General features: G+C 39.4%; 4 protein-coding genes across 6 annotated transcripts in view; 1 reads left to right on the forward strand and 3 right to left on the reverse strand.

Moving 5' to 3' along the window:
• The window catches only part of LOC131243574 (uncharacterized), an 11,383-nt gene extending 7,859 nt beyond the window's left edge, over positions 1–3,524 (reverse strand). For both annotated transcript variants that reach the window (XM_058243033.1, XM_058243032.1), the window contains exon 1: positions 3,206–3,524. In XM_058243033.1, coding sequence (XP_058099016.1) covers positions 3,206–3,248 — 43 coding nt within the window. In that variant the 5' untranslated portion in view covers positions 3,249–3,524. The remainder of the gene's footprint in view (positions 1–3,205) is intronic.
• Positions 3,525–6,515: 2,991 nt separating this feature from the next.
• Positions 6,516–28,161, forward strand: LOC131243575 (glutathione S-transferase DHAR2-like). Of its 2 annotated transcripts, XM_058243034.1 has the most exons (6): positions 6,516–6,774; positions 6,854–6,944; positions 9,579–9,722; positions 16,728–16,845; positions 17,391–17,531; positions 27,848–28,161. In XM_058243034.1, the coding sequence occupies exons 1-6, from the start codon at positions 6,525–6,527 to the stop codon at positions 27,929–27,931; spliced, it is 828 nt and encodes a 275-aa protein (XP_058099017.1). In that variant the 5' UTR covers positions 6,516–6,524; the 3' UTR covers positions 27,932–28,161. The 2 variants fall into 2 exon arrangements, with proteins under 2 accessions (XP_058099017.1, XP_058099018.1); XM_058243035.1 differs by lacking the exon at positions 9,579–9,722.
• Positions 28,162–33,565: 5,404 nt separating this feature from the next.
• On the reverse strand, positions 33,566–40,587 carry LOC131243577 (glutelin type-D 1-like). The gene is made up of 3 exons (XM_058243036.1): positions 40,356–40,587; positions 35,329–36,052; positions 33,566–33,832 (listed from the first exon to the last, which is right to left on the reverse strand). Exons 1-3 carry the CDS (start codon positions 40,549–40,551, stop codon positions 33,679–33,681), a joined length of 1,074 nt encoding a protein of 357 aa, XP_058099019.1. The 5' UTR covers positions 40,552–40,587; the 3' UTR covers positions 33,566–33,678.
• A 2,872-nt stretch (positions 40,588–43,459) lies between these two features.
• LOC131243578 (small nuclear ribonucleoprotein SmD3b-like) lies at positions 43,460–51,067 on the reverse strand. Its single transcript, XM_058243037.1, has 5 exons — positions 50,786–51,067; positions 45,147–45,199; positions 44,810–44,876; positions 44,667–44,723; positions 43,460–43,680 (listed from the first exon to the last, which is right to left on the reverse strand). Exons 1-5 carry the CDS (start codon positions 50,942–50,944, stop codon positions 43,615–43,617), a joined length of 402 nt encoding a protein of 133 aa, XP_058099020.1. The 5' UTR covers positions 50,945–51,067; the 3' UTR covers positions 43,460–43,614.
• Between the last annotated feature and the right edge of the window lie 21,022 nt (positions 51,068–72,089).

Consider the following 72,089-nt stretch of genomic DNA (forward strand, 5'->3'; position numbering starts at 1 on the left):
ATATGCAAAAGTCCATACCATACATTAGGAGCTCTTCATTTAACTCCTCACCCAGCTTGAGATTGTGACTCAATTTCTCTCCAATCATAGAACACCTGTTTTACGATCTACATAAAAGCCTAATCCCTGTGGGACCAACCATTTGTATATGCAAAAATCCATTCCATACATCAGGAGCTCTTCTCAATGTTAGGCCCTCGTGAAAAAACTCAGCCAGATCCACATCTCAAGTGAGCCAAACCATAGGAAACAATGGGGATAGGATGAAAACTATAGGTTTGCATGGGGCGCCACGATGGCGTGTTCTCTCATGATACCCATCAATCAGGTGTAACTCACCAAGATTAATAGAAGATACAATAAACCAGCCTGATCCAAACTTAGGGGGTCCACACCGCATGGACTTAGGTTTTAGTAGCAATCTTAGGGGTTGTTTGGATGCTTGTAAAATCATTAAGTAGTAATCTAATTACAGGTAATCCGATTATAGGTATAAAGTGTTTACAGCTTGTCCTGTTTAGCTATAAGTTGTAATCTGATTACAGGTAAACAATTGTCTATGTTTGGATAACTTGAAATCTGTTAAAAGCAGGTCCATACTCATGCCTCAATGGTAGACTCACAAGAGTTTCAACACGAGGTCATGGGTTCAAGTACCCATTGTGGTGTGAGTGCGTGGGTGTGTGGGGCGTGAGTGTGTGTAAAAGAAAAAATGAAATCTATTTACAGCCTATAATTAGGCATTCACGTACGATAGAGCTTGCAATGATAAATCCTTTAAAAATAATCAAATGACGTATAAAATCTTCATTTAAGATAGATCATTGGAAAAAACCCAGCTCAGAAGTGGGCCCACTAATTCAAAATCCCTTTTATGATTAAAAAAAAAAACTATTGAATACAAATAATTAGGTAATTTAAGGCTTGAAATTATCTTAGCCATTGGATTTAAGAAGCCCTTTGTTTGATGAATAATGCTCGATCTATATAGAGGGAAATAATGGACCATGCTAGATCTAAGTCATTCATGAAAAACTCTTTATTGAAGGACAACCCTGATTTCATTTCCTTTCTTAAGCAACGAAACGTTTGTTTTTGGGGAGTGGATTAGGTGAGACCCCAGATCCACCGAGGTGGGTGGGACCCCTAAATGTGGGGCCTACTGTAATCTATGTGACTACATCCAAGCTGTCCATCCATATTGAATGCTCATTTTAGGCCATGATCCAAAAAATGAAGCAGTTCCAAATCCCAAATGGACCATGGTACAGGAAACAGTGGTGATTGACGATTAAAAACTTCTTGTGGGCCACAAAAGCTTTGGATCAAAATGATATTTGTGTGGACTCTTCATCTAGGTGTTTGTGACCTTATCAATAGGTTAGTTGGCAAATAAACATTCTGGTGGAATCCCTAAAGTTTTTATGGTGGGGATTCAATCATGACTGTTTCCTGTGGTGTGGTCCACCTAATATTTGAGTCAGCTTCACTTTTGGTATCATGCCCTAAAATGAGCTTTCAAAATGGTTAGACGGTGTGGATTTAAGGCACATACATCACCGTAAGCCACACAGTCAGGTATCCCACCCACCTTATGGATCCAAGGTCTCACCTAATCCGCTCCCTCGTTTCTAGTACCTCAGACACAACACCATCGTTTAAGGGATTTGACAGCATCCCAACGTATGAAAGGTTTCAACCCTAACAGAGAGAGAGAGAGAGAGAGAGAGAGAGAGAGAGAGAGAGAGAGAGAGAGAGAGCCTAGATCCACGGTATGTCTTCTTCTTCTTCTTTTTTCGTTTTGGGTCTTTGTAGTCATTGGAAGATGGATCCACAACTCTCCCTGGTTTGAGATTTTTCAAAAACAATAGTTGTCGCCTGAAATCCCTTTATCTGTAATCTGAAACATGACTTTTTCTCATGTTTCAGATTACAGCTTGTAATCTGTTTACAGGCAAACATACGCATCCAAAAGCCCCTTGTAATCTGATTACCTGTAAACAGATTCCCACATAATGACTTTACAGGCATCCAAACGACCCCCTAAGTTGTTACCACTGGCATGGCCCATCCGAGCTTCTCATCAGGCTGATATTTTCTTTGTACAGTTAACAAAAGGGTTCTCACCAGATGGACAAAGTGGATTTTACATATACGACATCATGAGCGTGGAATTGGGTGTTTTACGTGCTACATAAAACAGGCGTTGTAAACAATTCCGGACCCCCACTAATGAGGGTATTACGCTTACAATCTGGATTTCTCTCTGCTAATTTCTCTAAAAATAAAAATCATGATTATGACCAACTTAACCCGACCAACCCAAGATGGGTTAGGCTCACCCACAGGTTGAACCAGTATCGTCTCCGGTTGGGCTGCACCCCTAGACGCAAGTGAATCTTGAGAGACATAGATCTGCTCAAAACGGTGGCCTTTCAGTTTGGTTAGCCAATGAGGCATAAACACAGGGCCCACCTTCCAGGAATCCAGGTATTTCATACAATGGAGGCCCTGCTTCAGATGGGAGATGCCGTAAAAGAGACCCATCAAACAACAGACATACATCCAATCACACACAGCATATTTTTTATTTTTTATTTTTTATTTTTTATTTAAAAGTCAGTCCGCCTTTCAGGTGGCTGAGATTGTTTGCTGGAGGGCATTCCCAGCCCACCCATACATGTTGAGGCCACCACATGAACAGTCCCATTTGCTGGAAGTGGTCCCATTCAGAGTCTGAGACAGCATGTGGACCACTTCTAGCTACCCAGGTACTTCCTGTGGTCAGCCCCACTCTGGACAGGTGATGCTGAAAAAGAAGACAACCGACATCCATCCAATCGTACCAAGTCCACTAATCAGGCGGCAGAGATTGTTCCATGAAAGGCATTCCCAGCCCACCACCCATCCACAGTCGGCCCCCACATATTAGCTCCAAGGACTCCAAAACAGTAAAACACAGTACATAAATCTCACCAGAAACCCTAGAACTTGTAGAAACACAAGACATTGACACAGACAGAATTTTTCCCAAATGAAATCAAATCAATCAGAGGTTAGTTTCCAAACACTACTAGTAGAATCGAACAATATTTAACAAGAAAACAAAATCAAACCCTACAACCCCTAGAATTCAACATACAGCCTCATCAAAACACCAAAATCCAAAGGTGAAAAAATCATCATAAGAGCGATTTCCACCGACCTTCTCCGACCGATGATTTCTTCTTCTGTTGAAACCGATCCATGTCCGAGAAAGAAGAAAACGAGATCTCGAAAATCCCGTCTCCGATGTTTGGAGTGTAGATGAAGTGAATTACAAGAGTTTATAGCAGATTGCATCCCTAATTTCAGATCCTACATCTACTACAACAAATACTGGGTAAGGCCGATTGAAGGATCGGAGAGAGATCGGCATCAGGAACCCTACATTTTTTTTTAAGGCGTTTGGATGCGCAGATTGTAAATGCGAGGGAAACTTTCGAAACTGGTGGGTATGAATGTCCGTAAAACACGAACATCGCTGATGGACCAGAAACTCTACAACACTTGTTTCCACCTTGTTGTAATATGTAAAATCCTCTCCGTCTATCAGGTTCTAGGATCTATTTTAATATTACATTAAAAAATTCATTGAGATTCACAACTCATGTGGGTCACACCACAGGTAACAATGGACAGGAGATACCAACCATAGGTTTGTGTGTGGCCAACATGGTGTATCTCTTTCATCGAACCCATTAATCAGATGAAAAACATCAGTATGAATTTAAAATGATAAAAATTCAGTTGATCTAGTTATCATGTAGTCCACACCGTATAAAGTTATATGTTTTGGGAGAAGTTTTAATTTTTTAGCAAAGTTATGGGCCATAAGATTTTTTTTTTCGTTTAGATGATTTTTATGTACGGTTAAAATAATGGTTCTCACCTGATGGACGGAGTGGATTCACATATAAAATATTGACGCCACGTAGCTTGGATGTTCTACGCAGCTGTGTAAAACAGGTGTTGTGGACGATTCCGATCCGTTGCCGAATGCACCGCACGAAAGCTCCCTCGCCTCACACGGGTGAGCGACCCACATTGGTGAGTTGACGTCATCAAGTTCTGTGGGTCCCACCGTGAGATATGTGTTATATCCAAACCGTACGTTTATTTGGCGAGCTCGTCATAAGGCTTGAGGCTAAAAATAAGACAGATCCTAAGATCAAGTGGACCACACTGCAAAAAGCAGTGGGGGATTGAATCGTACACCACTGAAACCCTTTTGGGTCACAAAAGTTTTGGATCAAATGATATTTGTTTTTCCTCTTCAGGTCACAGAATTATGGTGGGCTTATGAATGTTTTAAACGCGAGAATCTTTGTCCCATTGGTATTTTTGGTGTGCTCCACTTGAGCTTTGGATATAATTCAATTCGGATATAATTCATTTTTGAGCTCTTGCCCTAAAAAGATCTCGCCGAAATGGATAAAGGGTGTGGATATAATAAATACATTTTTGAGCGGCCATATTACTTTGATGTCGTTTGAACCGTTCGTACAACACGGACCTGGAGGAGCGTTAGCGCTCGTCTTCGCGGAAGCGGATTGGCAGGTGTACCTCGCATATAGCTTATGTTTTTACGTCATCAAGTTCCGTGCGTTTGATCATGAGATATATGTTGTATCTAGACCGTACATCCATTTGGTGAGCTCCTCTTAAGCTCGAGATGAAAAATAAGACAGATCTAACCATCAAGTGGACCACACTGAAAAAGTAGTGGGAGATTGAACGTATACCATTGAAACCCTTTTTGGGGTCACAGAAGTTTTGGATCAATGCCAAATTTGTTTTCCCTTTTCATTCAGGTCTTTGTGACCTTATGAACAGATTGGATGGAAAATAAACATTATAGTGGGCCCTACGAATGTTTTAATGGTGAAAATCGTTACCTCCACTGTTATTTGGTGTTGTACATATAATCTTTGGATATGATTCATTTTTAGATAATGTTTTAAAATGATGTCTAAAAATAGATAAATGGTGCAGATATAATAAATAAACCACCGTGGGGCCGTATAACGTTGATCTCTTTGAACCGTTCCTACAACTCGGAGCTGGAGGAGCGTCAGCGCTCGTCTTCGCACGACACGTACCCACATCAGCCAGGTGTCGGTGTTGTGTGGTTGACCTGCAAATCCGCTTCTCTTGGCAACGGTTAGTCCGTATCTACCGTTTATCTCCCCAACCGGAATCCACATGACACCTAAAAATACCCGATTATGGGGTTCACCATGTTACATATGCAAAATCTACTTCGTCCATCAGGTTCTATCCTTGAATATAGTACTTTGGGATGTCAAATCAGAGAGATCCACAACTCAGATGGGCCACACCATAAGGAACGGATAGCATTCCAACCACGGGATCGTGTAATGGGCAACGACTATGTATATCTTTCATCAAAGCCGTTAATGAGTTGTTACTCATCAGGATGAAGGAAAAATTTAGAAAATTTATCAAAACCGTTAATCAGGTGTAACTCATCAGGACGCGTGTGCAATAACCCTCGTGTGAATGCCACACATGTGACAGCATGGCACGTTAGGTCCCCGATCCAATCAATCCATTAGAAAGGAACCACTACATTGATATCCTAGCCCAATAATCAGTTTGATCCAATGGTCACGTGGACCACTCGAAATAAATGTACGGATCTGACAACTTGGGAGTGGATTAGGTGGACCCGGATCCACCGACGTGGATGGACCCCTGACTGTGGGCCCACTGTGACGTATAAGACTACATCCACACCGTTCATCCATATTGAAAGCTTATTTTATGGAATTATGCAAAAAATTAAGCAGATCCAAATCTCAAGTGGACTATAATACAGGTAACAGTGGTAATCGATCATTAAAAACTTCTCGTGGGTCACAAAAGTTTTGGATCAAGCTGATATTTATGGGGTCTCTTCATCAAGATCTTTGTGACCTTATAAACAGGTTGGATGGAAAATAAACATTCCAGTGGGCCCCATAAGGTTTTTAATGATGAGGAATTCAATCAATACTGTTTCCTATAGTATGGTCCACATAACATTTGAATCTGCTTCATTTATCAGGTTCATGCCCTAAAATGATCTTTCAAAACGGTTGGACGGTGTGGATTTAAGAAACATTCATCACTGTGAGCCCTACAGTCAGGGATCCCACCCACGGGTGGATCCGGGGACTCACTAATCCGCTCCCTGAAAACTTGCTGAAGTCTTTTGACGCATCCACCTGTTTCTAGGCCCTCATGATGAGTGGAGTAGATTTATTTTCAGGCAATCATGTAGAAGGTCGAATGAAACCAATGGATGGATTGGAATTCGCACTTATGTGTCATGCTGGCACGTGTGACGTGTGCATGAGATTCATTCACACGTGTCTTCGCTTAGCAAAGCTCGTTTAGTTTTATATCGTTCCTAATATTTTGAATCCGCCGTTTAAATAACAGTTCTCACCTGATGGACGGACTAGATTTGCATATAACTAATGGTGGGCCACACAGAACTTGGGCGCTGCGTAAAAGACGATTCGGGTCCATCTCTCTTCATGCAGGAATCGCGCAAAAACACAAACGAAGGCATCGGAGCAATAATAATCATTTCCGAAACCATCTATCTCTTAGAAAAGGAAAGAGAAAAGAAGAAGAAAAGTGACCTTGAAACGGCAATGGAGACAATGAAGCCGCTGGAAGTCTGCGTGAAGGCCGCTGTATGCGATCCTAATGCCCTTGGCAACTGTACGGTCACCCGCACACTCTCTCCCCTTCTCTCTATCTCTCTGTTTTGATTTTTTCTTTTCTTGTTTTGTTGGAAAAGGTCCGTGCAGCCAAACGGTTCTGATGATGCTCGAAGAAAAGTACGTTCCGTACAATAAGAAGCTGATCGACGTCAATCACATGCCCCAATGGTATTTTCCTCGCTTTTCTGCTGTTTATTGTATTTCTCTGTTTTTTTATTTTATTTAGGAATGATGTTTGCATCAGCGCATCTTCATGCGCGAAATGTCAATCTCGATACGCATCTTCCATTTTTTTTTTAATTTTAATTTTGAAAATGTAAAAAAATAATAATAATAATAATAAATAAATAAAGTTTTATTTAAAAAAAGACTGATAGCGTTTCATGAAAAATGTATTAATTTTTTCTATTTGTGGATGAATTTTGGTTAGTTATGTGTTGCAATTTTTAATAAAAAAATTATTTTTTGGATTTTTAGAAATTATGAAAAAATAAAAGAAATATCTACTTTAAAAAGTAATTATTTTATTTCATAATTATAGTTGTATGTATGATATATGTATATGTGGATGTGCGCATTGGTCAGTGGATGAATAAATGTGCTACGGATGGATGGATGGATGGATGTGTTGTGCATATGTGGATTGATTATGGATGCATGTTTGTATGCATGATGGATGGATGTATTAGTGCATGGATATGGGTGGATGGATAGACGTGTATGGATGGATGTATTAGTTTATGCATGCATGGATGGATAATGTATCTATGCATGCATGGATTTATGGATGGATGGATGGTTGGATGGATGGTTGGATGGATGGTTGATGTATGGATGGTTGGATGGATGGATGGATCGTGTATGTGTGTCTTAATGTATGTATGCATGGATGTATGTATGTATGGATGGAAGGATGTATTAATGTATGTATGTATGAACGGATGGATGGATGGACATGTATGGATGTATTTATGTATGCATCCATGCTTGGATGGATGTATTACTTTTCTTTGATTTATAAACAACTTTGAGTGATCATTGTGTTTCTGATGATAGTATTGGTATGAAATGAACTCATTTTGGTTATGCTATTGCACTGATTTTTATTTTTTTTACAAGAGCAAGTGCTTTAGCCCCTTATGAAATGGAAAATTAGTAATACATGGTTCTTTCTACAAATTTTTGATTCATAAATATACAAATTGTGTAAAGCATCTTCTAAAGTTTCACTGAAAAACCCCACTGTTTCTCCCATTTTTCCCCTAGTTAGCAATACATTTCCAGGTATCAATATTAATATTGGCAATATCGATTCATGTTTTCATATCCCCAACTAGCCATTCTAGTAATGACACCAATACTATGAACACTGCCTGTAAGTCACTTATGGGCTAATGGTTGAAAATTTCAAATATAACGTGGAAGGGGAGAAGCACATCTCTCTCTCTCTCTCTCTCTCTCTCTCTCTCTCTCTCTCTCTCTATTAAGAGGGAGAGATAGATAAGTGGGTTCAAAGGGCTTTTCCCCCTATAAAACAGTGCTTCGTATCAGTGGGTCAAGCTCGGTTTAGAAAATATCGGCTGTTTAAGTAAATGGCTTGGGATTGGGTCTAGTTGGTCGAGCCAACCTGCCCATACAATAACTTATAAATGGGGTTGAAAACCTAAAACAAAATATAGACTGGAAGAAAAGAAACATGCACATTAGCAATACATTTTTGTGTTACTTTACTAATTGAACTGGACCGTAGACTTTAGCCCCACATTCCATTCTTAGCCTGACCTAATTAAATTTAAATGGTTTCATTGGGGCGCGCTTGGGGTTGATTAATTTTGAGTGGTTTGGGTCAGGTTTGGGAATATTCAAGGGCATAGAGAGTTGAAGGTACAGTTGCAATTTTCATCATTAGTTGGATCAAGAAAGAGGTCGTTGATGGATATCTCTTCTTTAGCTTCCATTATTCAGTAATGGGTTGGTGTGGAAATAAGAATTTAAAGCTTGCTTCTGATAGTGTTGTATGAACTATGACTTGTTTTCATTACTGAATGAAATGGTGATGATGAAAGACGGTTGTGATATTGGGGCCCTCCATAAGGGTGGTAATGGGATGGGTTGCCTGGCTCATAAGAATTGTGTTAATTAAGACTTATATTTGGATGTATTATTAGTATTTGTAATTTCCTTGTTGCTTATTTTAAGTCACCGCTCTAGATTATAGGCATCTCGAATATGTGGGCCCACTTTTGTGAGCACCTGATATTGGTTTACCCTAAGAGTACTCAAAGATTCATCTAGATTGGCTCGACTCAATGGAGTATTTTGTGCCAAGGTTTCTTATGTGATTCTAAGATTTTGAACGTTCCATAGTCCAAACTCTGTTTGGCATGAATACACAACATCTTACCCGTAATTGACTTACAGGTTACCCGAAAATAAATAAATAAAATACTTAGCTCACCATGTAAGCGACTTTCACCTGAAAATGACTTTCTGATTACCGTGAAAGTTACGTCTTTAAGACTTACAGGTATCCAAATGACCTCCTAAAGAATAGGATTATCATATCAGTGCTTGATCCACAGTGGGCCCTAACAGATCAATGGTCTGGATCACTCGACAGTGGAACTTCCACTCAAGTATGCTGTCCATTTCCTCTGGTCGAGAATCCTGCAATTCCCTTTCATGAAGTGGGTATTTGTTTATATTTTCCCTTCCATTGATTTTGCATAGAAAGAGGTCTTTATGTTTTGAAATTTGTTGTTTCTTTACTGTTTTGATTTTGGATTTGGATATGGTTGCTAGGTTTCGAGAGATAAGCCCAGAAGGGAAGGTTCCTGCATTGAAAATCGACAATAAGTGGATCTTCGATTCAGATGTCATTACAGATATGCTTGATGACAGATACCCAATTCCTCCGTTGGCTTCTCCACCTGAGTTTTCGTCTCTGTAATCATTGCCATCTTATTCTTTATTTTTTCAATCATATGTATTCAAGCTTATATGATCACTTCAAATTGCAGATTTTGAAATGTTTGATACCTTCTTATCGTTTTCTGGTTTTCTCTTCAAGGTTTCTTGATGAATTGGAGGATTTCCTTTTCATTTTATATTGGTGTTTTTTGTTTCAAGCTTTCAATTGCATTGTGATGGAATGTAAAATAGAAGAGATAGGTACATAAGGGAATTATATGATCAGTTAGGCGAGGTAAGTTTTCTATGTTAAGTGATACTGTTATCGCCATTTTTAATACTCAGATAGTCAGTATTGGTTTCATGACTTGAGCAGATCTCTTGTTCTTTGCATGTGGCACAACGCAGAAAATGGAAACTCTGTAACCCAGATTCGATTTCCCTGCTTTTCCTTCTCTAGGTCACAATTTGGTTTCCCTGATTATCCTGCCCTAGGTCTTAATTGTGACTTGAGCGATAGCCAATAGCACCCCACTAAAAGTAGACTTCCAAACAAATCCAGGTCTCTCCTTTTCTTTTCTTTATCTTTTTTTTTTTTTCGTTACATTCTTGGGTTAGGTAGGCTAGAAAATTGTACACGAGCATATTTGGATGGAATGTATTATATCAATGAATTAGTCATCATTATCATCACCGTAGCCTTTCTCTTTGCAATTTGGGATTGGCTTTTGAATGTTAGATTGGCAGTTCTCCTATCGATTGGCCCACCAGACACCAGACTTCCTCTGTTACTTGGGCACTGCATAGGCTCACATTGACACTACCTAATACTCCCATGCCAACATGGCCCGAAAATTAAATGCTTCAAGAGAGCTAGAATGATGACCCTTTTTGTATCTGAGCAAAGCCACCAACATATAAGTGAACCCCACTTTCCATGCTGCTCTTCTTCATCCCCACCAGATTGTTACCAACCATCTCGCATGTGCAAGTTGAACTTGGACCTTTGGTAATTTTATTTAACCCATCAATTATTTTCATACAAGGGTGGCCTACCAGATGAACAGACCGGCCCAATCTTTTCATATGGTCTTCTTCATGGCAGGGGCTCCTCATGCACCACCTTGATGTCCCACAAACTTGCCAGGCTGGCATGTATACTGCGAGTAAGGTGCTTGCAGGGCTAGGAAATCTACCAAAATGAAATGGATTACTAAATCTACCAAAAGGGCATGTACTAAGGCATTTTGATTAAATTGGCTGGTTAGCTACTTGTAGAAGGCCAGGTGAGGGAATTTATGCAAGTGTAGTTGGGTATTTATTCGTGAAGAATTTCCTTCATTTGTAGATGCTTTCAAAACTTCAAAAAATCCTCTTCCAGTCATTGGCTGCTCTTCTTCATTGCATTTGCTTGGGAATCTCCTCCCCTGACGCATACAGGCATCACTCGCTATATGAATTTCTGGGCAACATGACAAACATTTCTGAGAGGAATTTTATGATCCTTGACCTAAGGAGATATCCATAGCATCCTTCGGTTTTCAGTTTATACAAGTGGGGCCTTTGGCTTAGTGATCTAAATTGTTGATCTATGGGCCTCACAGTGGATGCACCATGTCCCTAGAAACTTTTAGATTGGAAGATCCTAGCAATCTGATCTTTTGCCTTTCTTCAGTTGAATGTGGAACTTTTTTCGTTTCTTAACCATCTATTGCAGGCCAATCAATTGGAGTTTTGGGATTGTTTCCTCAATGAGCTCTTGAGGTATGGTCCAACCGTGGTGAGTCAGCAATAGTCTGAATCATTGAAACCTACTTGTACAAGCTGAAAACCCAAGTATACCATTTGTGTCATTGGAAGGATCGCAGGTTATCCCATGGTTCTCACACGATTCAACATCCAAATTTGATGACTGAAAATTTGAAATTTAAAGGTTCCCAAAAGATTTGCGAACATGCTAATGCTCGCTGAATTTACTGCTAGCACACTTGTTCTTTTAGGTTTGCCTATGATCATTATGCTATTTAGCACGACCTCCTGTTTTGATTGATAAATCAGCTAAATTAAACCAGAAAGTAGGATATATATATCATCCTTTATCGTAAGTGCAGGTAGGCCAGTGTCTTTGTGATGCAAACTGTTGATATTGGGCTCCACCATGGATGAACCATGTGTTGGGTTTTCAGTTCATGCACCACACAACCACACCTGTGAAGAATCGAGCAAGGAAAAAAGAATAAGGAGAGGGTCCATACTAGAGCATACATCTTTGATTGATGAAGATTCTCTACAACTTCGCTTGTCAAGCTATAACTATTCTCTAAGAGCTCTAATGATACAAGACATGAAAATTAAATCTGATATGCAAGATCTCAGGCTTTAGATTATACTAATTCAGAAACAATCACATAAAATTCCACATCCCACACAAAAGTTTAAACATTCAAGCAAGGGGAATCTGTGTGGGTCCAGGCCTACATAGGCTAGGGCTGGATCAGTAAAATTATGGACCAAACGATACTCAAAAAGAAGTAAAAATCATCCACACATACACAGCAATCAATCCCTAATCCAAGGGATTCACCAATTCCAATTCAGAGAACCCTAGGGTAAGAAAAGGGGCAAATAAATTGAAAGTAATGCAATCTAGGATTAGGGAGAATAGGTATGAGAGGAGTAAAATAGGCGAAAATATGAACCTGTAGATAGTCCCCGCACGCGGACAGTAGGATAGGCCTATAGCACGTGCGCAGGGGTCTGGCCGCACATGTGAGGGGGCGCCGAATGCGGAAAGCGCTTGCTTGGCTCTGGTCGGCCAGGGGAGTGCTTCAAAACCCCCAAGTTTCGTGTCGATCGGATGCGCAGTTTATTTGTGGTGCTCCACCAAAATTTCGGCCCTCCTGCAGGGCCAAAATCTGGAAGTCTACTGTAAAGAGAAAAACTGTTGTAATAAAGGATAGATTTGAAGCGCGGATGGTGGTAGGAGATGAGCAAGAGAGATGGTAGAGGATGGGGGCAAATCACGATCGATGTGGCTTCGCACCATGATAGTTAGCCCTTCGATGAAGGGAGGGCTTCACACCCAATTGGATTGCCACAACTCGAGAAATCAAAGGAGTAAAAAAATGCAAAATTTTTATTAAGCTTCAATGATAAAAAAAAAAAACTACAAGGGGTGCCTATTTATAGGAAAACCCCATACCCCAAAACTCGCGCCATGTGCGCTACCTATTACTTGGTGATGAAGTAAACAAAAATAAAAACTAATCAAAGAAATCTAAACTGTCCATGATACGCTAAATAACATTAATAAGCAAAAACTAAAATATGAGATTAATCAGACTAGTGGGCCACAATCATGAGATCCCATGATGGGCTTTACTTGACTATCGGGCCACAATCACGAGATCCCATGATGAGCTTTACTTGACTATCGGGCCCACTCCAACGAACCAAAACTCCGTCTTCTAGCTAGGAGGCCCTCCCTGGATGTCGTCATCAATCCAGATCGACGGTGGGGCCCTCCTTCTCCTTGCGCACGTGCGTAGGGTGGGCGGCGTGCGTGTGCGTGTGCGTGTGATGTCCCGATCATCTAAGCCTTCATCAATCATCTTTCATTGATGAAGATTATCTACCGGTGTTTTAAATGGCGGTATCATGTTGTGTAGCATTCAATCCTTTGTAGCATGTAATGTAAATAGCATAGCATATAGCATAAGCTATACAATACTTCTATTTTTTTAATTTTTAAAATTAAAAAAATATGATAAATAGTAAAAAATTGTAAAAATACCTAAAAGATTATTCATTTTTTCAAGTATAAGCATGTTCAAAAAACTTATTAATAATCATTTGTCAAAAGCCAATTCACATATATAAAGTTATAAATCAAATCAAATAATGATCACATCAATAACTTTCTAAGTAACTCAATTAAATTAATAATTTCTAATTGAAACCACAAGTCACAACTCACATGTGAAAAAGAAATAAAAATCCCATGGGTTAGGAGTATTAAGTACAATATAGATATCATCAATACAAAGAAGGGTTTTCGAAACCCTTTTATCTTTTTAGTTTATTTTAAATGTTTCTAAGTGTGTGAGTTTCTCACCAACTTTAGCAAAGGATTACCACCATTTTAAGTGTAAGTAAACAAAAAAACGGTTTTATTTTAACTTTACATTTTAAGTTTTTTTAAAAATAATGTGTGTTTTACACCATTTTTAAAAAACAAAACTTAAAAAAAAACCATACATTGCAGCATATAATACAAATGATGCATGCTACATAGTCGTAGCATATGCTATGACTCCTATAACATACGCTACAGGAGATTTACGCTATTTAGTTATGCTACATAGCACTACGTAGTGTGCGCTATGACCATTGTTTGAAACATCATTCTCTACACTTTGCTCGTCAAGCTATAACTATTCTCCAAGATCTCTAGCCTTCAAGGATTAACCACCCCAAGTTCTTAGAGCTCTGCTCCCTCTAGGAGATAACCTTACATGTCACCCTTTAGAAACTATAACCCTAGCTCTTATTAGGAGAGAGAGGGAGAGAGAAGGGGGGGGGCGGAGTGATTTTCGAGTTGTGCCCTATAAAACCAATGTGAACCTTGTTCATTGGCGAAGTGGATATGATATAGATGATCTTAGCCAAAGATCATGATGATCATGGGTCCTAGTTGGATACGTGATTATGCCATAGTTAATATATGCCAGTATCATAAACGTACATGAACATGGGTTGTTGTTGTCGAGAGCTTGAGATTGGACACAAAGTCACTGACAAAGGGAGAGTTGCGGTCCATGGATCTCAGTAACCTTTTATAACATGACCACTCAATAGATTTTAGGACAAACCAGTGGATATTATTTTGTATGTGGTCGCCTTGTGTGAGGGGATTGGGACGATTACTTACATAATCTTCAGCAAGTGTTTGCTGAGTTTTATGCTAATACCATTTCATGCCTTCATATCTCCTTTATGGATTAACTAGGGATATGACATGTGCAAGGGGGGTGTGGCGGGGGGCGTGGATTTGGAGGGGGGAGAAAATGATTTACTCCATCTAGTGTATTGTGTTACACATAGAATATAGATTTTTTTTTATCCACTCCATCTTTTCCATTTTTAACCTACAGTTTTTTGGCTTCTTAGACCTCCAGGTTCTGAATTAGATCAAAGTTCAGCTGGTCTTTTAATGATTCACACATGTTCTTAATGTCCCTTTTTCAGTGCATGAGATTAATTTTCTTCTTTAGGATGTGCATTTCTTTTGTGTATTTAGTTGATAAATACATAAAAGAAATGTCAACTGAGGTCTTGGTATCGATCCCTAGTGGGGGTGGCTAACAGTGAAGTGTCAACTGAGGGTAGGGTGTACTAACAAGCTGACGAAAAAAGAAAAAAGAAAAAATGTGCATTTCTTTTATGTATTTAGTTGATAAATGCTATTATATCCAGCTCCTGCATAGAACTTCTATGCACCTCCCTCCTTGCGATACAAGTGGAAAATATGTGTGATGATCAAAACTGTTGATTTGATGGGCTGCAAAATAGGCAGAACATATCCCGAGGGCAAGGGTATTGGAGTGTGTAGCCATCCAATCAGTGGCCTGAAAGAGAAACAGAAACAACTAAATGATGGGTCAGAGTTGTTCTATACTGAGATATTCAGCCTATAGCCATCCATGTTGTGGCCCACCTAAATGGGCTGCATCTACACAGATGCTGGCCATATGTACCATGAGGAAGGTACTGCATAGAGCTTCTCTAATCTAAGCTTCTTTAGAGCATTTCTCTGTTTAATTTGTACTGATTAAGTTGATTGGACATGCATGTATGTAGTTTGCTTTGGGGCTGTTTGGATTTGTGGAATCGTCTGGAAAACCATGGAAATGCAATCAATTTACGCAAATGTGACATTTTCCCCTGTTTGCGAAATTTGTCTGTGGAAATTGATTTCCATTTTTGTGGTTTCCCTTGAAAAAATGCTATTTTTCATTTCCTCAAAACAACCTATTAAATCTAGATTTCCATGGTTACAAGAGACAGGTGAAATGCTCACCTGCGCACCAGTTCTCACGAGAACTCGTGAGAACTTCTTGAGAACTCATCTCACGTGATATGAGCACAAAATCAGAACCATCCACGTGATGCGCACCTCGTGAAATCCCTAGGGCCCAACTTTCACCCTGATCCAATACTTTGGTGGGCCATGGCAAAAGGAAACAGTTTCCTCCCTTGATTTCTCCTCTCTCTTTGCTATGACCCACCAGAGTTTTGGATCAGGGTTAAAGTTGAGCGGCCCTAAGGGTTTCATGCCGCATCACGTGGATGGTTCAGATTTTGTGCCCAGGACACATGTGCAAAGGTGCACAAGTGAGCGTGACTCCAAGAGACAACTCTCACATTTTGACCGATGACCCTTTAACATTTCCATGGAAATCACATATGCTAAAACAAGCAGTTTAATGTGGATTCCTTTCCACATATTTCCCTTTCCTCTGTTTTGTAGCTCATGGGTGAGAGGATTTTGGGACCATCTCAACTGCATTTTCCTGAAATTGGGAAAATGGAAACTTTTTTCACTCTTGAGCAATGGTGCTGTGTCAGGGATTCTTGACTTGGTGATATGCAAGTTATAAGCAGGTTTTTAGCTTGCAGTTTGCACAAGGTGGGACCCATGGTACTCGTTACGATTGGTTTGTTGAACCTCACTGTGGATGGACCATTCCCCATGTATGTCCCATATTGGGAGATCCTAGCCACCCAATTTGGATCTTTTTCAGTTAAATGGGGACTGTTGCTATATTTCTCTTCTTAACTGTCTACTTTCCATAGAGATAGTTCAAGGTTAGAATTGTCTTGTTGAGGAGATCTTTGGATGGTGGTCCAAGCATGTTGGGCACAACAATCCAATGGTCTGGATCATTAACCATGGCCCCCACATGTGCAAACTGAAAGTCCGAGCAAACCGAATCCTACAATTGCTCATCCCTATTTCTAATTCCAATTTTTGCATTGCAGGGGATCAAAAATAATGCCATTGTTGGCCAGGTTCTTGAAAAGCACGGATCAGAGTGATGGTTCAGAAAAGGCATTGGTGGACGAATTGCAGGTGTTGGATGAACATCTCAAAGTTCATGTATGTGTTGATAGACATAGTAATATGATTATTTGCTTGTTTGGGGAAGTCCTGCACTATTAAATGCCTAATGGAATGAACCAGAAAATACAGTCAGACGTGTATGCAGTAAGTGTTAGTTGCTGATTTTTGCACATATATTGGAACCTGTACCCCTGCTAAATCTTTTCATGAGTGCCACCATGGCAAGGCTGCAAAATCCAGGTTAATTCATCAGGTGGGGCCTACTATGTATGTGCCACCCTGAAATCGCGATGCCCTGGACATTAGGTGGTCACATGTGTTTGGCGAATGCAAGCATTAGATGACTGACCAGCCTGACCATTGGTGCATGGCACATGCACAATGACGGCACTCAGATCTCACATACCGTGCCACATTGGCACAGCAGGTTTCAAGATCCTACTCATGTGAGTAGCCATCACATTCTTTTGCACACAAACACACTGCATGTCTTAATTTCAAATTCCTTTCATAATTTAAGATATGATATGCCATTTTCATCCATTCGAAGAGTCATCCAATTAGTCTTTTTATGTCAGCAGGGCCCATACGTTGATGGAGATGATGTTACTTCCATTGATCTGTTCCTGGCACCAAAACTGTACCATATGGAGACTGTCCTTTCACATTTCAAGAATTGGACTATCCCAAAGTCTCTAAAATATGTTGAAAATTATTGCGAGGTATGCATAAGGCTTCCTTACAGTTTCATGCTAGTTTGGTTTTAAAGGTTGTCTTGATGAAATCTCTTCTTGGTGGCAACAACAAAAAAATAAATATAAATAAATATAAATTCCAATTTTGATGAATTGTTTCTTGCCATTTCTTCACATGTGGTTCTTTTGCACAGCTTCTTTTTTCTAGGTTGATGGAAGTATAATAATTTACATTTCAGTCGATATAAAAAATGCATGCCTCGCATAAATGGAGCTCTACTAAGCAACACATGCTTCTTGACAACTAGCCATGTGTGCTGCCAACCTAGAACATGTGCGGCATCCATGCCATGCATCATGTAGATGACCTGGCCAAAAAATCAGGCCAGTCAACTCATCTGGCGGGGCCACACTTAGGAAAATAAATTGTCTAACTGTCTATACTCAATGCACACTCGTGGTCCTCGGATGAGTGGACTGACCTGAATTCGGGCCCTGATGATCTTATATGGTGGCAACCACCTGTCACATGACACAGATGCACCTGTCATATTAAAGTTCGTTGTGATCTCATTACACTACGGTTGGATTCGTTAGTAATTCGTTGGTGTTAGTTTCTTGACAAGACTCAGGTTTGAGCTGAATGTGAAAATGTTTAGATTCTAGTACATTGTTTTGAATCACATGAAGTTTTTCTTTATAAGTTGTTTATGTCTTGTTCTTGAGGCACTCTTTTCATACATTAGCAAATCAGGTTGTGGCATGTAAATGCAAGCCTTTCCTACATGGGGGATTTTGACCACATGTGTGGGCTCCTTTGGACCACACATGGGTGAGGGCATAGTTTTTCTCTACTTATTTTTCCTGTCCTTTTTAAGTGTTTTTTTTTTTATTTTTTTGTGGCCAGATGTTTGAAGCATAATGATATTTGTTATAAGCTTGTAAAAGGCTATCTTTGGGATGTTTGAAGCATTAATATATTTGTGTGGATAAAAGGCTGTTCGAGAACAAGGATTCCTCACAAAATAGAATTTTTTTTCCCATGGATATGGTGTTTTTGCTATTTGTATTGTAAAAAGTTGTTTCGGAAATTAACCGTCATGGTTACACTTTTCCTCGGAAACGTAGCTTTTTTATTCCTCTCAAAAAGCTAATCCATGGGTATTTCATGATAATATGGGATGCTTGTTGGTGTTGACCATTGACCTTAGGTTCATTTCTTTGGTGTTCCATCTAACAAAGAATGTCAATTGACACGTGTCTTTTTACATTTCCACTATTTTCCATGTTGGACGATTCCTGGGGGTTTTTCAATATCCACAGTTAAATGTTACCCTACTCAAACAGCCCCTATGAACAGGAATAACTTATATACCCTTACTTTAGGATGTGCATGTGTGTGTGTGTTTTTTTTTTTTTTTTTTTTTTTTGGTGGGGGGGGGTTATTAGATTATTAGAATTTCTTTGTTTTAAGCCTATAAAAGGATGTTTGGGATATCTGAAGCATTATAGCATTTTGATTATAAAGAAATTGCTTTCTTGAGTTGGTGGTCATAAAAAGAAGATAAGAGAGGGAACATGTGATCTCTAGTTATCTACTAGAAGGTTGTGGGTTCTCCCACGGTCTTCGTTTCTCATTCTTATTTCCTCTGGGCCCCCTTGAGCTGCTTTGCATGTAGAATCCTTTGAACTACTTGCTCAATGGCTTTTCATTTTTCTGGTACCATGTTGTAATTTGCAATAAGAAAGAAACTATTGGAATCATAATTTTAAATATCAACTCAGAATTGGTGAGGAATGAAACAAGCATCCTACTGAAACACTCACCAATTCCAGAAAACGTGCTAGCATGTCATGCGTTTCAATAGTGCTCATGGAATCCATCATTGGATAATTGTTATGCTTCTCTTTTCTTTTCTTTTCTCACTAATCAATCAGGCCCTCATGGGAAAGTTCGTGAAAGGATTTTCAGTTTAGTCAAATGATTCTTCCGAACCATTTTGCTTGCATTTGATGCCACTGCTCCACATGTTCTTTTGCTTTGTACTTTCCAGTGGATCAAATTCCTTGCATGAGAATGCATTTGATGCTCCACATTTTCCTTTTCTTTTTCCTTATTCCTATGATCTTCATGCACATCCAACACCGATTTTCTTGCCTTTGATAAATTTTTAGAGAAAAAGATTCCCTGCCCAGAGTTGGAGTTTTTGTACCTCAATGTGGTGGCAACAGCAAACAGATAAGATGTTGACGTGCAGTGTTTCTTACATATGGGCCCCACAGTTTGGTGATTCAAACTATTGAGCAATTGGCCCACATTGGCTGATGGGTAGATGCCAAGAAAATCTTTCAGATTGAAAGACTATAACCCTTTGATCCCTTACCTACTCTTTGTTAGATGCATGCATGCCAGCCACACTGGCTGACACGTGCCAGTGTGTGGCTGCTGGATCCATGCATTCCAGCCACCTGGCTACATGTGCCAGTGTGGGACAACCCCTGGTGGGGCCCACTTGACATATGGCAACAAGATGGGCTGCTAGCCCACAGCATCCCTCACCGCCGCCCATCCATTTTTCCTATTTAAGGGCAAGGTTGCATGGGGCATAAGAATGGAAGCAGCAAAGAGGCAGAGAGAGAGAGAGAGAGAGAGAGAGAGAGAATTTGTGCATGCGACACGTAGTGTAAGTGCTACAGTATAGGAAGGGGTCCTACTCTTATGCTTGCTCGAGGTCACATGCATCGGCATACCATCATCGCCATTGGATCAGGTAAGTGAATTGTCGTCTTCTCTGTGTAGTTGATTTGAGTAGGCCGTTGATTTCCATATTTCAGCTCCCCGATTTCAGTCGTGTAATCACATTGTTTGATCCACAATCATATAAATGGATCTAACCCGTCGTGTTGTCTGTATGCGCCCTAATAGTGGTATCAGAGCAACAATCGACGCAGTTCCACTTCCAACAAAAGAAACCGTAAATTTCTTTTATATTGTCCCCCATAGGTCACACTACACATGGATATGCAGCAAATAATGATTAAAAAAAATAATACAATATCTTTTTTGTCTGCCATTGCTCGATGGTGGCCCACAAGGACATATTATTTGAATAGATATATTTGGTATTGCATTATTTTTTTGTAATTTTTGATAATTTATTATGGGCGTCAGCTGGCTATTGTCGCAAAAGGATTCATTTATTGGCCTTTCGACTTTGATTGTTTTTGCTACACCCAATTGGATAAGTGGAACTTTTAGGCTGGATTGAAAATGATCACATTGCCCTCACTTCAATTTGTTTAGGTGATGTTGTTGTCTTTGAACCACTGATGATGATTGCGCATAAATAAAATTAAAATAATGTTTCGAATGTATTTTCCGATCGACTAATATGGGACCCTCTCTTGCTTGATGTAGTGATAAAATGGCGTCTAAATCAATTGTGGCCGACCTATTGAAAGGAGAAAATTTTGATGGCAATAATTTTGATGACTGGCGAAGGACTGTTAGAATCGTGTTAGACAAAGAAGACATGTTGTACACATTGATGGTTGTTAGGAAAAACCCATAGATAGAAAATGGGGATATGCCTATAAAGAAGCTAAAATTTGAGTAACAGGAGTATAAGAAGTGGGAGAAAAATAATAGAGCAGCTAAAAACATTCTTCTTGGTTCTATGCATAAAGATTTGATTCCCACATATGAGATCTATAAAATTGCCAAAGAAATATGGGATGCCCTAGTTGGTTCATATGCTAGAATATCAAATTGCAGGATAAGGACGATGCAAATGGAATTTGATGCATATAGAATGTCTATAGGATGCTCTATTAAAGTCCATATTAGAAATATTGAACAAATGATGATTGATTTGCGAAATATAGGTTGTGTCATAACCAAAAACTGTTTCAATCTCTACCCAATTATTGGGCTCATATAAAAGATTTCCTAAATCACAATGAAGCAATAAAAATGTTCAAGGATTTAGCTCATCATTAGAGCATTAAGTAAAAACTAGGGCCATTCAATCCAGTAGTAGTACTATTTTTACTGCAGAAAGTCGAAAGAGATTTGACTGATCAAAGAAAATGTTTAAGAAACCAGGTAAGCAGTATGATCCCACTAGCCAATTCAATCCATCTTATCACTCACTCATTCATCCTTGTTTCCATCCACGTCCACCTCATTACTCAAACAAACCACCCCAATCACATCCACCTCAGAGTCAACCATATCCACCTAGGCGCCATCCAATTAAACCTTCACATCCGTTACAACCTCGTGATGCATCCTTTGACCCCAGGTCACGGGGTAGAGAGAACAAGATAAGAGCCAAGGGACAAGGTGACAGCTCGTGTTTTTTGTGTGGAAAACAAGAGCATTGGGCTACGACTTGCCCTGATCGAAAAACGATAATTTCCCCTCCACTCATTGGTTGTTTTTGAACATAAATATTGATAGCCGATTTAAATGCTAATGAATAGATTGTGGATTCAAGGGAAACAAAGCATATAAAAAAGGACGGAGATGGCTTTGTCAACTTTCGAACTATCCTACTTGGAAGTCACAAGTTGTACATGGGAAATAATGCGTTGGAAGATGTCATTGGAGTTGGTAAGTACAGCCTTGAGTCAAACATGGGATACTCTCTTCTACTTAAAAATACTCTTTTTACCCCTGGAATGAGAAGAAATTTAGTGTACGTTACGAGTTTGGTGGAAAAAAATTTATATAAGATATTGTAAAGATATAGTCTTGTTGAGAAAGAACAATGTAATACTTATGTTAAGAAAATCATTAGGAGATCTTTTCAAACTAGATGTTTTAAATACATTTTCATCAATGTCAAGTAGTTATTCATATTTTATTGGTTTAAACAACCCTAACATTGTATTTGAATCTATTAAGTGGCATAATAGAGTAAGACACATAGTAAAATATCGTATGGTTAGGTTAGCACGAGATGGGTTACTAGGACCAATGACAAAGATAAATTTACCCTTTTGTGAGAATTGTGTGTCAAGGAAGACGACTAGGAAACCTTTTCCTAAAGAAGATAGATGTAAAAAAACTTTTGCAAATTATATATAGCGATATATGTGATCCTCTGAACATTCGAACTCGAAATGGGTGTCAGTATTTTTTAACTTTCATTAATGACTACTCTCGATACGGAATGTAATATTTAATTTCTCAAAAATCAAAAGAGCTCGATTGCTTTCAAAAATACAGATTGGAAATGGAGGATCAGTTGGATAAAAGAATTAAAATATTGAGGACAGATAGGGGTCGAAGAAACATGTCTTACATCTTCAAATTGTATTATGAGAGTGTCATTGTTGTTAGACAGTATATGATGCCCGATACTCCTCAGTAGAATGGTGTTGCCGAAAGAAGAAATAGAACCTTATTGGATAAAGTTAGATACATAATGGCCGATGCAAATTTACCTATTAATTTTTTGGGAGATGCATTGCTTACATCCACCTACGTATTAAACTTAGTTCCTTCAAAATCAATTTCCAAGACACCTTTTGAATTATGGACTGGTAGGAAACCATTGTTAAGTGGTTTACGTCCATGGGTTCATTAGTTCATGTTTTACTTCCCGCTCCAAATAGAAGTAAATTAGACAAATAAAAAACAATAAAGTACACTTTTATCCGGTATCCTCTCCACTCAAAAAGGTATGTGATGGTATATGAAGATCAAAATAGATGGATTGAAGTTGAGTCCCGAGATGTAACATTTGTAGAAGATAGATATCCCAATAGAAAAAAACTCAAGATATAAATAGAGCTTTATGAGATGCCGAATACAATTCAAGAAAGTGGGAGTGGTAATCTAAGCAATGGCAATCAGGGCATTTCCACAATTCGTGAAGTCAATGAGAGCACATTGGCTAGTGTTCCGGAGTTTCGACGTGGTTTGCAAGGAAGAATTCCTAAAAGATATTTTGAGATAGAAAGTGAATTGTACACTTGCATCGCGTTGGATGATGATGAACCTGATTCATATCAAGACGCACTAGCATCTCCAAATTTTGAAAATTGGATCTATGCAATGGACGAGGAAATTGATTCAATGATTAAAATATCATATTTGGAAACTAGTTAATCTTCCAGTTGCTTGTACAACAATTGCAAATAAGTGGGTATTCAAAATCAGAAGAAAAGTAGAGGTTTGATTGATAAATATAAAGCTTGTGTGGTATCAAAAGGCTTCACACAAATTGAAGATATCAATTATGAAGAAATTTTCTCCCCGGTGGCTAGGTTTACATTGATTCTTAGGACCCATTGGAATAGAGTCCATGTACTCCCATGAATGGGTGATGTAAATTATTAATGTTGTGTATTTAGAATGAATCTTCTATATTCCCCACATTAATTAATTATTCATTTGCAATCAACTTTTTCTAGGCCTTTGAGATCATCTGTGGTGGACCATGTGTTGGTCATTAATTTTTGTCGACAGGCCGGTCTTCCCTAATCGCACGGAAATTGACCACCCTAACATACGCTTGGGAGGCATGTTCAGGATGATGAAGCACACTAAGGTGCAACTGCCTTCTGTGATGATACAGAAGATGAGGAAGCACAAGTCAAGGCATGATCGCCTCCAGTCACAACTATATATACATTATTTGGATTCCTAATGGGTTGAGCATGTTCAGAAATATTTCACACGTGTTAGTACTCATTAGCCTGTGCCACCACATAGGGGATAGCTTTGAGTGACTAGGGATGAGACCAGGTGTTCCGTATCCATTATGATATGGCCGTAAAGGCCGATACGTATAGGTAGCAGCCACTGCCATTACATGATATAGGGTGAAATATGGCAGTTGATTTTTTTGGGACTATATCAATCGTAACAACCGTTACAGCATAACGGTAAAAAAAAAAAAACAACCACTTCTTTTTTATGTAAATTCATTTTTTCCCCTTATCTTTACACTTTTCTCATTCTAAAAACTTTCCTACATGATTCTACAACAAATTTTGACCATTCGTACTTTAGTTTTTAGGATTAAAATAGTAGATTTAAGCGATTTGGGCGAATAGAAGTTCTTAGGGCCAATTTTTTCATAAAGCCGAAAAAAGTAGTATATATGCATAAAATCCTATTTCTAATTCTAATGCTTGATTGTAATGTGTAAACATTAAAGACATATAATCAGGTTCATAAATTCACCAAACAACCCAATACAACACTCTCACCAAAGAGTGGACCATCAAGCTACTATAAACATGTTTTAAAAATGAATACAAATTTGGAATATTTACATTATTTTAGATTTTCTAAATATTTTTTTAGAATTTTTCGGGTAAATTTTTTTTGAACCATTACAGGGGCATCGTTACGCTCCAATATCAGCCATTACTACTGATATACGTATCAATAACGATGGCGACCTTTATAGCCATCATTACTAATACAGAATACCTTGGATGAGACTATAAGAGTTGAACATTCATAGTGGAGGCGAGGTTAGGAGTTGTCAAGCCAGTACTCATGCGCTTTAGGCAGGACCTCTATTTCCTGATGATGTCATGGCCTGTGCGGAGCCAAGTTAGGAGTTAATGAGCCAGCATTCATGCACTTTAGACGGGATCTCTACTTGAGGTTAGGAGCTTCTAAGAAAGAACTCACACACTTTAGGCATCAACTGCGCATTGTAGACCTAACGTTTGCCTAGTAATCTCTACTTTGCGGTGTGGATGAGTGACCACGTGCTCAGAGCATTGAGTTGGACTCCACTTCAAGACCGATTTACCTACTGGTGCCTAATCCGATGTGGTCAGTGTATTGTGTGAGCAGGCTGGTCTTATAGGTGGCCCTTGTGCCCTCATCTACCCACCTTTGCATATAGGATGATGAGATTGAATGTCGCTACTTTAGGATATAGTACAATGGTCATGATTGATCCGACCTGGGATGTACTGCTGGGAAAGCAGCTTGGTCGATTCTAAATTACATAGATGCGTGGGAAAGACCCCTTGGCAGCAATACCAGGTTCCTAGGACCATGATTACGCACTTTGAGACTTACCTTCTGCAACATTATCGAGTCTGTGAGATGATGATTTGCAAATTGTTTTCATAAGATTATATGTATATAAATAATTTATTTCAAAAGACTTTAAAGAACGTTTGCAAAAGGATTTATAATTCAAACTCAATAAGAGGATAAGTGCATATGCTGGCAGAGCGATTCTAGATTGAGGATTGTCCGATGTGGTCATGCTAGTCTAGGACAAGCCTTAGAGAGCTAGGGAGGCTATACACTAGTGTGGTGGTCATTTAGTGTATAATCATTTGTGCGTAGAGACACTAGAATCTTGGTTGGTCCCACTTACCTGATTCTTACTCCTTGAATGCGATCTCGATTAATCTTGTCATAGCAGACCCTTCAGTATTCCCACTACAAGGTTGAATGGGAGATGTTAGACGCATGCATGCCAGCCACACTGGCTGACATGTGCTAGTGTGTGGCTGCCGGATGCATGCATTCCAGCCAACTGGCTGACATGTGCCGGTCTGGGGCAACCCCTAGTGGGGCCCACTTGACATGTGGCAGCAAGATAGGCTGCTAGCCCATCACTTCTTCACACCATCTCTCACCACCGCCCATCCATTTTTCGTATTTAAGTGCAATGTTGTGTGGGGCGTAAGAATGGAAGCAGCAAAGAGGCATAGAGAGAGAGAGAATTTGTACGTGGGATGCGTGGTTTACATGCTACAGTATAGAAAAGGGTCTGCTCTTGTGCTTGTTGGAGTTGCGTGCGTCGTCATACCATCATCACTGTCAAATTAAGTAAGTAAAGTGGCTTGTCTTCTCTGTGTGATTGATTTGAGCAGGCCACCGGTTTCCATGTTTCGGCTCCTCGATTTCAGTCGTGCAATCGGGTCATTTGATCCGCAATCATGTAAATGGACCTAACCCGTCACGTTGTCCATATGTGCCCTACGCTCTTAGATAGTCAATAGAAGATAAAGCAACAAATGACGTTCAACAAAAAGTAGTCCAAGTTTGAAGTGTTGGAATTTTCCAACCTGGGAGATTTTTGGACCATCAGCTATCAACAGTGGGTCCATAAGATCGATGCTTTGGGTCTCCGAACCATGGTCCCCATGCCCGCCAACTGTAACTTTGCTGCTGCACATGAATCTATCGTTCTTTACTCTTAGTACAATACAATAATCTGACTGACCACATGCATGACATAAATGATGTCAGGTAGAGTATCCATTAAGTATTCTTGTATGTTAGTCAGGAGGATGATGTCAGGTAGAAGGTTGTTTTGCAGCATAGGTTTGGATTCTGACTTAAGAATCCAGATACTGGATTTTGCATTCTTTCAATTGCATTTGGCAGCCTGGATTTGCAATCCTTTGGAATTCAGAAATTATATTTGGCGGCCTGTGTTTTGTCTTAAGGAGGCCTTGGAGGAGAGGAGAGATCAGTTATGACAGTTGGAGAGGAATGGAAATCCAGATTTATGGACCCAATACCTTTTCTCTTGGAATTTTAAAAGGGGCCATTTGAGGATTTGAAATCCAGGATTTTGGGGGATGCCGAACATGATTTGGATTTGAAATCCTTGCTGCCAAATCACCCCTTTGGGATTGAACTCACTACCTCAAGGTTGCAACATCAAACCGTCTAAGTGAAATGCAGGCTTAATCTGTAATATCAACTATCCGCCAAGTGAATTAAACTACAGAGATTCATCTTCTCCGCAACCGTTGCCATTGGATTTTCCTATCCCTCCAACAACAGTGCCTATGATTTCATCACACAAAAATTCATTGAATTGTCAAGCTGAGCATCATGCACTTCTATAATTGATCTGGCATTTTCTACGCCTAAAAGGTATTTAAGCTTTTACCAATGTAAGAGGATATCGTTGCCAATCTTCTTGTAGTATTTAAACTCTCACGGTATGTAATTTCTACAAGGGGGATTTGTAATTTCAGAGCTGTGTTTGGATGTAAAAATGATTTGAACTGTGACATGACAACAAATAGACAATGTTTCCCAGTGTTCGTAATGAGGAATTTGCCTTCAAGTTGCAGTTACATTCTTTTCAAATGCACGACTTGAAAGTAATGTAAATGCAGTTTGGAGATGAAGCTGAAGGAAATCACAATTCTGGACTTCAGTAGATTTAACTAGTGCAATTCAATTCGATATTGCATCCAAACACACCCTTTTTGGCTTTCACATTGTTTTCACTCTACTTTCATGAGAAAACTGAATCAGGTCCACTGGTTCGATGGTTCTTAGCAATAGGACTTTTGATTGCAACAATGACAATCTTTTTTTTTTTTTGCAGATGCTTTTCTCTCGGTTGACATTTATAAAGACCCATGCTTCCCCAGACTGTGTGATTTCTGGATGGGAGGCCAAACTGCAATAAGGAGCTAGCTTGACTTATTTTTTCTTTCTCATTTTCCTCTCTGGAGTTCATTAGGGCCTGTTTGGAACCTGGGATTAGGTGGGGTTAGATGGTATGAAATTGCATTTTGTTCAAGGTAAATTTCATCTGATGTTTGAAAAAGATGGGAAGGATTGGGTTAATACAGGTATCATATCATCCAGTCCTAACAAGAGATGCCGTGGGATTTTCAATGGATTTCAAAATCTACTCCATTTGTGAGCCCCATGATTGATGCATGTGTTTTACCCACACCGTCCATCTATATGCACCCTTTACATGTGACAATCTAGTTGCACATGAGTAAAGGCGACCGGCATCAGTTGTGAAATTTGATCCAATGATTACAATTCCATGGTCCACCAAGCATAGGTTTGGACTTAAATATAGTGTTTTTCTCGGAGGAAATTTTTTACCCCAAACCATGGGATTGGATGGTCGAAATAACATGGTATTTTCAGACATATAATCATTGTGCAATAATTTTTTACATCCACCTGATGCAATTCAAAACCATTTAGTCCCTTGCTATGTACACTGCACTAAACAAACGGACCATGAACCAGGTATCTCTTGAACCATGGACCAAATGGACCACCAACCAGGTATCTCTTGAACCTTGATTTTGATTTTCATGTATTCTGTGGCTTGTTATGGACGCTAAATCCACAGTACTTGAACCATTGACACTTATGCTCGATTCTGTGGTTCCGTTTATTCCAAAGTCTTTTATTTTTCACCCCCTTATGTGACTCTTATGGGCAAGACATGTGTGACGGATGTCTAAGATGTGCATCTGATGGGCCATGGACCATGCCGTTTGGATGGCCGGGCCAGGATCAACTCATTAGTCAGGCCACAGAGGTGTGGAAAATAATAGGGTTTAAAAGAGTAACCATGTGGACCAACCAGTTAGGTGATGGCCTACTTTTAAGCTTGGTCATATGCACAGTGAGGCCCACCTGGTGACTCGTCAGATTTGACTTTCATGCGCATGTCATAAGTGTGGGCTTATTTAGATCTTCTATTATCCAATGGCTAATTTCAGGCACTCACTGATAGTGCTCCGTATTATAACTTGTTAGGGGCTCTAATAATTAAATCACAACTTCTTAATTTTACCCCGAGGCCATATGTTAGTTTGCATCATTTTGAAAATGGTGGTTGTTCGTCCTCCTCATGTGTTATTGATGAGCATGTCCTTAAAATCACACTGATCAAGTAATCTTAACCATTATTTTAATGGCTATCAAATTGATAGTTAAAAGTAAAATTTTCACTCTGCCAGCTCAAAGGGAAAAATCATAAGGTTAATATCATCTTATTAATATTAGAGATATGCGTGTGTGATGCACCTGGAGTGAGGAGGGGATAGAAAGGGAAAAGGAAGGGTTAGAGGGAGGAGAGAGAAAGGGAGAGTCCTCTACAGCACTTGTTTTACACCATGTGTAAATAACCAGTCTGTGGCTCTACCATGGTTTAAGTGTAAAATCCACTCTGCTCATTAGATACAAAATGTTAGGTCATGAGCAAAAAAAATCAGCTAGATTTGCAACTCAGGTGGGCCAGACCATGTGGAGCAGTGAGTGGGATGCTGACCATAGATTTGATGTGTGCCACAATGTGGTGTGTCTTCCATCAAACCTGTTAATCAGGTCTAACTCATAGGGATGAAGAAGAGTTGCATAAATCAGCCAGTCGAAAATTCAACTGAGCCACACCATGTGAAATTAGCGGTTTGGGGAGCAGTTGCTATATAAGTACCAATGTTTTCACCAGTAATGTAGTGCAAATGGTTGCTTTTGGCCCACCGTGATATGTTGATGACATCCAATCCGTCCATCATGCATGACCTCCCATGCCTTGCCATGAATCTTAAAATTAGGCAAATCCATGACTCATATCCCTTAAATAGTTGACAGGGGACACTCACTTTCATTCTTGTAGAGGGCCCACTGGTTTGTGTATACGCATCTAATCCATTGATATGAAACATCTACCTTAGATGATGGCACCCTTAAAATTCAGTCCATTCCAAAACTTAGGTGGGGCCAGTGAGAGTCAGAGGCTGGCTTCCCCTTCCAATTGTTTGTGATTTTGTGGACCACTGAATGATAGATTGGCTTGATTTTTGGGCCCATGGATAACATGAGAGGATGCACATGATGGTTGAAATCGATGTCATTAACACATCACGGTGGGCCCACATCAGTCATCTGCACTACATATGGTGAAAACATTTGCACTAGATAGTATCCCTACCTCAGCGCACATGCATGTGTGTGATGGGGCTTATATGTGAGCTCTTGCAAACCATTGAGTTAAAATGAATGTATGCAGAGGCATAGAACCATGGAAGCGCTTATAAGTGTCCCAAAAGGTGAATTTAGCCTTTGGGTCATTTATTTATTGTTGTACATGAGTGATACAAGGGCTCTCTTGACTGCTTGTATTTGAAATGCACTGGATTCCAAATCCTAAATGCCATGGAATCCAATGCATTTAGAATCCTCAATGGTACTTTTGTAACTGGAATGCACTGGAATTCAAAATTTATGTTTGGCAGCCAGTATTCTGAAAGCATTGAAATCCTATATTATATTCGTAAAAGCCTGAATTTGATTAACTAAATCATCTACGATATTCTAAAATGGTGCGTAAATGTAAGATTGTAGATAGTTATTATAATAAACCCATCAAAACATACATTTTGATTGAAATCGAGGTAATTCCAAGCCTCAAGAGGACCACAAGAGTGGGCCGCCAAACCTGCAAACATCTACTTAAGTCACAAAGACATTAAATCTAGGGGCCATGGTGATGTGTATGTGAGAATCACTACCGCCATTAGATGGGTCATCTAACATTACACTCAAGCCACAAATTCAGGCAGACCTGAAATTCAGGTGGCCACACCAAAAGAAATAGTTGGGAGAGAAATGTTCACCCATGATTTTTGCAAGGCCTACTATGATTATATGAAATCCACTCCCACCATTAGATGGCACAACAAAAAAGCTTGGATCCTAAAATTAGGCCCATCTGTGATTGAGGTGAGCCACTCCAAGGAAAACAATTTGGAGGGGGAGGGTCCACATTGTCTATACACTATTTCCAATCGTGTAGTCCACCTTAATCACGAATGGGGTTGATCTTTTGGGCCCATAGCCTAATACAATGTTAATCACCTGGTAGTTGGAGTGAATTTCACATAAACATCACAGTGCCACTTGCGTTGTTGACCCATGCTATCTAGACATTGCACACACCCTGTGCGATTCTCCTTTATAGTTTTGAAGATAGATGAGTCAGGAATCACGGCATTTTATTGTGATTTCATATTGTTACTTTTCACAGCATTTTATTGTAATTTCAAATAGTTACTTTTTGAGGATTTGGAATGCATTCAAATTCAAATATTTCGTAACCATTTAGCTGCCAGAAAGGGCTCAAGCCCACAAAGAAACTCTTTTTCTTATGAAGGCAATTTAGAGCTCTTCCCTATTTAATGTGGGACAAGCACAAGAGCCTGTCAAATATCGCCCCTGTTTGCTTTGAACCACTATAAACACCATAATCTGCCATTGTTGAAAAAAAATAATAATAATAAAACTTTGTACAACAAGAAAAAATATAAGTATATGAAGATTTAAACCTATATTCATGATTTAACCTGATTTATAAGAATGTTAATAAATTAAGTCTTGAATTGGTATGCTTGTACAATATGACTCAAATTCACTCATATTTTTCAACCACTAGATTTTCATGACTAGTATGCATGTTACAGCCATGTGCAAAATCCTATTTCATGAGCGCTCTAGAAATTCAACCACAAATCTCATAGTAAGTGGTCTCATTTCCATAATCATATATAGGTGAGTATTAAAAATATATATATATCATGTAACCAATATCCCACTATAATAATTATTGACTCATTAAGAAATGTAATCAACCAAATTCTCATACATTTTGATTAAGTGGACAATTATCATTTCATAATCTAACAATTGTCTTATATAGTTATAGTTTAGTCGCATTGGACTGAATTTCTAATTTTATATTTTATTTTGAGCTCTTCTGAAAGGCAAATTACTCAATAGAGTTTGATCCACTCAGCTTCTTCCTTAGCTATTCTTAGGGCTATGTTCACAAATTTCATGTTCAAATGAGATGTATTCATATGCTTCTTTGACTTCCAAGAAATCACACCCGCACCCATGGCGAAAGCATAAGCACTCGCAAATTTAAACTCATCAATGTCACAATACTATCAATCACAGTTGCATATTCATTTTTTGAATCCCTATAACCTTCATTTCTAGTTTATTTAATACTAGGATTAATTGGCATGCTCACAGGTTTACAATCAAAGCTATTATACTTTTTCAATAATATTCTTAATATAGTGAAATTGTGATTAAAAAAATCAATTTCTATTCTTCGCAATTTTCATTCCTAATATTGTCTGTTTAACCTAAATCTTTCATTTTGAATATTAATGATAAAAAAGGCCTTTTGTATTGCCGACATATCAAAAATCACTTTCCCATATTGCACGAACACTTAAAGCTGAATTGTGGCATACAGCACATGTGAGGTGCTTGAAGTTATATGGTAGTACATGTGCCACAAGCAACATATTAGCATATTTCACACGTGGGCATTTGAAGCTAGATGGCAGCACTTGTGCGCATTAGAACATTGGCACATGTGGCATATATGAAGCGATTGAATATGGACGATGGCACATTGGCGCATGTAGGGTGCAAGAGAAGATGAATGGTGGTGCATGTGGAACATTAGCACTCGGGGCCAACATGAGAAGATGGATGGTGACACGTGGCATAGCAGCATAGCTAATGCATAACCGAAGATGGACAATGGTTCCTTTGGCACATATGGCTAGAGGTGTACATGAGTCGATTCGAGTCGAGCTTGGCACAGCTTGACTCGGCTCGGCCACTTGCTAACCTCAGCTCAGACTTGGTCCTCGAGCTTGACTGGCCAGCTCAGCTGGGTTCGGTCAGCAGCTCGGGCCAGTTCGAACTGAGTTCGAGCCAAGATCAAGCCGAGTTCGCCTGTACAACATTTTTACAAACACATGAACTATACTTTCAAAATCTTGTTGTATGTAAAACAGCAACGATGGATTTACAGGTATTTCATCAAACACCTTGTAAACAACATAAAAATCAAGGAAAAAAAAAAAAAAAAGGTATTTGTTTCATATATGTACCTTCCTTGCCACCAGCCACACTTTATTGAGTCATTTCATCAAACACTTAGTGAGCATTAGCAATATCAAAGTAACTGAGTCATTGAGCTGAATCGATCCAAGTTCGATTCGAGTTGGGTTCAATCCGAGTCGATCCGAGCTCGAGCAAGCTCGAACTCGGTTCGAAATTTTTTCGAGCTCAAAAAATCAGCTCGACTCGGCTTGAACTCAGTTTCAAACCAAGTCGAATCGAGCTTTTTCGAGTCGAGTCAAGTCAAGCGAGTTACCGAGCTAACTCTGCTCGTGTACAGCCCTACATATGGCACATATAGCACATGTGAAGTGTTTGAAGATGGATGGTCGTACACATGAATATTATCTAGTAATGGATGAAATTAGATAAAACCAAAGTCTACTTTTATTCAAAGAAATATTATACTAATAATACCAACCAAAGTCTGCTAAAAAAAACCCAAATAGAAAGGAGAGAGTCTTGTCTTTCAAATTTTCATTTGGGTGGAGCGAAGAAGATTTCATCTGTGGTTCTCTTAGACCTGAAAAGCTTCTCTAAATCAGGAGAGACATTGAAAGAAGCTTCAAGCACTTGAGGAGACAGAGCCTTCCACACAGAAGTCTTTCCTGCCAGATGACTGAAGACAGGGCTGCAACCATAACACATGAGAAATACAATAGAGCTTAGTACATTTATCAATGGACCATGGGCCAACACAAGATGTGGATACCTCCATCCACCATTGGTCTGATGATCCAATCAACAGTGTGGAGTATGGACCACATAAAGATGGGCCCCAAATGAATCGATGGCACCCTCAGCTAAACTTCACATAAGTGAGGCCCACCAGCTTGTACTTACAACTATCATATAATCGTTGAGGTCGGATCTATTACAGACGTTTCTAGTGTCAGCTTAAGATATAAATCCACATGTGGGGACTACTGTGGTGTTTTAATGGCCTCCAATCTGTCTATCATGTGAAAATCCTCCTATTATCCTTGGATCCCGAAACTCAGGTTGACCCAAAACTCAGGTGGACCTCACCACGTAAAATCATGTGGTGGCCCAATGGAATGGCCTGATTTTTTACGTTTCCATTCATCCCCATTGGATGCATATTCCGAATGGATAAGACGGCATATAAAAAACACGGTGGGCCCACATACCATATGGAAGTTTTTAATTGTGTGCGTCAAATCCTAACTATTCCCTATGGTGTAGCCCAACTATTTCTTGGATTAGCTCAATTTTGGGAACCCAAGGTCAAGATTAGGAGAAGAAAATGATAGACGAATTGGAAATCTTTAAAATATCATGATGGGTGCTCTCAAAGGGTCAGATTTGGATCGATCTGGCACAAGTATGAAAATCCATAGTTGGATTTAGATTCAGATTCGGATGTGACTCGGTTCAAAAGGTGATATCCATATTCGACCCACTCATAAATATTTAAATCCATTTCCGATCCAAAAATCCATATAGCCATCAAATTCGGGTCAGATTTGGGTCTGAATCCACCACATCACAAATTTAAAAAATATATCAAATAATATATTTAATTTAGCAACCAAATGGTACAATTTAAATATTTTCAATTTGAATCAAGTAGGAGTATTGAAGTCTGAAGAACAAAAGTCAAATAGCCACACAGAACTCACTACAGTGAAAGTCGAAAAGATTAATAGCTTGAAGCACCTAATAGTGGGGGATCCAATCAGATCTCACCACTAAATCTAGATCCAACCCAAATATAATTCAAGTGGTCGACTGAGTGAAAGATATCTCGTTTCAACACTGAGGTCTAGGTATCGATTCCCTGGTGGGGGTGGCTAATAGTGATGTGTGAACTGACAGTGGGTGTACTAACAAGCTAACCAAATAAAAAATAAAAAATCCAAATATAATTCGGATTTCTTTTTGTAAACCCGAATCCAATCCATTTAATTAATTAGACCTATTTTAATATCCAATTTTAAGTTATACGAGTTCAGAGCGAATTAGATTTGACCTACTCCATTGAGAGTCCTAGGTCCCACAAGTCAATCTATACATTAATCCTATCTTTAAAATGTTTGTATTAGATTATATGGCCTAATAATCATTCATCTTAAGCATAAAACAAACTTCAAAAGAAGAACTTACTTGGGCGTGGTGATAATGGAGAACCAAGCCATACCATCACCATCAGCAATCTTCGACACGACGAAGAACCGCGGCACGATGAACAAACACCCAGCCTCGATCCGAGTCTCCAAAACACGTCGACCATCGATCCCAACGACCTGAACTCGACCGCTTCCCTTCACAATATAAGTCACTTGGAACGCCGAATCACTTGAGAAACCAGGCGAACACATCGAATTACCATCAATCCTAACTAAATCAGCCCCAAGACCGACTTCGCCGACCAACGGAAGATTCTGGCTCGTTAAAACAACGACTCGCCCACCATTTGGAATGTCCACATCCAAAGGAGCTTCTAAACAGTTCAAGACCAGACCATTGCGGTCCTCTTTCGATGGTTCGGGTAGGTTAAGGCCTTCTTTGAGCTTGATAATGCCATTGCTGGTTTGGCTTTTTACAAGCTTTTGAACTTGTTCTTCGTTCAAGTCCCATGCACGGCCTACGAACTCGGAGGTGAACCCGGTGAATAACCCGTTTGACCCGGTGAGTTGGAAATTGGTGAACTCACCGAGTCGGTGAGCCGTTGAGGTATCACCTAAGAAGAGTATGATGAGTTGGGTGTCGCTGGTGTTGTACCACCAGGTTATGACACCGAAGGGGAGGGCCAGAGCATCACCTGTCTTGATTGGGACCACCTTTTCTTTTGTGGCCTCAGGTAGGACGATCCCAGCCTTTCCATTTCCTGAAAAATGAACAACCAACGGGTTAGATTTGTTTACTGTGGTGTGGACTGTCAGTGGGAGTCTGGGAGCCAGGAATGGTCTATAAATCTTGATTTTTACACGAGCTATGTGGAGACCAGCATGTTGTATATGTGACATCCACTCCGTCTATCAGGAGAGTGGGCTTATTTTCACCGTACATCCAAAATATTAGATCAATAGGAAATTCAGATGGGCCACTGATGGGAATGGTGTAAAATTATGCCTAAAACCTATAAATTCATGTGGTATGGATCACCTAAGTTTTGGATCAAGAAGATTTATGTACTTTGCCTTCATCCTGTTGATTAAGAGCTGATTCATTACGGCTGGATGAAATGTAGATATACAGTGATGGACTAGCATACCAACCTATAGTTGACATCCCATCCACTTCGTTCCCTATCTTTTGTGGCCCACCTTAGTTTCGGATTGGGATGATATTTAGCATTGACACCTAGAATCAAGTGATGCACCTTATGGACGGAGTGGATGCCACGAAGACAATAATGTAGGCCTGTAGAAAGGAGTTTTATTGTAGCACGCACAAGTAATATAGGTGTTGTAGAGGATTTCGTGTATATGTAAAATCCACACCATCTATCAGGTTCTATCCTCGATCTTAGACCCTGAGGCCAAAAATCAGCTAGATCCAATCCTTAAGTAGGCCACACCACATGTAACAATGAGAATGGGATGGTAACCATAGGCTTTTATGTGGTGGGACAACACTATCTTTCATCAAACTCAGGTTTTACTCACCGGTATGAATAGAAGATTCAAAAATCAACCTCCTAGAAAACTCATACCACACCACTTCGCTTGAAGTAAGTTGTTTTGTGAGCAATTTTACATTGTTTCCAATAGTATTAGAGCTGGGCATGAGACGACTCAACTCACCTAACTTGACTCGTCTGACACATTCAAACTCGACTCGACCGGAATAGGTGAGTCGGTCTAAATCGAATAGGCTTTGCCCAATCCAAATTCAAACCGAGTCGAGTTCAAGTTACCCAATAACTCGATCCTACTTGACCCGAAACTTGATCCAGTTAAACTCGACTCAATCTGAAACCGACTCAACTTGAATTTGAATATATATAAAATAAAAAATCTAAAGTTTTAAGTATATCTAACCCCGTATGTCCACCCGATGTCGAACCCAATCCCAAACCCTCTCTCTCCCTCCCTCATCCTCATCTTCTTCCCAAGCCCGGCAACCACAACTTGAACTGACTTGGTACTTTTGATCGGGTCCAACTCGGTCTGGATTAGTCCGGGCCAAACCTAGATTTGGATCGGTTCAAGCATGCTGGACTCCGTTCCGGTCAAGTCAAGTTTGGGTTAGGCCTATTTCAAAACCGGATTGAGTTGGGTGATCCCTAACTCGGTCCAACTCAACTCCATGTCCAGCTCTAGATGGTATAGACCACATGAGTTTTTAATCTATGTTGTTAATGGGCCAGGCCTTCAGGCTGGGCCTAATCAAAATTCTAATTTTTAGGCCCAAGCCCAGCCCATTGACACCCCTACTAGATGGACCAGTGGATTTTATAAAGACAACTTGGTTGACTACACCAAATTTGGGTGTTTTATGCACTTGGTAAAACAAGTGTAGTAGAATTTTAAGGACTTTGCCAGCTTGGACCAATTCATTCAACCTTAGGTTGAGTCACACCAAATTTGGATAAGTGAGACCGAGATGCACCTTATCTCGACCATGGAGTTATCTACGTTGTTGCTCTATTGCACTGGCTCATGTTAGGATGTGATCTCTAAAATCAAGCAGATCCAAACCTCAAGTAGGCTACATACATTGTTTTCAGACTTTGTCTCCGTTGGGTGTGACTCAGATGAGTTGAGTCAAACTCAGTAGACGCTGGCCCGGTTTGACACCACAAATCAAGGTTCTGAGCAGATGGCTCAGACTCACCCGTTCGAGTCTAATCCGACCCAGTCAAACACGTCCTCTCCTCTCTTAATCTCTCTTCTTTGATCTCTATTAGAAAATTTTGTAGGGCCTACCGTTATGTCATGAGCAGAAAAATGAGGCAAATTCAAAACTAAAATGAGCCCCAACATAGAAAATAGTGGGGACGGAACCATCTACCACCAAAAACCTTCTCAGGGCCAACCTGTGATGTTTACATGCAATCCAACCCGTTCAGTGCCATTGTTTCTTAATCTTGCAGTTTGGATGGACTGGATAGCCCCTTTGACTTGACTAGGGGTGTCAAAGGGCAGGCCCAAGCTCTGTCCAAGCCCAGCCCGAAGGCCTGTAGGTGAGATCTGTTCCGACCATTAGATGTATAATCCTGCATTAGACTCATAGGAAAAAGAAAAAAACGGCCTTACCCATGATTAAGGTGGGTCATATTAAGAGGCAGTTTGATTTTTTATTCCATTGGAAAATAGGTAATAATTACTTCCCTGAGCAGTTCCCCCACCCGTACCCGTACCAATGCGCAAGTTGGCTGCTAGCTTTTCAGCAAGGAAAGGTACAAAATAAACGTGGGGCTGACTATGATGTATGTGGCTTATCCACACCGTCCATCCCTTATGCTAGTTTATTTTAAGGCATGAGCCTAAAAATCAGGCAGAACCAAAGCTCCAGTGGACCACACCACAAGAAATATTTGAAATTGGATGTTTCCAATATAAAAATTTGTGTGGTCCTCAAAAGTTTTCGTTGAAGCTGATATTTGTGTTTACCCCCTATCAATGTTTTTATGACTTCATAAACAAGTTAGATGATAAATAAACATCAATGTGAGCCCAATGAACAAAATAACTCTCAACGTTGGACATTTAAGGCCATTGTTTCCTGTGGTATGGGCCACTTAAGCATTGGATCTGTCTTAATTTTAGACTGGCTCTAAAATCTTTTAATAAAACAGATGGACGGTGCGGATATGTCATACACATCACAGTGGAGTCCACAAATTTAAGTCAGTTTTTTTGACCAATTTTCAAGATGAAAATAGGCTTGATATTTCAATCAGAGTTAAAAGGTAAGGAATTTTCCTGATAAAGACATCCACTCTTGATATTCATAGGGCCCACCATAATGGTTATATAAAATTCAATTCAATTATTAGATACCACACTAAAGCTTAAAGCATGGTGCACAAGAATCGACTACATACATTATTCAGGTGGGTCCTATAATGGAAAAGCAGTATCCCTTGTCAGTCTTTTAAACTGCCTATTCCATTAGAAATATCTCATTTTTGTTCCTTATGCCCAGTGGTAAGGGTAGATTTGGAATAAGTGGTAACCTTTTTCAAGGTTCTCTGCTGCCCATTTATTAGCACTAATGGCGGGATCAGACCTACAACTGACCCATTAAATTAATGGGTGGGAAATTTTTGACCCTGGAACCCACAACCGAGGGTTAGATCTGGGTCCATAATTCTTAAATGGGTGGGGACGAGCGCGGATTGGCTACTCCCCCTGCCACCAGCCAATGGCTAGTGGTCGGTGCTCTGTGGGCCCCACCATGATGTTTGTGTCTCATCCATGCCGTCCATCTATTTTTCTAGATCATTTTATGGTATGCAAAAAATGAGGTATATCCCAATCTCAAGTGGACCACATTACAGGAAACGGTGTTGAATGAACGTCGACCATTAAAAATTTTTGGGGGGACAAAAGTATTGGATCAAGATGATCTTTGTTTTTTCATCTGGGTCTTTATGACCTAATCAACAGATTGGATGTCAAAGAAACAGTACAGTGGACCTTAGGAGGATTTAAATGATGGATATCCAATCACTATTGTTTTCCTGTGGTGTGGTCCACCTGAGATTTATATCCCTGTCATTTTTCGGATAAAGCCCTAAAATGATCTTTAAATATGGATTAACGGAATGGATGAAACACAAACATCATTATGGGGCCCACAGAGCACCGACCATCAGCCACAGGGCTGGTGTCAGGGGGAGTAGCCAATCCGTTTCCGGTGGGGACGGCCTTCCTCAATCTGACCCATTAGCATTTAGCACCCCTATTAATCGCAAATGATGCTTAGATTCGGACTCGGATCATCTTCCATGTGTAATCCACTCCATTGATCGGGTACGCCGCCCAATGTCAGGCCCTTGAGACCAAAATCAGCCCTATCCATAACTCAGGTGGGCCACACAACAGGGGGAAAAAAATGGTGACAGAGGGTAAGTGTATATTTTATGGGGCCCACCGTAGATTTTGTAATCCATTATTAGGTGGGCCACACCTACGTGTCTAATGAGGGATGAACGGACGCTCCAAAAATCTTTGAATTACCTTGTAAGACATAAGCGACCTTGGCTGAATCAGCGTAGGAAGGAAGCGCCAGACCACGCTTCTCCAACGCAAGCTTAGCAGCTCCGATTTTGGCCTCTGCAAGCATCGGCAGATCCGAACTGGCCCACGAATAGTAGGACCCTCCATCACCACCGTAGGATTTCTTGGCCTGCTTTGGGCTAAGATCAATATCCATGGCTAAAAGGTTTTTCAAGAAAATGTCAGTGCAAACCCTGCTAATGGAGGTATTTATAGGAAAGAGACTTCCTCTCCTGGCTACTCGTAGTCATACCGATAGCGTGCTACAACTAACAGAGAACCATATGGGGGGATTCACATGAGATCAACACCGTTCATCAGCTGGTCCTCCATGTTTTAACCATGTATTCTAAAATTCAGTCCAATTAAAGGCTTAAGGGATCTACACCATAGGAAATAGTGGAAATCATGCTCAAAATATCCCAGATAAGTCTTGGAACGTCATCCATTCATCCTAGTGAATAACATTAGATTAGTGGATTGGATGGAATAAACACACCAAGGTGGACCCACACAATCAATTTGGAAGATTTTAATGGTGGAAGTTCACATCTCAAAATGTTCGCCATAGTGTAGCCCACCTGAGTTGTTAATTGAATTGATATTCAGGATCCACTACAAACATAGGGTGACGCACCTGATGGACGGTGTGGATCTCATGAAATCCAAGTCAGAAAATAGTCACGCCTCCACATGATTGCTCGTGGTCACGCAAGCGTTTTCGTCGCAGGAAGAAGGAGAGTACCACCTGGAGGTGACGTGGGTCCCACATGGAAGTTGTAGATAATAACGGCAGATAGATATCAGGAGTCTTGTTATTATTAGTAAAATCTTTTACTACGGGGAGGCGGATTTCCCGAAACCCTTTCGCACGAAGTTCCTACGCGTGTGCTAGGTGTTATGCTAGTAGGGCCCACCGTAATGTTTTTTAAGAAATCCAACATGTCCATTTTAACAGATAACTTTAGGGCTTGAGCCCAAAAATGAAGTGTATCCAAATCTCAAGTGGACCTCACCATGGGAAACAGTGTGAATTGAAATTCTATCGCTGAAAGTTTCCTGGGGCCATAGAAGTTTTGGATCCAGATTTTATTTGTGTTTTACCTTCATCCATGTCTGTGTGATCTTATGAACAGGTTGGATGACAAATAAACATCACTGTGGGCCCTAAAAAGGTTACAACGGTGAGAGTCATTATTCCCACTGTTTCTGTGGTGTGGTCCACTTGAGATTTCCTCATATTTAAATTTTATATTCAACCAATAAAATGAGCTGTAAAAACAGATGGACGGCTTGGATAATCCACATACATTCACAATAGGCTCAACTGAGTTTACTCAGTACGATAGAAGCGGACTGAGTTACGAAGACCTCTCTGTTGAAACGAGGTATCTTTCCCTCAGTCGGATCAGTGTATGATTTCATATATAACTTGAAGAGAATATTGAAGAATATTAAACCACTTGCATACTTTACCTAGTTGAATAAGTATTGTGCCCAACACGTGCAAAGCATAATACCCAACTCATATGCAAAGCATAATATAATATACTTGGATTCGATCTTGCACGTGTACCAAGTATGGCATGTACACCACACAAGCTATCTTGCACGTGTACCATGACAGCAGTATGGCATGTACACCACATAAGATTTATTGCACACGTGCGTCTCCGCTTAGAAATCTCTTTATTTATTTTTGTTTTTTTCACCGTGGGTCTTCCGGTTTCCATCTCCTTTCCCAAAATAAGCACAAATAGGTCCTTTCACGCTCATTAGGAGGTTGTTGCCCGCCCGAGACATCATTTCAAAATTCTTTTTGATAGGCGAGGACCTGGAACTGGATTGCCTCGAGATCTAAGCTGTGGGCCCACTTTGATGCATGTGTTATATCAAACGTCCATCAATTTCGTCAACTCATTTTAAGACATCAACCCAAACATGAGGCAAATCCAAAAGTGAATTGGACCGCACAACACAAAACAATGGGGATGAAAACACCCGCCATTGAAGATGACTCTAACCTAGAAGAAAGGATAGCGCAAACAGAAGCCTAACCCTAAACTTCGGTGGTTCAGTACTCTTGAGCTCCAGATCTACCTCATGTTTAGGCTCATGTCCTAAAATGAGCTGGCAAAACTGATGAACGGAGTGGATACAAGGCCCCATAAAGCTTAGGCTGTAGGAATCCTCCACAGCCCCCGGCTACACAAAATCGGCATTCGTACATATCATTATTTATGCTGGGCTTGGCGCCATCAATGGGCCAGGCCTGGCAAAATCAAAATTGAATAGGCCCAGCCCAAACACTTCCAAATCCGGGCCAGCTGGGTTACAACATGGAACCTCCCAATGTTACCCAGAGCTACCAAGCTTGAACCAGATCTTATACCATGTCTGAAACACTACCGTCTCAAAATTCAAATAGCCTATTGGAGTAACAAGCATCAAACTTCTTTGCTTCTTCATGCTTTGCAGTTTTTCTCACAAATAGGCAACAGCAGTATTGCTTTCCTGTTTGGTCTAAATGGTATGGAATTGCATTATATGGAATTAACACCATTATTCCACAATAATTGCATGTCTGGAAATACCATAGTATTTTGACCATCCAATCCCGATGCTTGTTTGGGATCAAATTCTTTTTCTAGGAAAAACATTGTTTTAAGCAAAATCTACTATTGATGGACCTAATCAACTGACTAGATTCACAACTGATATCAATCACTTGTATACATATGCCACTGGAATGTCACATGTAAAGGGCGCATCTGGGTGGACAGCATAGATAAAACACGTGCATCGATGTGGGGCCCGCAGATGTAGTAAGTTTCAAAATACACCAAAAATCCCACATGAGACAAAGTGGGATTCCATCCCACCTAATCCCAATCCTTCCAGTCATCTCCAAATGCCAGATGGAATTTGCATAGGACCAAATGCAATTCCATCCCACATAAGCCAACAGGCTAGGCCTTTTAAGTGACACATAAACAGGCCCATCAACTTGGCCATTTAAGGGCTAAATCAGAAAGGTCATTAAAGTATGGAAGCAAGGTAGGAAATACTACAACCAAAATTAAGAGGACCATCTATTAAAACAGACACCATCGGCCGCACTACACCCATCTGTCTCATTCTAAATATCCTTGTTAAAATAGATGCGACACTAAGATGAGCAAAATTCCATGACATCAAAGGACAAAACAACTGCATTACACTACCTCCTAACGGGAGGAACAACACCCCTCCCGGGAGGAGCACCACCACGACCAGCAGCTTGAGCCTGCATACAGAAACGATATGAATAATCAAATCTTATTATTATTTTTTGGACAGAGAATAATCAAATCTTAATTGCACCATGCATCAATTAAAAAAAAAAAAAGCATAGTACATGTTCTATCATATGCCATGTTCATCACCAAGCACAAACATCTACTGCCACTAAAATGCATAGGCGCACGAACCAGCCCATCTTCTAAAGGCAATCTATATTGAAAGATATGACCAGCCAGTGTTGATTTAAAAGACTCAATGCAGTATTTAGATCACATTTTAAATTATGTGTATGGGTATGTAGCATTCATGAACAAACATAATGTATGAGAACTGCAAATAAGTAGAGTCAACCTCTTCCTCATAAAGTTACTGTTTACCACGACCAGATCCCAGCCAAACCATATCCGTAAGGTGACTAGACTCAAAAGGTTTGACTGAGAATTGGCTCTGGGCCTCTGGCTCCAGTTTGTAGTTGACTCTATGTCATCATAGCTGTCACTAGTATGCTCTCAGGCTTACCATAGATTTCCCAAGTCGGCCACATTACTGGTTGATTATACAGCAGTGGCATGATCACCAATTTGGTGGTCCACAATACACTCGTGTTCGATCATGGATCCCCAATACAATATAAAGAAAAATGATATACCTAAACATTCATTAAAAAAATGCAGGTGGAAGGACAAAAAACAAAAGTGTAATCATTCAACTCAACTCACTTCACAAAACAACATACATAAAGGATGAGTTTTAGCAAAAAGTTCAGCGACTTGACCGAAACTGTCTTGTAAGAAGGATTCTAAGTACGACGTCAACACATCTAATATGATTTTTTTTTTCCTTGTTTTCTTTTGAAGAACAATGAGATTTTATTTTAAGAGAAGAAAACAGCCCAAGCAGGTCACATGAGATTATTTTTTTCAAGACATCTCATATAATGGAAAGGATTCAGTAAGAAATTGCACCCAAATAGTGGTAACAAGAACTTACCCTGGCTCGCATGGCAACAGCACGGCCACGGCCAACACCAAGAGCTGAGCCCTTACCCTTCAAGAAGCAAAGATGGACATAATAAATCAGAAGAGAGCCTTAGGATTCAACATGAGAGAAAAATAACAAAACGTATGACATACCTTGATTCTTGCATCTAGGCGCTTGAACATTGGAGCATTTTTCAGCATGTCCGGTATGACCATAAACCTGATGTAAGTGTTGTATCAGGGGTACAAATATATGGAGGTTCATCATATTTTAGAAAAAAAAAAAAAGACAGAAGAAAGAAAACAATTAATCTTTTTTGATGAATGAAACGATTTTAATAAATAAATAAACAACAACCACGAAGGGCCAGCAAAACAAAGCCCCAGAAAAAAAAAAACAAAAACTGCAGTAAGGAAAAAGAAAACAATAGTCACTAATGCTTTGTAACATGCATTCTCTTTTCTCAGATACCACAAATAATTGGCATACCTGACTTTGCTACCTCGGATGAAAACATGCTCAAGCTGTGAAACCTTCCCATCCTATATTATAGACACAAATCAAAAGCTTCAGTTCACATTTCAACTTGTAAATGAACACCAAAATAGGCAAAACTATATAAGCAGTGATTAACTAGTAACCCATCAGCTTTAGCTAACAAGTTTGACATGAAACATTGTCCATCGGGCAAGGGGTTGCATTCATTATCTAACAAGAACACTCCATTTTTTTTTCTAAAATCTATTGAATAACAATCCAAGATACAATGCAAGAGCCCAAAATCCAGAAGTGAGGTGACCCCCTCATCACCTCAGTCCTCGCACATCTCACTGCAGCACAAAACACAGCAAAAAACTCAAAAAACACATGAAAAGAAAAACCGACCAACTATCCAAATACAATTGAGTCCCAGTACCTATGCAGCAACTCTAACAGTATACCAGAGTTCTATGCAGCAACTCTAACAGTGTACCAGAGAGCTCTGGCAGCACCAAAGCCCAATCAATAAGATGAACAAGGCAGTTCTCCATTTGAGTGAGGGAAAGGGACCACTTTGTCTTCGAAGAATCGGGCATTCCTTTTCCCCCACTTTCCCCAGAAAATAGAAAAATGAAACATTTTCTAAATAAGGTTTCCCCCCGCATGAGGGATGTCGTCAGGCCACCAGGAAATGGCATAAAAAAATATTTTGTCAAGTCACCCACCGAACACCAAACAATGTGAAAAAGTGGTTTCAAATTTCTCTTGCTACTTGACAATGGAAGGGTAAGTTCTCCACGGTTTCCACGTCATTCCTGCACAAGAAACACATCTTCAGCAATACCATCTTCCTTTTCTTCAAAATCAGATTATCCCCACAATCTAGCACCGAATCTTGTTTCCTCAACAGCCATCCTACTTTGCCCAAGATGGTCTGCATATTCCACAATCATGCTAATACTTTTCCACACCTTTAAACCAACCAGTGTTTGAGACGCCGCCTCTCTCCATAATGCTTCCGATTCCTCCCCAAACATCCACTGCCACTTCTCTACGAAAGACCAATTTTTCTCCCTAATTCTTCCCAAGCTGAGACCACCTGCCTTCTTGGGTTTTTGTACCATCCCACTTAACAGGGTGGAATTTATTGCCCTCTTCTCTGCCTTCCCAAAGAAAATTCCTTTGAAGTTTTTCAAACTTTTTGCAACCACCATTGGCATTTTGGAGAGGAAGTAAACCAAAAGGTTAGAAAAAGCAGCTTTAATGAGGGTTATCAAACTTATGCCCTAACTTCATGAATCCGAAAAATATGTGAACAGGATTCATGTAGCCAACCCCGATTAATTGGTATAAGGCTTAAATAATGACGATGATGATGATGAAAGATAGGTAGAATTTTTTTCACTTGGCCAGCCTCTTTCTATCTTTTCACCACAGGAGCTTAAAAGGACGTCGCATTCTCATTTCCCCAAATAGGAAACTCAAGATACTTCATCAGGAGACTATCAACCTTGCAACCCAACACCTCCTTAAAGGGATCCATCCTTTAACCATCAATAGCCACCACAGCCACTTTGCTCTTCCTCGACTTGAACCTAAGGCCCAGGACCTCTTCAAAGCATCACAACACATGTTTTACAATTCCTAATTACCTCCTCGATGCCTCGCACAATATGAGTGTGTTATAAACAAATTGAAGGTTGGAAATCATGACAGCCAGTCCGCCAATCTCTAAACCACGGCACTTACCAAACCCAAGGATGAAGCCTTCTACAAGAGCATCCTCAACCCTAGTGATTTAAATACAACCAAATATATAGGCAAATACTATCGGTATTGTACTCCGGCGATACAACATCGGGGGGAGGTTGTCAAACTCTCCCATGTCGCTAAAGGCATTGCAATGTTTCAACGATACTTTGAATATATCATGGTATAAACGTCCCGAATATTGTCGATACATGCAACATGTATCAATGATACAAAGAAGACAACGTCCCTCTGAAATTTATTTTTTAATCAGAGAAAAAACACTAAACATCCATTTTTTTTCTCATTTTTTTATTAGAATCCTAAGAGGACTTTGGCCTGTCCTTTTGAGCTGGTTGGAGAAAAGAAAGAGGATTTTGGTGGGCAAATCGAGATCAAAGAGCAAGGATAGGCTGGAATCCAATCGGTGAGCTTTTTATAATTGAAAGTGTTTTTTTCTTATTTCAATGGTTTAAAATCAGTGGAACCAAGTTACTAATCCATGATTTTGCATGTTTTGCATGCTCAATCATGGATTTTTATCTCCAATTTTCGATTTCGGGGAAAATAAAAAAGAATTTGGGAAAAGTCAGAATCCCTCGATGTCATCCAAACTTGCGATTAGAGAGTAGAAAAATTGTGTAAGAGTGCTTGTAGGATGATCTACAAATTGATGGGATTTTTTGTTATGTTTGGGGAAAATTTTATTTTAAAATTTAAAAATATCACAAAAATAAATAATTAATTAATATTTTTAAAATTACACTGACCAACCAAAATTGGTTCCTAATATAATTGTGTATTCATGTGTATGGCACGCTGATCTTAATACCAGCCACTCTTTTATTTATTTTAAAAATAGATTTAATTTTTATAAAAATTTGACAAAAAATAATTTGGAAATATATTTTTTAACGCATGGATTATGTTAGTATAGGTATATTTTTACTTTTTATTTTGCTTTTGAATGTACTGGTTGTGTTTTCATACGTGTCGTTATGATTTATAAATGATATGAACTCATATTAGATATATTTCTATTACTTATGTCAGACAGTACATAATTTAGGACCCTCTACAAAGGAAACTCAAGTGTACTTGTTTTTTTGGTTTTATCTTTTGAGTTATGAGTGTGTAACATACCCTAAAGTTTCATTGAAATTTTTTATTAATTTCCTAATGCTTCCCCAAAAAGAGATACATGTGATATTTCCCATGCGGTACCAATATGTTTCCGTATCTCAAGGGCATGATACATGCATTGATACCGATATTTAAATCACTGCTCAACCCTTCTGCAACAATAGTGAAGAGGGGAGGGGAAAGCAAATCTCCACAGTGAAGGCCTTAAGAACTAGAGAAGAAATGCATGGGAGACTAATTGCTCAAAATGGAAAAGGATGTCATACTTATACGCTCCTTCATCCATCTTAACCACATAGCCAAAGCCCATCATTGGGAAAGAGTATAACACAATCTCCCAATCAACACGGTCGTCGGTCGTAGACTAGGCATTCTCCATGTCCACTTGGCACAACGACCCCACCACTCCTTGAATCAAAAGTTTCATTACCCACAAGGATGTCATCTAAGATCGGAAATGGGGATATAATTGAACCAATCACCTCTCTAAGTCTTAGGGCGAGGGTTTTAGCTAAGATCTTATAGACACCCCCGACAAACTATTTGATCTAAAGTCTTTTAAGGTCACTCAAATTCTCAATTGTGGGGGGTCACACAAATTCTCAATCGTGGGGACTCTCTCTCTCTCTCTCTCTCTCTCTCTCTCTCTCTCTCTCATGTAACAGCTACTCCTTAGCTCATTGAAACTAAAAGTGGACTCCCCCACTCTCTCAACTTAGACTTTATGAATTGCCATTTCTTCAAGATTCTATAAACAGCCCACTTCCCTGCATTCTTCCCACCCAGTGTTTTCGGTAGCCCCTGTAGCATAGCTAAAAAGCTATGCAACGTATACAAGTAGCATACGCTACAGAGCATATAGAGTATGCAACATACGGCATAGCGTAGGTAGCATATGCTACCTGAAATCTCTTTTTTTTCTCTTTTTAAAATTTTCTTCTATTACACCTATTTTAAATGGTGGTAACTCATCTCCATCACACATGGCACTAAATTAGATTAATCCGGACCATCCAAATTGTGGTCTATATCGTGGATAGAGCACTTGTGGTCCATATTGTGAATTTGTGATGTTTCAATAAATTGAAAAAGAGGTCATACTTAGAGATTCTAAAGGCAAAGAGACCGAGAGGTTTTGCATGGAAATATGTGGTTGACAATCCAGATTCACAATCAAGAACTCATAGAAATTATGCATTTAGTAAATTTTATCATATTTTTATAAAATTTTAATTTAAAAATATTAAATATCATGTAACTTATGTTATACGCTATGTAGCTTATGCTACATGCCATAGAGGACCAAAAGCTATCCTATACACTACACATTATTTAAAACATTGATCCCACCAAATAGCGACCATAACCATAGCCTTCTTGTTTCACCACCAACTCTGGAAGCAAGAAGGAATAGGGTCATGGTTTATCCCTACCCATTGAAGGCAAATGGAGGCAAATAGGGACGTGAGTCATGACCGACGCCAATCTAGTTAGCACAAAATGAATTACCCCAAGAAGTGGGCATCCCAATCCACCAAAATAAAACATCTATCAAGTTTACCCGTTACTAGTCTATCTTGATTGTTAGACAGGTAAAGAGCCCTACACAAAGCAGCATGTCCACAAGATTATTGTCGTCAATAAATAACTTCCTCATTAGTGTTGTGATTACACATTCCCCCATATTCTCATAACCAAATCAGATTTTTTTTCTTAACTGTTATCTAACATCCATGTCAGACACATCATATATAAACATCAACACTTCCATTTGGTAAAATCTCAAGTTATTGTTTCTTGTATTTTAGTATTACTAACTTGTTATCAAATCATCGTCAACACACTTTATGAATCCTCTTCAGCAAATCTGTATCATATCTGGAACTCCCATGATTGATAAGCGAAAGGTTAAAAAACCGGTTACCTACCTAATATGAACCTTCCTCCTTTACCTAGGCTGGGAACAGGGTGGTGCATTGCTGCCAAAAAAGCCTCCCATAGTTTTCTTTATCGTCCATTTCAAGGATCTTGTTTGAATGGCTAAGATTTTTCCATTGGTATGTGCTCCTAGGCTATGCATCTAAGGGGACGTGGATTGCCTGCAAAAGTGTTTCGCAGGAGAAGTCCACCCCATCAATCCTTTTGCCCGATCATGTTAGGGTGTGAACCCAAGGATGACGCAGATCCAAAACTCAAGTGGGCTGCACAACAGGAAAAAGTAAGTAAATGCTTACAGTTGAGCATGAGGTCCACTGTGATGTTTATATGCCATCCACACTGTTCATAAGGTCATTCCTACTGGGATGAACTGAAAACACAAGTATTTAGCCTGATACAAAACTCTTGTGGCCCCACAAATGTTTCAACCGTGGTCGTTCAATACTCACTGTTTCCGGTCGTGCAGCCCACTTGATTTTTGGATCTGCCTCATTTTCCGGGCTCGTGTCCTGACATTATCTGGCAAAACGGATGGACGGGTGGATTTCTCACAAACATCACGGTGGCTCCACTTGGCTTCTAAGTGCAGGAACTTCCTGCGAAAGGGTTTAGCAGGCAATCGGCGTCCCATCCAATGTTGGATCAGACACTGGGGTGGTGCAATTGATAATCACATGTGATTCATCCAAAGTAGATACTGGTGAAGTATCAACTGTGACACTAGGGCCGAGCATTCTACCACTTTCAGGAATTAAGATATTTCTAGGGTTTTGAGGATAATGGAATTGAAATGCTGAAAAGAGAAGAAAAAAGGAGACCTTGGAGGTGTAGGTAATGGATTCGAGCTGGCAATTCCAGTTATCTTCGCATTCGACCATACTGCCTCTGTAAAGCTCCCCGCTCTTCAGCTCCACTGTTACTATGTGCCCTGCTGCCTCATGCAGCAGCTTCACCGGAATTCCTAAGCTCCTGCTCATGATCCCTCTCTGTCTCTCTAATACCCTGGCTTTCTCTGGTTTCTCTGCGCTAAAACCCTAGCTTTTCTCTCTCCCTCTCTCTCTCTCTCTGGATTCTCTGTTCTAAAACCCTAGCTTTTATGGCCAGTGGCAGGAAAATGTCTTCTCCCCTCTCTTTATTGGACTGGCTCTGTAGGATTCCGGGCGCGACTGCGTACTACCCCACCACGACCTAACTAGAGACGGACGGTCCGGGCAGGGGTTCCGTTGGGCCCACCTTGATGCGTTTGTTTTATCCACGCCGTTCATCCATTTTTAAAGGTCATTTTAAGGGATTATCGGAAAAAGGAATCATATCTAAGTCTTGAGTCGACCACGCGACAAGAAGCAGTGGCGATGATGACTCCCACCGTTGAAACATTCCTAGGCCTACCGTGATGTTTATTTGCCATCAAACCTGTTCACAGGGCCAGATACATATGGATGAAGCAAAAACGTAAATATCAGCTTGATCCAAAACTCCTGTAACCCATGTGAGTTTTACAACAGTAGTCATTCCATCCGACCGTCCGTCTCTAGCCAGGTCCTGGTGGGACTAGTACCCAATCCGCCCAAGGAAGCGACTCAAGCGGGTTTTGAGAACCAATCGTAGCCCAACCGTGGGGCCACCTTTATGTATGCGTTATATATCTACTACGTTCATCCATTTTTTCAACTCATTTTAATACCTGAGCTCAAAAATAAAAACATACACAATTTTCAGGTGGACCACGATACAAGAAATAGTGATTATTGAACACCCACCGTTAACAACTTCCTAACCCACTATAATATTTATTTTGTATGGTCACGTAAATGTGAACGAATAGAGGGAAAATACAAATAGCAGTTTGATCCAAAACTTTTGTGACCCAGGAAACATCTTTAATAGTCATTCACTGCAGTGTGGTTCACCTGAGATTTATATCTGCTTCATTTTTTGGGCTCACGGGCAAAATGAGTTTGTCTATACAAACTCCGTTCTTTCATGTGTACACAACTTAGGCATGTGTGAGAAAGCCAATGACGTCCATCAAATGGGGCCCACTGTTGATTTTTCTTTGCATGAAATTGATGATCATCTCGTCACCAGGTGGGTCATGTGGGGACCGAAAAATGGATGGCTTACATTTTTGGACCTCGGCCAGGAAATTGCATCCTGATATCCAACAATGGAGCCCATGCAACAATAAGCTATGTGGGGCACGATGATGTGTGTGTCACATCCACTCCGTTCTTAACTTGCTCTATATCATGTTACATGTTCTGGGATGTGAGTCGAATACTCCAGTGGCCCATGCTACAGGAATATTGGGGAGATGGACGCCTATCATTGAAACCTTGTGGGCCACCACTTTTGGATCATATTGATATTTAGTTTTCTATTCATTCAGGTGGGCTCGCCTTACGAACAGGTAGGATGGAATATAAAAATCCAGTGGGGTCTGTCCCATCCCCACTTTTATGTACTGTGGCTCACTCAAGTTTTGAACTCGTCCAAGTGGGTCTACTGGACTTTTTGTTGAATGGCTGCTATAAAACTCATGTCCCTAGACAGCTCACATGTGCCAATATTGCCATCTCAGACCCAGTAGTACTGCACAAAAATCAGGCCAGTCCACTCAATCGATTGTTATGTGACATTAGGGAAGAAATGGACCACCAATATTCAAATTCAAATGTGGGCCATCAGACCGTTTGCCGTAGCACGGTGGTCCCACTTGATGAGCGTTTCGTATCAAGGAGTTGTCTTGATAGTGTGAGCACCTGTGTTTCAATAATTTCAAGCTCTAATTCAACAAATTGCAGCAATGGTTTGGCGAACAGCAGTGTTGCGGCTAACAATGGTCTTCCTTCTGCTTCCAATGCTATGGGACCGGTCTAGACTTTCTGTTTGTTATGAGCAGAAGTTTTTCATTTCTTGCAATGTGATTGGGCCACATCTTGTGTCTGATACAACAATGCTAACAACCATGTGATGACATGGACCAATCATATTGTAATAAAACAGAAAATTCATGTTTGTGCCAAGCAAATGATCCAAATTCCTATTATGTGGGCCCAACTTTGATGTGGAGGATTCATCATATGGGGCCCGCCTTCGATATGGGTCGTTCATCATGTGAGCCTACCTTTGAGAGATTGTAAAGAGAAGAGAAGAGGATAAGATGGAAATTACTGGAAAATTTCAAGGAGAAACTTATTCAAAATTTTATTTAAAACAATGTCTACGCGATTGAGGCAAATAAGCTTAGTTTCAAAAAAAAAAACCCCTCCCAGCTTATAAGATCGAAACTTATTTGCTACTTTCTAATCCAATAAACACGTTGATTTAATTTTTACCAAACAGTTTAAAAACTTTTTTAAAAAAAGAAATAAGATAACAAGTTCTTATTTGCAGAGATGCTCCCATTATTCTTTAGGCTTCCTTCCTATTTTCCAAATAAGAGTATTTTTAGAAAATCATTGAAAATTTCCCATTAAAGGTTGTTAAAAAGATAAGTTCAAAGTTGGATTCCAACATGACCACCATAATTGAAGGTTATTTGCTAACATAACTGCTTGCAACATTTTGTATCTTTTTAATTCTTTTATCAAAGGGTTTTTATCTCTTAATCAACATCGGCACTTAATTGCATAAAAACGGGTTGTTGAATGTATTTCTTTGCTAAAGATGAGTCTGTTACCAAACAATTTAGTCTTTTATGAAGCATTTTTGTAACTTACTGGATTTTTGTTATTTTGAATTTTGAAAAACCATTGAAAATTTCGATATAACTAACTTACATTGTCACTTACTGACCCTTGACGTTGAAGGTGAACCTATATGTGTGTGGTACTAGTAAATAACCGCACAAATCAGATTAATCAACCGTAAGAAGCCAACGAATCCAACCAATTACTTAAAAACCGAATTTAACCACGTAATTTGCTCACACGTAGCCCAAATATAATCGACCTATCGCTAACTAATCGAGACAGCCACAGTTAAATAAAGACCTACTAAAATCCAATATAACTAGTAGTTGAACCTTAATTAACAAACCAAACTGAACTAGTTATCCTTTTAGCCTAATAACGAATACAGGCTCAAATATAACTAGTGGTCAGACTTTGCTTTTATTTTAGTTTTGTGCATGTACATGTTAAAGTCCCCGATCAGTCATGCTTCATGCGTAAACTTTGTTGTATGTTCGTTGTGGCTTGTATAATTCTCATTTTGAGCAATCACCACTATTGGAATTATATTTTTAACTTTTAGTCCTATATTTATGGATTTTCGTTATCTCTATCTCGCTTTAAATCTGTTAAGTTAAATTGCGATACTCTTATTATTTATGTGTGGAATAAATGTGAATCTAAATGAGAAAACATATGTATTTTATTAAGTTAACACCTAAGAACTCGGGACCGAAGCCCATGTACTCAAGTGTCGATTTTTGGGGCGTTACACATTTTTTTTTTGAATCATGATATTTTCTAAAAAAAAATGTCCATGTCTTTACTGAAAATTCTTCATTTCACGAGTTAAAATATATGGCATATAAGAGTGTTGATTTATATAATTAATTTTTTTTCTTTCCATTTTAATCATTCTACCTATTGCAAGATATAAGTAATAGAATTATCATAAAATTTAGGTATATGGTTGTCAATAGCTTGTTACATTATTCACGTAATGCCTAATATATAATAGAGTTAATTATTGAAAAGCTCGAAAGGGAAGAGGCAACTTTGCAGTAGGATCTCTATTCAACAGATAAGAATTTTGTAGAATACTATAATGTGGGTGAATACTCTCTCTCTCTCTCTCTCTCTCCATGCATTATGCAGTTATTCTTAGCAATTTGTTGCAATTTAATGTATAATTCTAGCATCACCAACTGAAGAGTTCATTATTTCTTATGCCATGTCCTTTGATATCCTTTTATTTTGCATGGTCCTTGAGCAATTTCTTGGGGTACTTATTAAACTTGCAAAGGATTTGAAGCTCCAACATCAACATCAATGCGTAAATTACTACATGTCTATCGGTTATAATGTTGTAAAGATAAGAATTGAGTGTTAACATTGAAACATGTATCTAAATAGTATGTATTGAATATGAATGGAGATGTTGTATATGTGATCATATTTTGTGTAAAAGTATTTATAATCTTTTATATTTTCTTTATGAACAGGATGATCTAAAAAAAAAAAAAACTTAGCTGTGCATAAGGTGCGAGACAATGAATTTCAATTCGAGGTTTGTCCCTATTATTATATTTCAACTGTATTTGGATGTTGCTTTTGCTAATAATACTATTTAGGGTTAAACCCTTATTGTAGTTTATTTTGATTGTGCAAGGGTTGTTGATCGAGTGTCTTTAATCCTAGTGCAGAGAAGCCCTGTCTCGGTTCGACTTATGTCACTTTCAGTTTAACCAAAAAGGGTGAATTTTCGAATTACACGATGTCTACTTTAATTTGCATATTTTTCAGTTCGACCGATGTGTGTAAGTTGGTTCCTACAAGTCCCACCGACGAAACATGTAAGTGTGGGTTTTATTTCATAATTTTGTACGGGAGGGTATAAATACCCTCTTAATTGCGATTAAAGTTAGGCAGAATGTAGAACCAACAAGGTTTTAGAATATAACAAGAATACTCAAGGTTTTTGAGGAAATGCTAGGATTTTTACTGTAAGTTGTTCCATCTCTAGTAACTTTCTTATAGTTATAGTGAAATGATCGTCACTTTGTACAGTGGTTTTTTCCCGTAAGGATTTTCCACGTAAAAATCACATGTGTTCTATGTGTTTACTTGGATTTTTCATTCTCTATTGCTTATTTGATTTATATATAAGGTTTTTTCTACGTGCCGATAAGTGGTATCGAATATTCTTAATCCCAACAAGTAGTATTAGAGCATACGTTAGGGTATCAGTTTGAATATGGAAATATGGCATCGAGGGGATCAAATGTAAAAATTGAGACAGAGAAGTTCACAGGTAAAAACGACTTTAAACTATGGAGGTTGAAGATGAAAGTTCTCGTAATCCAACAATGGTTGCAACATACAGTCATTGGGAAAGTGCATCATCCGGAATTTATGGATAAAGGGGATTGGGATGAACTTGATCAGATAGCGCTTAGCACAATCCAACTATTCATGGTCTATGAAATTATTTATAATGTCATCGATGAGACGATAACCTTCGGCTTATAGTCGAAGTTGGAGAGCATATGCATGACGAAGCCGCTTACTAATCACCTATATTTGAAGAAACAATTTTATATTTTGAAGATTGTGAAATGGTCAGATCTCTCTTAGCACGTTAACATTTTTAATAAGCTGGTTTCCAAGTTGACAAGCATGGATGTAAAGATCGGTAAATAGGATAAAATTGTAATGCCCCGAGTTTTCAGGACCTAAGTATATGACTTGTTTTCCAAAAACCCGAGTGTTAACCTTTAGAAAGCCAAATTCAGGTGTGTATGTGTGTGTATAATTTTTTTTTCCTTTCAGAGTTAGCAGTCTAGTGAAATATTGACAAGGCAGACATAAAGGAAATCTTTGCATTGCATTCATAATATATGAGCGACTGCCCATGATGACTTATATAAACTAATGTCTCCAAATTAACAAATACAAGAATTACGTAATTTACACAAGAAAGATAGCAAAAGGCATATAAATTTAAGCCGCAAGATTGCGCTGCTCCTCTTGGCAAATACAGCCATGCATCCTTGGCGATTGTACTTTACTCCTCATCAAGTCCGAACATGCATATCATATAGGTCACCTGCTCTACCTGTACGATTATATATTTGATGGATGAGTGGCCAGCTCAGTGTGAATTTTCCTCAAGATTACACGTTGTCGCCTTGGATAAGTATAACATGAAAACAACAAGGCATATAAAACATAACAAAATACAGTCTTATTATATTCATAGATGCGTGAATGCATCATCGACCTGGGGATGCTCATCCAGTCAGCAGTTGGGCTCATCACCCATGTAAAGGCTGGCCATTAGCGAAGCACATCACGTGCGTACATCACGTATCGCATAATGATCAACCATCGTACATCACGTACATAAATCGATAGTTGATGGTCTGACAGCTACCGAAATGATACCCCAATAACCCAGAGGGCACGTGCTACAACATCTATAAATATCCACCCGTCATCGCTAATATGTCATGTATGCATGATTAGCAAAACAATTATTAGTCCAGTTACAATCAACCAGTTTAATAAAACTCAAGGTCACTATGGGGGCTCGTCACCCAGCATAGGCCGACAGCTTGGGCATAGTGTCTCATTCCACAATCCCCGGCTCATGAGTCTACCCCCTTAGGGTGTTGATAGAACTCATTAACACGTAGTCAATCAACTCTCAATGTATGGGAAGCTACCATCGCATATTGAGTGAGAATGAATGTCAAAGATACTAAATACATCGATTAAAATGAGTCGGTATGTATGCCTTGAATACGAACAAGCAGCAGTGATAAAAACATCGAATGGTTCATCCCACATTTAAGTAGGTGGAATCACCTCATAGATGGTAAATCCCATGAATAATTTACCACTAACATAACCACCATATGGAGGGTCTATTTCTTGCACAATTAATCTCATTACACCCTAAGTATGAACTCTCTTTCTCAGATAGAGATTTCCCTCCTTGATTAGAGAGATTTTATTCATATGTGTCTTGCAAACAGTACAATAGAATGTGAGAATGACATAAAGATTAAGTAACGAACCATATTAAATAACTACGGTATCATTCAAATAATTCAAGTAAAACTTAAGTACACGTGCATATATAATTCAAGAGTCCCTTAATAAATTAAGTTCTAGCATTTGTATTAGATATTTATGATCATGGATTGTCGATTTTCAAACATATGTTCGGGTAAGCTAATCAAATGATTAATCAAACTCCAAGATGTCATTTATAGCTAATGTAAAAGTTATCATTGATCTAATTTAGAGATGGAAAGCTCAAGGGGAAAAGTCATCACCTTATACTTTGAATCGTCAACTGATGTTGCTAAGAAGCGTGTGCACCCTTAGAACTGAATCCTACCATGGATTGTGAAGTTGTACATGATATCGGATTTTTCAAGGTATTTATGGTCAAGATTAATATAACCTAAGATTTGAATTACTTGTTTTTAGGGTTTTGATGTAGAACTTAGGGTTTTCATCATAGGGTTTAGTTCTAAGCTTAGATTTTAGGATTTGAACTCTAATTACTATTATTATCATTATTTTTGTATCATGAATGAAATAATGGTCATAATAGAAGTATTAAACAATCAATATTAATAATGATGATTCACAAGTTCATATTTAAATATACCGACATTATCTATTAGTCTTATAATGACTAATAATCTCTTAAATAATGCAAGTAATAATAATAATTTTTTTACTAACAATAATATAATAAGGACCAATGCTAATAATCATATTAATAAGAATTATACTAATCACATAAGGAAAATGATAATATTTTCTAATGATAATAGTCATAACTATCAATAATGAATCTAGTCATGATAATAGATACTATGAGATACTATGAATTATGAAATTCTACAATTAGATCCAGACCTGACACAATATCTATGTTTAGAGTATTGACCTATAGTTTAGACCACTCAGGTCTAGAATTTTATCCCAGAGTTTAGGTCTAGGGTAGATTTTATGCAATTAATTTCAGTGCTAATTTAATAATTATAAAATATTTATTAATGTTAGTGTTATAGCTAATATTAGTTAATAATCATTATGATGACACCAATTAGTACAATCCACGATCAATAACAAATATTTAAGAATGATAGATAAAATACTACGATTTAATAATTGAAATTTATTTGTAATAACTAGTTTTAGCATAAATAACCTACTAACGACTAATCATTGGTAATATTAATAATCCTAATCATAACACTGGTAATAATGATAACAGTGCATCGAAATAAGTCTAAAATAGGGAGAACATGTTGACTCACCTTTGTCAACTCGGCTCGACTCGATGAATAAATTTAGCACAACCGAGTGTGATAGTTTTAACCTGACAAGAAGATAGAGTCAGATTTCTTAGAGCTAACAACACAAGCTAGCTACTACTAAGATGGGAATTGATTTGCTGAGTCAACTCAGCTCGCAACAACTTGACGTTAGCACGAGATTATCCCAAACTTAATTGCATCTGGTGATTTCTCTGATTAATGCGGTTTTCAGCATTCACAAGGCACTCTTTAAGTCCAACTAGACCAGTCTCGTTTTGAGGAATGCAAGTAAATGGGTCGAATGAAATTGAGTTGACTCAACTCGGCTTCACCTTGCCGACTCAAAGTTCTCGACCATAGAAAAGCCTAGCTCAACTAAAGTGGGCTTGTACCTGGTTGAGAGGGTCATAATGCAGCAGGACTGCTCCCACTCTAAACCTGGACGGAGTGTGGGCTGAGTCGACTCGATTCGACTCGGTAGCTGCCCACTCCCTGTCTCCTCTACCGTCCTTTCTCTTCCTTCCTTCTTCCTCCCATACATTTTCTTATTTTTTATCTGTTCATGGTCCCAATGACACCAATGGGCCCTGCCTAACTCGTGCACGACAACCAGATCTCTCTTCTCTCTCACTCTCTTTTCTTCTTCTTTTTCTTCTCTTTCCTTCGTGTTTCTCTTATTCTTTCTTCTCCCTTCTTGCTGCTGGAAACACCCAACAATGACCGTCAAACCCGGCCTGACTCAAGCTCAGCGAGTGTGACAGTTGCACTCACTCACTCCCTTTCTCTCTTCATCTCTCCATCTTCCCCTCTTTCTATCTCTACTTTTCTCTCAATTTCTCTTCCCTTTCTTTAGCATCGACCCACTGGGCCTGCAACCCAACCCAAACCGAACTCAGTCGACTTAGTGTAGTGCGGCACCCGGCAACACGGTGCAGTGCAACAGTCGCATCCTCCCATCTCCTCTTCTTTCTTCTTCTCTCTCTTTCCTCACTTTCCTCCATGCTTCTCTCTTCTTCCTTTCTTACATCTACTGCAGGTCCAACGGAACCATTGGAGGGTTGGATTCGTCCCAACTTGAATCGAACTCAGTGCAGTTTGGTTGAGGAAGGAGGCAGCCATTAATGGCAGATCTCAAGCGGAAGCTTCCTCCTCCAATATACCTCTTGTAGACAGTTCGTGGGGACCCTTGAAAGCTCGTATACAAGCTTTATTGAAGCTTGGAGGAGGATGGGCCGATGGGTTTGGATGGAGAAGAAAGCGAATTTTCTTTTGGGTTGTTGCGTGAGACCAAAAGAGAGATGCCGCTGTTGGGTTTCATTGCTTATTTAGTGTTGCCCTAACGAATCTCAAGCCATTGGATCGAGAGTGGATGGTTGGGATTCCATCTAACACTCCCAGCTCTCTAACGATTTTTCTTTTTTCTTTTTTTTTCTTTTATTCACACAGCTGGAAATTTGTTGGCATTGGACAGTCGAGATTTTCTTCCCATGGACGGCTGAGATCTGAGGAGGAGGGCGCACGCAGATTGCCAAACTAGCAAACCGCAAGGGAAACGGAAACTTTCTGTTTTCGGCAAAACAGCCGCACACACGCGTCTACCGCACTAGGAATCATGCGCATGCATGAATACCTGAATGTGTACGGATGGCGTGGATATGTTCGGGCCCACCTCCTGAATCAGACGAATGGTCTGGATCTCCCAGTTGGAACGATATGGTGACCCATATATCGATCAAACACGAGAAGAGAAACACAAATGTGTTTTTCTTTTCGAACGATCGGTGGCGGGAAACTCTCCCATTTTTGGAAAGTATTGAGTTAAAGCAGTTTGACTGCTTCCACCGGTCCGGTGCATAGCAGGTGCACACCCACTAAGGTGCACACACAACATAATGTGGGGTCCACCGTGATGATTCTAAGAAATCTAGCCCATCCATGATCCTCTGTGGGCCTATCTGGGTCGTCTGACTGGAGATGAGGCTAATACAAAGCTTAGGTGGGCCATGCCAACCAAATCTTGACCTTTAACTGGTGATTATCATCATTCTGGTGGTTAGATTAATCCCAAACCGAACATCAACCATTAAAATGGCCTTGGGACCTATTTAAGTGAGTCTCAACGGTATATTCAATTACTAGAAGGTAAAGATTGTCAAACGGTGGTGTAACACCACGAAAATTGGGGGTCGTGCATACACTCGGGTCCCAAGTTCTCGAGTATCACTTATAATCAATTTTATTATTTTATGATTAATCAGGTTTAAATGCACAGCAAGGAATTACTTGAAACATTAATCACAATTCACAGCTAGTCTACTGTAATGAAAAAGGCTAAATGTTTACAAGTCCAAAAATTATAACTATGAGTCGCATTAGGCGTTGCCCAACAAAAGTACAAAAAATGGTACGTCTAAAGGAATGATTCGCCAAGTCCCCTACTTAGCGATCCAAGTCCGCTCGCAAAACTAGGGCGAGCCGCCCATCAATTGGAAATAGAAAAACTCGTCCTCCTCATCCAGACTCGTGCCACCATGCTCCTTGTACTGTGTCACCTGCATATACTGAAGAGTTTGGTTGGTGTTTTAAAACACCATCCCAAAGTGGGAGTGAGTGATCAACTCAGTGAGTGCTATTAGTCTTAAGTTGTAACAAACATCAATTATATTATGAACTTAATGAAAGGTAAATAATCATAGACACCTAACTAATCCTATTAATGCAGGTGCATAATAAATGATATGATGCATACCCTTGCCCAACACTCCCTCGAGCGACTCCATCTAACGATCGCGTATGACCAACCACCCTCATTACGACCTCAACTGCCAAGTCTCCAACCTACTTAGTGCGATGCGATCATGATCGTGTTAACCGAGTTTTTAATTAAGTTCATTCAAACAGCAAATTGGGAAAACTAGTACACCCCACGATATCAATGCTCTAAACTGGTTGCGAGGCCAAGACCCCCCAACGTGTGAAGCCAAGATCTCGCGATCCTTGATCCCATCGGGTTTTTCCATCCCCAACTTCAAGCACATGGGGAGTGTTAAGATGTGGGATCGCTCGTGGTCATTATGGGGAGGCTAGTCACCCCAGCGTAAGTCGACAGTTCGGACACAGTGTTACATTCCACCATGCCCGGCTCTCGAGTTAGTGGATCAATTTCAAATGGTTATCAATGGGCCCCAATGGTTGAAGGGTGTTCCAGGTTCCATACAAATGTGAGCAAACATGGTTAATAAACATGATTGGTCAGTACATGGACTAGACCTTGTAAGTCTAGGCGTGTACAAGACGGACGACATCGGGTACAAACGACCCATGTAGTCCAACTACTGTCGCTCATCCGTACTCGCCCAGATCCGCCGGCCTAGCCTCAAGGCAATCCTACCAATGGGGCCACCTTCTCTCACCTCAGTTTCCTGACCAACCTAGGGATTCAATGGTATTAAATAGCATTTCAATAAATTAGGAATTATCATCTTATACAAGTGATCTCGTGTAATCATGCATTAAACATATAAATTTAGAATTTACTATAAATGTAACTGCTAACAACACTACGAAATAAATGTTATGTCTGTTGTGTGGGTTAGTGAGGAAACCGATAATCTCATATATCACATAGCACAAAAATGTACAAGGGTTGATGCATCACACATTCTATAAAGAAAACATTGTACAAGAATAAATCAAGACATGAACATGCAATCATCAATTACATACCCAATCATGTGAGAGACAACAAACATCCCATAACATTCCATATTGATTGAGAAGATCAAAGGTGAGGTCTTTCTTAGGTTTTCTCTAGATTATCCAATACATTACCCAATTAAGCATAATCATTAGATTCATACTAAAATTGGTGTTAGGCTACTTAAGATTAATAGTCAGCACCTATGGATCGTTGAGATCTTGGAAAACGACCTAGAAGTGCCGAATTCAGTGTCGATCGGCCGGAATCCTAAGACAATGCACTTGCATGTTAGGATTTCATACAAATTCTCTCTCAACGAAAGGGGTTTTAAGAAAAGATGAGGGATTACCTACCCAATCGGTGAAGAGGGGTTCTTCCGATCGTGGTGGAGATTCTTCCTTAAAGAAGAGGTAGGGAGGTGCAAGATTGAACTCCCTTGGGCCCCACCTTGCCTATGATCCACCTTCACTCTCTTCTTCCTCTCTTCCTTCTCCTTTTTCTCTCCCCTCTCCCTTTGTTCCCTAGGGTAAATTCGTATGGGGAGAGGGGGTGCCCAAAAAAGGCCTTTATATAGTGTTAGGTTTGGTGTAAATAGCCCTAAGGGATGAGTTTTCACTATACTAGCCCTAGGGGGATGTTTTTCTACGATTTTGGGGCTACTGCGGGGCGCAGGAGTCGGCACCCACCGTTGGATAGTTGGCCCTAGCGATGATCCACCCATAGACACAAACGGTCTGTCATTTGGATGCATCGATCGACGGGTAGGATCAAAATTTAGTTCAATGGTTACCGACTATCGATCGGGCCCGCGACCATACGGATTTGTATGGACTTATTACTCTAGGTTGTTGCCCCAAATTTGCTCGTAATCTAACGGTCCGAAAGTCACAACTTGAGCAAAGACCGAATGCAGATAAGTGACTTAGGTTCTTGGTTAGTTTCAAGAATATTCACATAGCTCATGCATCGACCTTATAAGTCCAAGTTAAGTAATTCGAGTCACGATCTCAAGTGGATGTCTCGTGATAGACGTCAAGCCCAGTAAGACGGACATTATTGTATAGTTTTGGAACTAGTGGCCCATTAACGAGCGGTCTAGAGCTTGTTCAAAAAATTGGGGTATTTCCGGAATGATTTTGGTAGTGAGATTTCTCGTGGGCAATGATTAGGTTTTAGATTAGCTATGTTCATAGTGTGGACTATTTATAACTAGTGAAAGTGGAGATTTGGTCATAATTACTCTAAACCATCGATTTTAGGCTAAAAGAGTAACGGGGTTGATTTGGGCTATTAGTGAAGATCCGGGCCTTATCTGACTCGACTTCAGTTAGATCTTTAATTTAGTTATGATTGTCTAAATTAATTAGCGATGGGTCGGTTAGATTTGGGCCCTATATGAGTAAATCATGAGGCTAAACTTATTCAAGTGATCGGGCAGATTCTTTAGCTTCCTACAGTTGATTAATCAGACTTGTGCGGTTCTTTACTGGTTTCACCCGTGTATAAGCTATCATTGACTGCCAATGGTCAGTAAGTAATAATATAAGATAATTACATTAAAAAAATTAAGGATTTTTGAAAATCCAAAACAATGAAAATTCAAGATGCTACGGGTGAGTTGTAAACTAGGTGTGGTAGGCCAAATAATGATGGATCTGGCAGATTGGGTCCAACTTTAAGATGATTTGTGGTCAAGACCTTCCATGGCCCACACTAAATGGTTTGGATGGTTTAGAGGGCTACTTAATTGCAACCCAAAAGTTGATTTCATAACCTTCTAGTTGAATTAGGGAAAATCAAGTGTTAGATTGATCGCCTAAACGTTGTGGGCTTAATGAATGATGGATCTCATGATTCAAACTTCTAAACCTAAGATGAATGTTTAGGTTGGTCTATCCAGGAAATGAAAATCTTGAAAATAGCTTTCTCTGTTAATGCAGAGGTCCATCTAGAGAAATATGGATGGAAAGTGTCATAGATGTTTATATTGATTCATGGTAGAATTTATAGGCTGGTCTTGAGGTAAATCACATGAATGGTCTTATTTCATGGTCACAACGAAGATTACTCCCCATGGATGGATCTTGTGGTCGAATAAATGAGTTGCCTAATTCATGGTTGGATTGAAAGGTTACACACATTAGTTTGGGATAAAGAGATTTGAGGTTTGATTTATACTTGCAATCGAACGAATATGACACAACAAACCTCAACCATCTACTTAGATCATGGGTCGATCGGATGATCGTTTGTGATGCAACCCTACTACGAACAATCGAGGGTCAGTTCAAGGTGGATTGACTTTAAACCTTACAGTTTCGTCGTAGGTTGTTCTAGTTTAAATTCATACGGTCACGATAATCGGAAGTTTTAAATCTAAGATGGTCGGTTAGATTTTTGTGTTAATGAATTTATTATCCTAAAAGTCCCTTTAACGATATGATGGCCTTTCTCGAATGTCAACAGATGGATTTAGACCAGACCAGATTGAACATGAATGTTTACTTAAGCTAGGCTTGTATTTACATTAAATTAGATTACATGGTAACACTCAAATACTGGAAAGTACGGTGTGTTGCAAAATCCTAATTTCATTGACATATCTCCTGGAGTTCTATGAGTATCCAATTGATGCTCTGTGCTAGCGTAGGGATACCTTGGACGTCGAGACCATTGTCTTAACCCTTCAATCGAAGCAGTTGAGAAAGAAGAGCGAAGACGAATGTACTTCTATGAATTCATAGTTATTCAATGAATATCGTCTAAGCGAAAGAATGAGAAGTCACAATCCATATCCAAGTTGGAAGGCAAATGCAAGTATAAGCATTATAATTGTCAATAAGTGTGACATATGAAGAAGGACCATTAATATTCCAAAACTCGAAAGGAGAATATATCAGGTGATTCGCTGAATGAAACCAATTCAATGAAATTTGGTGAAAGATCGGGTGGTTTGACGTGTTGTCAGTGTCCAAGGTCGACCACTTATATTATAAGTGGATATTGGATATGAGAGAATCATACCATTGTCATTGTCGGAGTTGGTTCACCACACATAACGAGTATGATGGTGGTTTGGTTCTTATGGGCAATGATTATGCTTGTAAGATTGTCAGAATTGGTTCGATTCGCATTATGATGTTTGAAGGGGTGGAGCGTGTTATGATTGTGTGAGGCACATTCTGGATTCGAAGATGAATATAATTTCTCAGGAGTTTTAGATGCACTTGGGTGCAAGTTTGTCGTTTATGAAGGTGTCCCAAAGGTTTCAAAAGGGGCACTCATAGTTATGAAAGCACAGATGAGCAAAATCTTTACAAGTTAATCATAAATACTATATCAGGTGGAGTTGTAACATTTGTAACGGAGTTCTCATCGGCACATTTGTGGCATGTGTGCCTAGGTTACATGAGCGAGTAATATATTAAGGTACTTCTCGACTGTTGTTTAATTCTTAGTTTAAAAAGTCTTAATTTAGATATATGTGAGCAATGCATATATGGAAACACAATCAAGGTTATGCTTAAATATTGGAAAGCATGGTAGTAAAGGCCAACTGGATTATGTGCATTATAATATGTAAGGTTCGTCGTTTGTTATTTCTTAAGGTGGGTCGTTATTCTTTGTTACATTCATTAAAGACTTCTCTACAAAGGTTCGAGTTTAAAAATCAGACGAGGCGGAAAGTGAAAAATCAAGGACATGTAGCAATGATAAATTTACTTTTTGAGAATTTAACCAATATTCTAATAATGAGAGGATAGTGAGGTACAATATAATGAGGCATACACTATAACAGAATGATGTCATTAAATGTATGAATCAGACTCTTTTGAAAATGTTCCGGAGTATGTTGAATAATCATGAGTTAGGCAAGGAGTTATGAGTTGAAGACGTTTCTATGTCCTGCTACTTGGTAAATTGATCTCCATCCACATTTATTAATCACAGAATTCCATAAGAAATATGAAGTGATCAGGTAGTTGATTACTCGGGACTGCGGATATTTGGTTATGATGCTTACTCTCATGTACCGTTAGTTGATAGAGAAATTAAATCAACATGTTAAAAAAGTGATGGGGTAAAATATTATAAATTATATAATCAAGTTTCATAAAAATAAATAAATCATATTTTGTCAAAACGTCAAGTTTGATAAAAGTTATTTCTTTCAAAATGATAGATACAAGAAAACGAAAAAATTAATTATTGGTGTTGAAATATAAAGTTAACAAGTTTTAATATTATGATACGAGTGTGCTAAATGGGCTGATTAAGGTGCCTAAATGTGCCCAAGCATCCATATAACTCATACTGCATACGTGCATGAATAACACCATCGAGCAACTACTTCTCTAAACTATCTTTAGACCATTTTAAAATAATGAAAGAAAACTTTTAAATTTTAGTAAATTTTTTATTCATATTTTAATGAAAAAATAAAAATACCGTAAAATAATTTTATATCATGACAACATCCAACACTTCCTCCAAAGCCACTACAATCTTTAACACTGGAACATCCACATAAGTAATGAATGAGAGAAGTTGGTTAAAGCAACTAGTATGCCCAAATGCTCAGCCAACAAGCTTCGGTGCTTCAAATGAAAATGTGGCACATGTGAGAATTGGTCTGTTCAGTAAGATCACGCCTCTGCGTGCCGAGGCTCACCATGACCGCTGTTTTATATATATGTGGTTAATCTATCACGTTATCTCATGTTAGACATAAACTTAAAAATCCAATAAGACTGATTTTAAACTTAAGTGGACCATACAATAAGAACCAGTGTGGATTATATAATTACATTCTAATTTCTTAGGGTCATGGAAGTTTTGGATGAAGCTGATATGTGTTTTTCCTTCTATCTTATTTCCAATCACCTTGCAATTAGGTTGGATAGGGGACACGGATTGCATACTCAGTAACTTAACACGCTAAGTGTACTGAGTAAACACCGTGGGATCCACCATGATTTAGATATTTTATCCACTCCATCCATCTATTTTAACAGATAATTTGAGGGCTCTAGCCCAAAAAGGAAGTATATCCAAATCCCAAGTGGACCTCACCATGGGAAACAGTGTGAATTGAAATTCTGCTGTCCAAAATTTTTTGGGGGCCACAGAAGTTTTCAATCAATGTTTTATTTGTGTTTTACCTTCATCCATGTCAGTGTGATTTTCTGAACAGGTTGGATGACAAATAAACATCACTACGGGCCCTACCAAGGTTTCAATGGTGGACATCATTATTCCCACCGTTTCTTGCGGTGTGGTCCACTTGAGCCTTAAGCATGCTTCAATTTCAGCTCAACCACTAAAATGAGCTGAAAAAATGGATGAACAGCATGGATAATCCACACACATTCACGGTAGGCACAATTGAGTTGACTCAGTACGATAAGCGCATCCTAAGTAGAGGTGGGCATCGACCGGATTGGGTCTAACTCGACTCAGTACGAAATTTTTAATGCATTGACCTGAACTCGATCCAATCCGGGACTGAGTTCAGGTCATCTGACTTGATCTGATCCGTTGCATTGCTGGGCTGACCCTAACCGAGTCGGATCGGTTGAGTAAGGTTTGGATCGAAATCTTTTGTTTTAAATTTTTTATTTTGAAAATTTTTTTAAAATAAAAAAATATAGCTCCACCATAATGTTTATTTTCCATCCAATCTGTTAATAAGGTCACAACTACATGGATGAAGAGGAAAAACAAATTTCGTATTAATCCGAAACTTCTATGACCAGCCCACCAAATAGATGGATGATTTGGATATAACACATACCTCATGATGGGACCCACAAAACTTGCTAACGTAAGTACACCAGTTGCCCAGCTGGCCTGGTGCCTTGTACACCTGTCAATCAACTTCCTTTGAGGTATTTATTTTCTTAGAATGCGGATTTCGTACAATGGGATGCTATGTGGGGTCCACAGTGATATTTGTAAGAAATCCATACTGTCCATCAGTTGTGGGAGCTCATTTTAGGACATGACACTAAAAAATAGGTGGATCCAAAGCTCAAGTGGGCCGAACAAGAGGGAAAACCTATGAAAGCATTTCCTATTGTTAAAACCTTATTGTTATCTACCTTGCTATTTATATGCCATCCAAACTGTTTATAAGGTCATTGCCAAATGGATGAAGTGAAAACACTAAAAACTTCTCCTGATATTAAACTTTGTGCCCATATGAATGTTTTAAATGGTGGTCACTGAATCTACACTATTTCCTCTCGTAAGGGCCACTTGAGTTTTGGATACACTTCATTTTTGGTCGCGTGTGCTAAAATGAGCTCCCAAAACGGATGGATGGTGTGGATTTATCACAAACATCACGATGGGACCCACCTAACATCCCATGCGGGAATGCCTTTAGCATGAAATCCACATCCCTATCATGTGATGCGTCATAGCTTGGTGCTCGGTGCAGCACGTTGAGCCATGTGCTGAGAGCCTGAGAGGATGGATTGGCTACTCCCCTTGCCACCATCCAATGGCTGGTGGTCAGTGCTCTATGGACCCACCATGGTGTATTTATTTCATCCATGTCGTCCATTTATTATTCTAGATCATCTCATGGTATTTAACAAAAAATGAGGTATATCCCACTCTCAAGTGGACAACATTACAGAAAACAATGTTGAATTAACAATGTGCGGATTGGATTGGATCCCGAATCAAATCAGTCTAAATTGACCACTGATTCGAATCGTCTTGATGTACGGTCAGATCTGAGTCGGCCTACTCGATCCGGCCCGATCCTAGCCTTAAGTTTAGATCGGATCCGTCAGATTGGGTCGGATTATGCCCAGCTCTAATACTGAGTAACGCAGTACGCAATCTGATTTCCCATGGGGTGTGGGCAGGCAAGTGGATTGAGCGTGACCTAGGGCACACAGATACACCTGTGCCGGGGCTGTGTAGGGTCCATATAGATGCTTGTGATAAATCCATCCTGTCCATCCATTTTAAAAGACCACGATACAAATGGACTTTAAAAATTATGATACAAAAACTTAGCAGGAACAAAAACATCCACCAGTGAAACGGTGAAACCTTACTGGAACTGACCATGATGTTTATATGCCATTCAAACCGTTTACAGGACTATTATCACTCAGATATGATACAAAACTTCTGTCACCCTAGGCGTCCATCCCCACTGTTTCTTGTGGTAGGGCTCGTACAAAATTTGGATCTGTTTGGTTTTTAGATTCCTGTCCTACTGTGGTCTCGCAAAACAGATGAACGGAGAGGATTTGTCACGTACATCTCTGTGGGCCCCACACAGCTCCGGTCATGGGAATATCTCTGTGCCCGGAAGGGACCATTATTCGAATCGGTGTACTTGTGGTCCACCGGATTAGCATCCTGCACTAATATTAGGAGCGGCACATGCGTGGTCCCACCTAAGGAACTGTCCAAATCTGTAATGCACGTGCGTCGCGCACCGGGTTTCACGGCACGTGTGAAAGATCCGAGACACTCATAAACTAGGGTCCCTTGCTAACGGAAACGGATTGGCTACTCCCCCGACACCAGCCAATGGATGCTGGTCGGTGCTCCGTGGGCCCCACCATGATGTATGTATTTCATCCATGCTGTCCATATATTTTTACAGATCATTTTAAGGTAAGAGACCAAAAAAGAGTTATATCCCAGTCTTAAGTGGACCACATTACAGGAAACAGTGTTGAATGAGCGTCAACCATTAAAAAGTATTTTGGGACCATAAAAGTTTTGGATCAAGCTGATTTTATTTTTCCCTTAATCTGGGCCTGTATGACCTAATCAACATATTGGATGTCAAATAAACAGTACAGTGGGCCTTAGGAGGATTTTAATGATGGGTATCCAATCACTATTGTTTTCATGTGGTGTGGTCCACTTGAGATTTATATACTTCTTATTTTTGGGATCAATCCATAAAATTATCTGTAAAAATGGACGAACGGAATGGATGAAACACATACATCATGGCGGGGCCCACAGAGAACAGGGGAGTAGCCCATCCGTTTCCCTTGCTAACATCCTCTGTCCCCAAATTTCACTGCTCCGCTCATCATACGGCCCAAAACGTGTGTGGAAATAAATGGATGGTAATGACCATTCATCCATGGCTTGTTCATGGTGGCCCCTCCAGAATTATGGGTTAGATTCCCCCACCCCCACAATCTTCGCACTGTCACGTGCTCCCCGATGGTAGATGATATTGCCGTATTACTGGAATATGTGCGCGCCACGTCTCCATACTACTAGTCGATGTGTGATTGATCAGTTGTGACCGTCCATCTAGCTTTCCATCTTCCATAATACAAATAGATAGGATGATCCTAGCCAAATGATCAGTTTCATTAAATCAATGGTAGAAAACAAAAGCAGTTAACTTCTAGCATTCATTATAAAAATTTTAAGAAAGTTTATGGATTGCGTATTTAATAGGCGTTTTCAAATACAATCCATCTATGATAGGTCCCACTAGATGGACGAATCAGATCGATACATTATCATCCTACCGTAGATACATGGCCACACCTTCTTCCGGTTCTACCGTATCACCTCACTTGCAGCGAAACCCTTTGACGTTCATCTCACGTGAACACATGCTACGCGAAGGAAGTAATGAAGTGATTCGCGCGAGGATAGATCTAAGATACACACGCTAACTTATCAAATAAATAAGAAATCTGAACCTTTTATCAGGGTTTTTTTAATTTTTAAAATTAAATATTTTAAGATTAAGTATCCTATGATAAGTATATGGGCCACAAATTTATGTATAATACAAGACATTGATGACTTTCATTCTAACAATTAATTTTCTAATTTAATATATGAATTTTTTAAAATATTTATAATAATTTAAAATTAAATAATCTTATATGACTTATGATCGGTCTGGATCTTTTGTAAACTTAACGAGATGACATGAATGCTGCGATTCACTTCTTAAATGATTTTATCACTTATCAGGCGAATACGCGTAGCTTGCCGCTACTCAGTATTCCGCGTCTCTTCTAATTATCGCTTTGTCTCCGCCACATCGCTGAGATCTCGCCAGATGGGCGCGGATTCGGTGAGGCAGGGGTGATTGGGTGGGAAACGGATTGGCTACTCTCATTGCAACCAGCCAATGGCTGGTGGTCGGTGCTATGTGGGCCCCACAATGATTTAATATGTTTCATCAATGCCGTCCATATATTTTTATAGACAATTTTATGGTATTAGACCAAAAATGAGGTATATCCCAATCTCAATTGTACCACATTACAGGAAACGTGTGTTTAATAAACATCGACCGTTAAAAACTTTTTGGAGGCCATAAAAGTTTTGGATCAAGCTGATCTTTGTTTTTTCCCATCATCTGGGTCTTTATGACATAATCAATAAATTGGAT

This window comes from Magnolia sinica, chromosome 4 (genome assembly GCF_029962835.1).
Source record: "Magnolia sinica isolate HGM2019 chromosome 4, MsV1, whole genome shotgun sequence".
Taxonomy (NCBI): domain Eukaryota; kingdom Viridiplantae; phylum Streptophyta; class Magnoliopsida; order Magnoliales; family Magnoliaceae; genus Magnolia; species Magnolia sinica.

Coding starts and splice junctions, on each gene's coding strand:
- LOC131243575 (XM_058243034.1), top strand. CDS start 6,525: ATGGTGGGCCACACAGAACTTGGGCGCTGCGTAAAAGACGATTCGGGT. Junction 6,775..6,853: donor TCCTAATGCCCTTGGCAACT/GTACGGTCACCC, acceptor TTGTTGGAAAAG/GTCCGTGCAGCCAAACGGTT. Junction 9,723..16,727: donor CCACCTGAGTTTTCGTCTCT/GTAATCATTGCC, acceptor TTTGCATTGCAG/GGGATCAAAAATAATGCCAT.
- LOC131243577 (XM_058243036.1), bottom strand. CDS start 40,551: ATGGATATTGATCTTAGCCCAAAGCAGGCCAAGAAATCCTACGGTGGT. Junction 36,053..40,355: donor GGTCGCTTATGTCTTACAAG/GTAATTCAAAGA, acceptor TTCATTTTTCAG/GAAATGGAAAGGCTGGGATC. Junction 33,833..35,328: donor TCCATTATCACCACGCCCAA/GTAAGTTCTTCT, acceptor TTATGGTTGCAG/CCCTGTCTTCAGTCATCTGG.
- LOC131243578 (XM_058243037.1), bottom strand. CDS start 50,944: ATGAGCAGGAGCTTAGGAATTCCGGTGAAGCTGCTGCATGAGGCAGCA. Junction 45,200..50,785: donor CCATTACCTACACCTCCAAG/GTCTCCTTTTTT, acceptor TCTATAATATAG/GATGGGAAGGTTTCACAGCT. Junction 43,681..44,666: donor CTGTTGCCATGCGAGCCAGG/GTAAGTTCTTGT, acceptor TTCTGTATGCAG/GCTCAAGCTGCTGGTCGTGG.